Source organism: Megalops cyprinoides, chromosome 20, assembly GCF_013368585.1.
Source record: "Megalops cyprinoides isolate fMegCyp1 chromosome 20, fMegCyp1.pri, whole genome shotgun sequence".
Taxonomy (NCBI): Eukaryota; Metazoa; Chordata; class Actinopteri; order Elopiformes; family Megalopidae; genus Megalops; species Megalops cyprinoides.
The window spans coordinates 22,095,899-22,167,147 of record NC_050602.1 but is presented as its reverse complement, the minus strand read 5'-3'; the positions used below and the strand labels follow the sequence as shown (position 1 = coordinate 22,167,147).

Below are 71,249 nucleotides of genomic sequence, written 5' to 3'. Positions count from 1 at the left end.
CCGTTTCAAACAGAATTTGGCCGTACCCCTGATCAGAGCATCAGCCGGCGGTCGGGTGGGGGGGGGACAGGCGGCACACACTACCCGAGTCTCGCGGCCCTCCGCTGGCAGTCGCCACGGGAACGTGTGATGACACAAGCACGGGATGCAAGGGGTGTGGTTGCACTCGGGCCTTTATTCCGTTATTAAAGATTTAAACCGTGGGGTTTTGGTGTTCCCTTTGATGTTCTCCATGCACAGGGCTGGGGTACGGGGGCACGAGGGGGGGGGGGGGGGGGGGGGGGGGGGGCATGTAACCAGGAGGCAATCTTTTTCTTGAGACCAGGGAGGACCTTGGTCCTGTGAAGGCACTCCATGAAGGGAAGATAAAAGCGCTGGTATGAGGGAGGACTGAGATCTGACTGTGAGGTACAGATTACTCACAGTGGGCTAAGAAGCACACTCCTGTGACCTGTGACCTTTTCTTCTCCTTTAATGGGTGGTTTGTGTATGCTTTGCACATGGTACGTGGACTATACTGTCTCTCTTGCTTTTTCATTTAAAGGTGCTTGCAGAAATTTGCCTCTGTTTCCTTTCTGAGTGTAGTCCAGTGTTTCCCGTTTGTGTGTGTGTTTATACCTGTGAGATAGCATTTTCAGGAGAGCATCTGGCTGGAAAAGTCAGTCCTTCCTGCTGTGCCCTTTTGTATCATTTCAGTGCCCATCAACATGCGGCTCTCAAAGTCAACTGAGCCACCCCCTCACCTCTGACTGGGGTTGTTCTGTGCTGATGGATTATTCAATGGAGCAGAATATTAGTGTTACCTGTGAAGCCAAAGATGTACTGTGTTCTGTGTTAGCTGGTAATCCGGTGAGCTCTACAGTACATCGATTTTACCTTCTGACAAGGCTGCAACTCTGTGCAGAGCAGGCCTGTATTTTTGCATTTCTCTCTGAGCTTTTTAGTCAGTTTGTAATAAAAAAAAAAGCCTAAACTGCCAGGTCTGTAATCCTCATTGCTTAACCTTCACATTTTCTCCTCTGGAGAGTATCAAAGTTGAACCCAGCATGCCTAGGCTTACTTTGATTTTAGAAGGTTCATCCTTCTATACTTTGGACACACTATACTGGATCGATACCAACGGAGAGAACCAACCAGGGACTGCCTATGAAGTAGGCCTGGATCATGGTGTCATCGCCCATCCAGTCCTCATCATTGTGCTGGTGTGGGAGAGAGACGGGAGACAAACTTTGCAGCAGGAACACAGGGGTATGTAGGTGTTTTAGAACACCACTCTGCAAGGGAATGTTGGCCATAAAAATTACTAAATATATTAACACAGAGCTGCGATCTGATCCTCAATAAACAATTAATCCATTTGTCTCTTGGTAGGGGTGTACATAACTTGTCATAACACAAGAGGCAATCTGCTGTAATCTGGTATTGTGATCACAACCAGGCTGGGTAACATCAAGTGTTTATTAAGACATGTATGAGGAGCTATCAACATGTGTCTTAGATATGTGATTTTTAGGAACTTTTTTTTAGTCTAAATGGCCAAACCATTGAGGTACATCCATTGTGTCAAAACTAATTTATCAAAAAATGTATTTCCTAACTATGAGATTATGCTCTTTATTTGTCACAATCTACATATTACAGCACTTCAATGTGTTGGGTAAATAAATGGTTAAACACGGAACTGTAGATAGTCACATTTTCAAATAATATGCACCCTATTTTATAATCATTTAACAGCTGGTATTCATAACACAGAGAACTATATATGGTTTTGCTTTTATGTCTTGTTGTGATTTTCTAAATATGTAAATCTCTTTAGAGGCTTGGGAAACCATCTTACATTAATGCCTTTGAATTCTTGCTACAGAGTGGTAATAACAATATACATCCATAAAATTTCCTTCCCTGAGATTCTTCAGTTCAATGAAAATTATAATATTCTGCATTCATATTCATGTCTTATGTAAAGAAATAAATCCCGGTAATTAAACCAGAGAGAAGATCAACAATACTTTTATACAGCCCAATCTGCTTCACAAAGAACAATAAAATGGCTAACAAGCATGTTTCATATATTCCTTAAGTTTAGTGAGATTTTTTATTTGGAAGTAAATTGCAGTAGGGACTTAGTGTTGCAAAATAATGAAAGACTGTGTTATACTGTTCTAGCAGAATAGAGATAGAGAGAAAAAATCACAAAAAGCTTTTCGTCTCGGTCCCTGGAGAGTTATAAAGATTTTTCTGTGTCCCTTTGTTTACTTGGCATGGCTGACAACGGTGTAAATTGATTTCTTGTGTCTGCATCACGGTGAATACCAAGGTGACCAAGCGCCATGCATGTATAGATGTGAAAACAGTGTATTTCGCTCTTTGTGTGTCTCCCCTTGTTCCACCTGGTTTTCCGAATGATGGCTCTCAGAAAAAAAAAGGAACGTGTAAGTCAGTCACATTGTGCCTGGTGGTCGCAGCAGCCCGCTGGAGGTCTGTTTGTCTATTTCAGTGTCAGGCATCGCACGAACCAGGGACAAATGGGAAGTAATTGAAAGCGAAGCACATGGGTTTTCTCCTGGACTTGCGTGCGGTCAACCCTGGAGGCAAGGCCAGCTTGATCTGGTCACAGATCAGAAAGTGATACAGGGCACACCTCCTTAAACAGAATAGTACTGGTTTCGTGGTTGTAATCCTGCAGTGGGTCTGGCTTTCTCTTTGTCTCAATTTTTTTTTCTACCAGATTTAAAGAGGTCTGATGCTGCTCTGAGACCCAGTGTGGAATGAGGTGGTGTTCAGTGCTGTTGGCTTGGGGGGTGTCGAGTTGCATTCAAATTCACTGGGAGAACTGTGGTGACAGAACTGTACAACAGAATGGCCTAAATGGTCCTGATTTGTCTTCTTGTGAGATTGACACTTCAGAGAATTACTGCAATACTAAGCTGTAACACTTCACTCTGGCTGTGCAGAAGCAACGAGGAGATTCTTCAGAGATGTACTTTGTGTGTCTGTGAAATGGTGGTTGAAATAATGTATGATGTAGAGTGAGGGCTGATTATGGTAATAAAATCCCTGAATCTCCAGGCCATCAGTGTGGAGTAGTAGTCAGGGATCTGGGTTTACACCATAACAGACAGACCACAGGTTCAAATGGGACACTGCTGTTCCTCCACCAAGCACGGCACTTAATGCAATTACTTAGGCAAATACCCAACTGTTTAAATAGATAATATGCTAAATGTAATCAGTGTACATAGCTATGGACAACAGGATGTGCTAAGGAAGTAAATGATAATAAAAGTGAATGTAGATGTTACATTAGCAGATGGTCTTAACCAAGAGGGACTTACTTTGTACACAGTTTATCCATGAATACAGCTGGATATTTAATGAGGCAATTCAGGTAACAATACTGTCCAATAGTGTAACAGCAAAGCCCCACTGGGGAATTGAAGCAGTAATCTTTGGGTTATGAGTCCTGTTCCGGACCAATACACCACAGCAGCACCACGCTATCCTAGCTGTTACTATAACCCATAGTGCTTGACATCACAGTTACGGAGAGACTGCATTTTTAATGGGGTGTATATTAAGGAAGTAATAGATGAGTTGAGAGATGGCAAGAAAGTAAACCACAGCACCTAGGTAAAATGAATGAACAAAGTTTCCATTATAGCCCCGCAAAATGGGGCAGTAGAAGTCTCCGCTGCTCACACTCTCATCAGAGAACATAAAGGCGCGAGGCGATGACTCACAGGCGGCAGAGATGAGGAGCAGTCCCACAGGCCTCGTGCAGGCACTCATCCCGAAGGCCACTCCATCATCTGTGACCGTTGAAGAGGAGGAAGGGGAACGAGTCACCAGAGAACGCAGCGTTAACAACCGAGTGTCAGCGCTGATGTAAAATCAAAGGCAACTCCGTGCCACGTGGTGTCCTCCCTTTCAGAGACTAATGTCAGGGAAGATGAAGGTGGTGGGGCAGGTTAAAATTTAAAACGGCTACCTTCCTACAATTTTTTTAAAAATGATGTGAACGCAACTGACATACAGTTATAAAGTAATGATAATAATGTAATAAATTAATTTTAAAAAGCAGAGGATCTGCTGCTCTGGCAACAAACAGTTTTGAATATGGCTTGCAGTTGGTTTGGCAAGCAAAGGTCCTGAAGGCCACAATCAGCTGTGGCCATTGACAGGGAGCAGAAGGAACACATCCGCAGCGAAGCGTGGCCTTAAAGATCAAGTCCCAGCGCTGGTGTAAAACTGAAGGAGACTCCATGCCGCATGGTTCCTTCCCATTCAGAGACTAATGTCAGGGAAAAGGACCTCATTACAGCTGTAACCAAAAGCCACCAGAGGTCAGGAATCAACCGCTGCTCTAATGCTGCTCAGCAGGTGCGTGTACACACCAGGGACCCGGGACACACAGAAAGGTATCCTTCTCATACCTTCACGCATATGGGCAACACCACCGGCTAGCCTCTCTTCAAACTACCACAGTGCAACAAACCTGTTTTTAGTATTTTGTTTTTATTTTTCAAGACAGGGTTGTGTTGATTAAAAATTAACACAGTTACCAAGCTTTTGAACGCCTCGCTTGCATTTAAGAGATTAAACATGTGATTCCTGACATTATGGTGGTGAATGCCTCAGGTCAAAGTGTTTATGCCTTTTTCCTGTCATGTTCAGTATTGAAATAACGTGCAAAGATGCTTCACAAAGTGAGGATGTTTTCCTCTTCAGCTAAGGCTACCATGAACCTATGGCTACCTATGAATATCTTTAGTGTGTCAAGCACAGTGTACATTCAAACTTCATTGCTAAAATCTGTTTTCAGAAATGACAAAATGAGGCATCTTTATGGACATTTGTATTTGTGGTTAGGGTGCTGTACACATTTCTTCTAAATGTACAGACTGAATCTACAGACTAAAATTCTGCATGTTGAAGGACCTTATGAGATCCATTTTCATTGTTAGAAGGCATTTTAATCCCATCAGTTACATTTCACATCGATTCATTTAATAATACAGGCCTTCTCTGACATGCCTTTGTTCAGACCTGATGTACAGGTCAATTTCAGATGTGTGATGACTGCTCTGGCAGGGTACTGTCAAAGCTGCAGCTGAGTGCGTCCCGGCTTCAAAGTGTACAGCAGCCATGCCGGTCCAAGCACTGAGGCCATCTAAGCAGTAATCTCTCATTATCAGAGTGCAAATTCAGAGAGACACAGTGATCAAAGGCACCTCTGGCCCTAAAAAGAAGGCACATACTGAAGCAATGTGACTGCTCTTTACCGAGGAAAGAAAAACAGTTTTTAAAAGAGAGGAAAAAAAAAAGAAAGATGATGGCAATCTCTGAGGCTAAAGCCCCTGACATGCCTATTTGAACAATTCCAGTAAATCTGCATAAATATTGCATAAAAGATTATGATTCGCGGCGTAACGTGAGCAATCAACGAAATTAGGAGTCCACAGCTGCAGGACAACCATACGGCCATGAATTTTTCAGCGGTACCGCTTCTCCATAAGTTCTCAGTAAATATCTCTGGAGGTCTCAGATGAATCTTTTATGGGGCCAGCTCAGAGATGAAAGGAGGCGCAGGAATCATGGGAACACAGCCGAGGATGCTGACACACGGCAGAAGGATGCTCCGTCCAATCACGATCACCCGCATCCTCTTTGTATTAGTGCCTTAATTACCCGCTGCTTGCCACGGCCCACGCAGTCAAAGACGGGGTTACGGCAGTTTAAGTGAAATCATTCCAAACTGCTTACCTTGCTCAGTTTTTAAAAACTGACTTATGGTAAAAGAGTCATAAAAACACAGTGATACATTAGTAATAAGTCTACAAATATATGATTCTCTGGCAAAAAAAAAACTGTGTTGAATATGGTTGCACTTGGCTGGGCGGGATTTCATTGTGTGTTTGGTTTATCAAATGTGTTCAGCTCTCTGGTTTTAAATGTTGGTTTTTAATGATCAGACCTGAGAATGCTGAGTGGCGCAAAGGTACTGCACTTATAATGGAAAAAATGAAATTGTATGTCACATAAGTTGCACCAGACAGGCTTATAAATAATCATAACAATAATGATGAATCTAGGCCAGCATAAACACAGACACTAGCTGTAATCCATCAAAATAATTGATCTGGAAGCTTGCATATGGCTGTGTCTATTACCATTTCATGGGTTTAATAATATTCATGCAGGTCAATTTTGCATGCAGCACACTTTCAACAAGCTGTGTCCTGTTTCAATTTCCTTTGAGTGAAAGCTGCTCTTCTTTCATTTCAAAAGAACTCTCAACTCACACACCCTAGTCAATGTATTCATTAATTCTCTCATATTCTGCTCGATCAATGGTTTCGCATCAAAGAGACAGGAATACTTGTCTCTAAAGTGAACTGATCAGTTCTAATAGAAACCATTAGCATACAAGATGTGAACACGGGATACCTTAGCACAGTGTCTTTCAGCCAAGTCTTGGCAAGAGTAGTCTAAAATCATGGTCTGTTTGATCTCAGACCTATAATCTCATATGTAGCTGAGTCAATAACGCCAGTAATCGACAGTAATTTACCAGTAGTTATAAATTAGGCAAAGCCACAGTTCACTTCACACTGACTCTAGCAGGATACCATTTTCATCAAAACGTCTTTGGCAAAAGCCAGACAAAGCATCCTTTGAAGAGCCTCAGTAAATAGTTTGTGTAGAAACACCAAACTACAGGAATGATACAAAACATTATGTTTGAATGGGTTTGGTTTCTTTCATGAAGAAACCAAACCCATTCAAACTTTGGGACAGATCTTGGGACAGATCTTGATGGCGGCCTCCTCCCATCTATGCTGAGTAAGAGATGTGGAAGTGTTGTAAACGTTCTCTTTGCAACACACACACACACACACACACACACACACACACACACACACACACACACACACACACACACACACACACACACACACACACACACACACACACGCACGCAACAGGGCCTGATAAAATAAACCACAAATTTCTCAGACCAGGAGATTATTAATATGCATTATTCATACATGGGGTGGCCTTAAATTCTGCAAATGTTACACACTGGTAAATTAAGGGCTAATTTCCATAGTGCAGCAATTATTGCTGTTGACGAACATCTTTACAGGGAGTTGTACACTAACATGGGCCGTAAATATTTTAACATCCCTGCACCCTAAATACATTTATATTTTATCAAGTTTTCTGCACATTTCTCAAAGCAAAGTGTTGGACTGCATAAATATGTCAGTTTAGCATTTTTTCTTGTCGATTAGCAAAATAAATACAAGAATTTGAGAAATAGCTGTCCTAAGGGTAAATTTAAGAAAATATGGCATTAATTAATACAACCAACCGAAGAAGGTACAAAATCCATAAATAAACATCAAGTAGTGGTGATATTGTTTAGTAAAATGCAATGAGGAGGATTATGGGAGGAAGTTGCACTTACCTGGTGGGTGAACTTAAACCTGGTTGCTGATAAGCTCTCCATCTACATTTAAAATAGTGTTAACTGTCAGCACTCAGGAGGTTGGCCCAACCAACACTCAACTCTGCCAAAAACAAAGGAGATAGATCAGAAATATTGTGCTGCGTGAGATTTAGCCTCCACTCTCAGACATTACAAATAGTACTATATGAACAATTATATGTGTGTTTTAATTCAAGTACATTTTATAGTGTTTGTCAATACATGGTTATCAACAAACATTATAAAACTGATGATCAAAGTTGGGCAGTTCTGGTCCTGCAGAAGGCGACGGTCAGTTTCATTTTGCATGGGCTCTTAATTATGTAAGAGTTGACTGAGTATGAAGCCAAATCTACTGGACAACCATTCCTCCTGCCTGCTGAAGATACGATTGGGATTAATTCTTTGCTCATGATTTCATTACAATGTGCACCTTTTGTGGCATTTTGGCTGGGGGAGAATCGCTCCCTGTCATAAAACTGAAAGTAAAGGCCAGGGCACATCATTTGCTCCTGGGTGGACTAAGGCTGGAATCGCAATGCTATTTTTTTGTCACGGGTACACAGGTGGCTGCCCCAATCCTTGGCTGCGTGTCTGCCAGGCCAAAAAGCCCACTTCTAGGTGTGTTTAGTATTCAAGTGCTGCTTCTCTGGGGGGCCTGCCAGGGCGGTCTGATGGAGGTGTCAATCATGGCAGGTGAGCCCTAAAGGGATTCTCTGGCTCCATAGACCTCCAGCTGGATCCACTCTACAAAGTGTGTGTGTGTGTGTGTGTGTGTGTGTGTGTGTGTGTGTGTGTGAGTGAGTGAGTGAGTGAGTGAGTGAGTGAGTGAGAGAGAGAGAGAGAGAGAGAGAGAGAGAGAGAGAGAGAGAGAGAGAGAGAGAGAGAGAGAGAGATATGTCATTGTCATTACCAGCCCCAGTCGTCAATATACAGATACCTGCCAGGTAATTCTTGCCCATAACAGCAGTTCCTGGATCAGTTTACCCAGACTTAATGATAGCTCAATTAAGATCCAGGATCAGAACACAGATCAGAGGCAGAATGTACATATACCCACAACTCCACATCACTCCAAAAGAAATTATTTTTCAATTTCACACACAGTACATGTATGCATTTTAGGAAGTGTTCTGCATCTTTTCTTTGTATCATGTGGGTCTGTGGTACACAGTGCTGTGTACATCAGCGATATACAGCATCTCCTAGAAACAAAGATAACCTATATATTCACAGACTCATATTATCTTCCCAAAATGTGCAAAGTCCCCCAGCGTACAATAGTTTCATATTTCAGTGTAATTAAATCTCACTTAAATAAGCCTCTTTTTTCTTTTTTTTTTTTTTTTTACTTTTTACATGTTAGTTATGTGTGGGTGAAAAACACATAGCAATTCTACCTAAATTAAAGTCAGATTTGCACAGACAAAGTGAATTTGATTCCCCAAACGCACTGAGGTCTCTCTCATAAAGGAACCAGAAGGGACGCAAAGTTAAGTGTTGAAGAGAAGTGGGCTCAGAGGCAGTTGTAGGTGGTGCGTTTGTTCTAAGAACGCTGGGTCCCCCCTGGGTTTTCCCGGTATGTCGGAATCCTGCCAAAAAAAAATCGCCTCCACCCAGCACTGGCAAAAGAAGATGAAGCTTGGTTAAACACTCATTCTTAAAGCTTAATCCGTCTCTCTGTTTTCCTGTAGTGGCAGGAGATGTTACTGATCATGACACGGGATAAACTTTCCACTCCTGCGATGAGACCTTCGGCGTCCACTCTCGGTTGAAGGACTGGCCGCGAGTGTCTCTTCAAAGGAAACTGCGCTCAGCCCTAAGGGGAGGTACCTGGCAGAAACAGCCAGCATTAAGTACTGCAAGACACAGAATTGAACTGTCGGGTACAATTACATTTTAAAGACATGCGATTGGATCTCTGCGATTCACGAACTCAGTGCAAACACAAACACAGCAAGAGCTTTCGTCTCCCACAAAAGTAAAATAACTATGAGCCAGACAGCGCTTCCTTTGAGTATGAAACAGCGATGCAATGTGCATTAAATGGAGTGATTATCAAAGCTTAAAACCACAATGACTTCACCGCTCTCTGCTTTTCATTTTCAAGTCATAACCCAAATCTAAGGAGGAGAGTGCGCTTTTAGCGCAAACCTTATGAAATATGCATGCCTGTCGATGTTAGTATATTTAGCTGAAATTTTTAAAGAAGAGAGAACATTTACAAAAGTCCTTGGAAATGCATTAAATCAATGACATTTTGCATAACGTCATTATTCATGTTATTCAGAAATTCCTGTGAATATAACAAACTAGACTTGATAGTGCAGAGTTCATAATCATATCAAACATGTACAGACTTTTGTGTAAAATAGTGTAATATTATATATTAATTATATGGAGTAGGATAATTCAATCTTTTCCCAAGCCATACCTACAAGTGAAATGCCAGAGGAATTAATATTAAATTCCTTTATTATTGAATATCTGATTAGTTATTCGTGTTTTCTTGTTTATTTCTGCCATTGAGACGTCTAATTGTGAAATAAATGGAATCAGTTCAAACGTAGTCCCAAAATTGTGAATTATCTAAACTCCATAGACAGTAAATCTTCTAAAATTGAAGTTTGAGCGCCCTCTACCGTCACAATATTAGATTGTTATGAATTTGGATTTGGTGGAATTACATTATTGCTTCAATTGCTGACAAGTAACGGTGAACCAGCAGGCAGCAGCCCAAGAGCAGTAAGTCCAGGTAGGGTCTTATATCCATGCTGCACGACCATTTCACAGTCTTTCCGTCATTGGGGGCAGAGAACACAGAATGTACTCACTCAAAAACGGAGGGGTTCTAACGAGCAGAGGCGGGGTGAGTGGGCGCACAGTACGACATATTATCGTTGACATCATGCCTTGCCTCATAATGGTTAATCCATCAGAATGCTCCTCGCCAGTTGGCTGTCAGGGTCAGGAACCAGCGCTGACCATCAAACAGAAATGTTTTCGAATCGCGCTTTAATTTCGAGAGGACTGTCACACTGAGCGGTGATGCCCCACGGATGTCATTAAATCATAATTACGGCTTATCAGCTGAGCAAGCGTTTCAAAGCGTTGCCATGGAAGTCGTGCTCAGTTTCCCCAGGCGCAGCTAACCGGCTGCAGATTTCACTACAAACACAGCTGCCTATTCGCCCTATGGGACTTCATAGACTTATGTAATAAATAGTAAACTTCTCCCAGACCGCCTGCAATAATTCATTTCACACTCTTAACACTTCCATTCCATTTCCTCTTGCTGCATTCATTATGTTCAACTACCTTCGTGCTCCATGTAGACTGCCTCTTCCACGGGTGGGGTTTTCTCCGATAATTACGTGTTATTACTTTCACTGCTTTACTGCGTTCTCATAGAGCACCAACGGAGTTTTCATGGGGAACGAAACCCTTTGCAACATTGACCACTTTACGAGCTTTAAAAGGTAACTTGACCAAATCGGTCAAATATGTAGTTATATATAAATGAAGTCTTCGTATGTTTTAACAACCAAGAACAGCAAGTAATTAAAAAAAAAAACCTTTGTGGTTTCCTAATCAAATTCAATCTAACATTGATATAAAGCTTAGAATCCACATTGCTAAACCCTTCTCACAATATAAAGGATCACTTAAAGGAATACAGTCTAGGCTGTAGATATCATTGAATCTAGGCTGGTTTGTCTTAAATCATGGAATCTCAGTTCTTATCAATTTAAGCAATAATTTAATTCTATTGACACCTAATAAGAAGCAGTACTGGTTGAATGAGACTCAACAAAAAATTCCACACACTGTCTAAAACAAGTTCATATGTCACACAATACCTACAGACCTCAATACCTCAGACCTACAGAATAAAAGAAAAAAAAATCCAAAAGCTGTTCCAGGGTTTTCTTTATTTTTTGATATTTTCTCAACTTTATTGAAAAATAAATTTTAGTTTGATAACATTTATTACCAGAATGTATAGAGAAGAGCAGTTTACATGTTTAAAGTTTTCTTCACTGTAACTACCTTTAAAAAGGAGAAACGAAACAGCTACAAAGCTACTCACAATATTTTAACTTTAAATTGCAACAGACATCTTTGCAGCTCTCATTTTGTATGACTGAAAAAAAAAAACAATCACAACAACCAGGACTCAGAACTAGGAACCAGGAATCAGACACTAGGCCTCTATCAGCATCACTAACCACAACATGAAATGCTGTAACCAACGAAAAACAGAGAACCCCTAAGAAATATGCTCTTGACAGATACCTTGTGCCTGAAGAGACATTTTCTAGATGACTGAAATATCTGAAACCAGTAAGCGGTTTCAACTGAGAATTTCAGTTAAAAAAACAAAAGACCGGGTCACTGAGCTCATTGGGTTGCACTGTTCTCCACTTGGTCGTCCTGTGTGTCTTCTGCAGACTCTTTCATCTCATCCTCGAAAGGATTCTCACCCTGCGAACGCAAGAGAAACAGAAGGGATTTGAGGGCTATTCCCACACCACCTGCTCATTGGTCACTGCTGGTCACCGTTCTTAGAAGGTGGTAAAGCCAAGATGCTGTAAGCGGCCAGACGGCAGCAAGCTGGGCAGATATCAGAAGTGTGTCTAGGGGAAAGAATGAGAGCAACTGCAGTATTCAGTGCATAGTGCAGTTCATGCAGAGCAGTACGTGGTGCGCACAGCAGATCAGGCCTCGTTACCTTAAGGTATTTCTCGTAGCGAGCTTTCACAATAGGGTTGGTCATAATGCTGGTGGCTGTGAGGACACTCTCCCTTTTCTGCGTCTCTGTGAATTTCTTCAAGTGAGAAGATAAAACACCCTGGTTATACTAACTTCATGCTTGTTAACTGCCATGCATTTTTAGTTAAGTACTGTGTTGATTAGGTCAGGAAACAGTCTGCTTAAAACCATCCTCTTAAGTCGACTTAGTTAAGTCTTTCAAGTATGCAACTTGATATTAGTACTTAATGATATGATAAAATGACACTTCAATCCAATCGGCCTGACTAAAAGACTACGCAGTAAACAGACAAATCGCATCTGTATGACACCATTAGCATTACCGTAAAGGCCAGTGTAAATATGTGAACAGCATTAAAACTGGGTCAGCTCTTGAGCCGCGGATTTGAGCCGTCAGCTTGCGCGGGTGCCGCGGACAGCCCTACCGTCTTGTTCTTCTTGTGGTCGCTGGACTCGAGGTGCTGCTGTAGGGAGAGGAGGGCGGCGGGGATGTGTGCTCGGCAGGCGGTGCAGTGGATCATCTCCACTTTGCTCAGACACGCCTCCTCCACCAGCACTGCAGGAGACAGAGCCTGTTCGTCAGAGAGAGCGGCACACAGACCCTCACCGCTCACCCGTTCACCGCCTGCAGTTTCAGGGTGACACAGCCTGCCCAGGCTTCACACTCCTGGGCTGAGCCACACTCTTACATTTTACAACTGACATGTCTTCACTGAATTACTACATCAATATGCATGCAAATTATTTATTGTATTATAAAATTACATAACATTAAATGTGTATTTCTGTGTCCGGAAGAAATCCCCTCTGGGCCTTAGTCTGTATAATCGGCATTGATCTCAGAACTTGGAACATGATCCATGAAACATGGCCCAGGTCTCCTGTACTGTCATTTCAGCTTCCTTCAATTTTAAATCACATTCTGAACTGATGTGCATCCATATGTCTCACTTCGCGAACAGCAGACACAGGGGCTGACTGCGAAATGAACAGATTTGCCAGAATATGATTGGAAAATGGATTAGATGGGATTAGAAACCAAGATCCTCTATAGAGTTCAGCTTCAAAGATGAGGTGTTTCTGGGAAAGGGTTATTGCCTCAAACTGGAATGAAAATTGCAGCTATACCTTTAGATATTTCTTGCTGAATAACTTCCAGACACGGTTCAGGGCCGGTGCTGGTGAGTTTTCGTAACGCGGTCTTACGAAATTTATTCACCATGGATTCCTGTGAGTAGAGGGGTTATTTAGACCGCATTACAGTTAATTTCATTCGGAAAAACTGGACAGAACCTTTTGGGTTTTGACAAAGCTGGTTTTTAATTTAATTTTTTCTAGAATGGGGTCCTTAAGAGTTTTTAATGGACTGTCTGGGAATTAGTAAAGCCAGTGAACAAGTGTTCCTTTCTAAAAAGAATCAGAAAATCACAGCTACAAAAACAAACAAAAAGCTACTAAGCAGTTGACAATACCCCAAAAAACAGCACCTTGCTAATGTTGTATTAAACTTCAGTGAGTCCACAGACCCGTAAAGAGACTGAAGCCCTACTTTTAAAAAGAAAACATTTTGAAAGATGAAAGCAAATAGCTGTAGTAATTTAGCTCATACGTTTTTGCAAAGACTGCTTGGTTTCAAAGCTACCATTTGCTCAGGCTCTCCTCTCTTATCTCATTGACAGACATACTGAAACTACAATTACAGTGCATGTCTGCATTGAACAAATTAGCATTATGTCATTCTGGAGTAGATATCAGAAAAATGCATTTTAATTTTGGCACCTTTTCAGCCTTAAACATTCGTTCATTACATCTCCTCAGCAAAATCAGAATGACTTTGGCTTTCCAGTTTGTGAACACAAGATTTATAGTAATTTATTAGTGAACAGTCAAGGCATGCACAGTAAAAAGTCATTGAGACAGGACTTACATGTAGGAAGGTGATTGTTGTGTCATCAAATTTGGCTTGTTTCTGAATGTGCGCCAAAGTTTGCTGGTGAAAGTCGCTTGAGAAGTGATCCTCCATCTCCTCCTGCTCACACGTACGGACTTTACAGAATGCACATGTGAACGCCAGCCTACAGCAGAAACAGATAAATACTGTTACCCACACCCAGTTTAAAGAGCCTGTTTAATGATGGACCATCTCCGAGGAACACAGACTTCACAGTGCCAAAATCAAAGGAAAAACTAATGAACACATATTCGTAATCCACCCCTTATCAAATAAATGTGTTCAGTAAATTATCTACTAACTACATTTAAAATTTAACCCTGGCCAAAAACCTGCCCTTTAACGTTCCTTATATTTTTTTCCCATGACTAAAAACACACAAATCATCCCTGGCTTTTTAACTTCCCCCATTTTACCTGTGCGTCTTTGGGACTCTAACCCAGGCCATCCTGTACTCTGCATCAGAGCGCTGCCAAAAGCTCGAGGAAAGTAAGCATTCTCTCCGTCAGCGCTTACCTGTGTGTTTCCCCGTACTTCTCGATCTCCTTCTCTCGTCTTCGCTTCTGCTTCTCCCTCCTGGCTTTCCTTTGTTTCATCTCCGGTGTGTCTGTTCCGAGAAAAGCTGTCAGATTTAGCGAGCAGCATTCCTTAGACAGCTTATAAACATCAGTCATACACAAACATTAAACTGAGCCTTACCCTCTGTGTCTTCCTCTTTTTCTCCTTCCTCCACATTGGTTTTAGCGTCCTACAGCAGAGAAATACACAGACGCTGTTTGCTATGGCGCTATGGGTACACTGCAAGAAGCAGTCCCCTATTACATGCTGCTAGCATCTCCTTACTGAAATGCATCTGTCAGATCCAGTACAAATATTCAAAAATAAATGTTTTTCCTGCAAATGTCTTTAATTTCACAGAATATTACCTCTGCTGAGTTGTTCATTTCTGTAGAGACAAGAAGAAAAATTCAAGGTAAGGCACAGCAGTTCCTGTACCCTGTGTGACCTACATATGGCTATAATTTGGTCCTTAAATAACTGCCGTGTTCATGTACTGTCTTGGCAGGCTGAGACACATCTGTATATTGCTACTCTGGCTGGTGTTGGGCTTATGTGACCAAGCAAAATACACAGTTGTAATAATTAATTAAATCTGAAATATGTGTGTAATGAATACATTTTCAGGTATTTCCACAAAAAAGAACTGTTAACCAGTGAAAGGACACAGAAATACAGACTCATTTCTCTTACTGAATAGTCTGAGAAACACTTTATCTCCTCATCAATAAATTGTGGACTGATTCTGAGCTACTGATTTTCTATCTCTGTATCTCTTCTGCCCATGCGAAATTGTGTTCATATGGGAAAATGTAGCCACACACCAACAGAGACTAACACACTGGTATGGCGAGAGCGGTGGTGTTTTTACCCGCTTCCTTCATGATGGCGGGGGTTGACTTGCACTTCTTTTTTGCGTAGATGCTGGGTAGCATGAGAACCCTCATCTTCCTCTTCATCCCACGTGCTGTCAGTGGGGATGGTGGGGGAGGGTGCTGGTAGCCGACAATGAACTCGGGTGGGGGAGGTCCAAAACGTCCCATTGGCGGCTGAAAAAAGGGATGACCCTCGTCACAACTTTCAATGGGGGAGGGGGGTGGAACATTTGTAGACAGATCATTCACAAAGCTGGACTACACCAGTAAGATGAACGAACTTTTTGAACTAGACCTTCCACTGAGGAAACAGTACTCTGGGAATTAAAGGCATCATGCAATATGAAGCACTTTGAGATCACATCTGATTGTGTATAGTTTCTACCGTGACACTGTCAGAGTGGGAGGTTGCAGAAGCGACTTCATGAAAACTAAACACAACTACAGGTATAAACAAACAGCGACAGAACGATACAAATAAGGGACAAAATGAGAAACCAATCAGGTGCAACGCACTGTCTCTGAAAACAAGCACACCGACTGATTGATTGATTGTTTGATTGATTCATTCATTCATTCATTACACCTTATTCGCACCTGTCAAAAGAGTGACAAGTTCTGATAATGATACAGATTGCCCAGCTCTAATGCTGTGTTTCTGTGTGTTTCTTGGGCTGTGTATGTATGGCAGCGTATGTATGGCTGTGTGTGTGTGCAAGCTTATATAGCTTGATCTTACATTTCAGTGATCTCCACTAAAGACTCAAATACCATCACGTTTGTTAACCTCTTTATGACATCACAGGTGATGTGACTGGAAAAGCAATCACTCATAATCTTAACAAGATCTTTTCCTACACAAAAATACCTTCATTTGCAGAAAATCAACTACGTAGAGGTTATCATTACCACTAGGGACACCTCTCAGGTTAACAGTTACTCAACTGGAAAGTGAGTAAAACTAAAATTATTATCTTGTGCTCAATACACATCAAGGTTTCACAGTCTTTTGCACTACCTTGCTCCTCTCCATATAGTTGTGTGGGTGTGGAGCTGCATTCATAGGTAGCCTGATTCCAGCACCACCAGGTATGAACTGTAAAGACAAGTTATTACACACCAAGAGTTAATGGACCATTTAGGGACAAGCAAAAAGAGGACAAAAGGAATAAACTTCAAGACAACATAACTGTGTGTCTGTTGCTGTTAATGTAAAATCTTTTTATGATAGGAACTATGAGCATAGGACTTCAGTTGTAAATACACTATCAAAAAATGTATTTAAGTGGATCAACAACACTTTTAAGGAGAGCAATTATACAGACTATTTTCAGTGCATTTAGGCTATACACTGTCAGAGATTTAAACACTCCAGTATTTAACACACAGCCAACATGAAAGCAATTTGTCAAAATACAGTGACAAGAGATTCTTCTTAAGCTGCTTACATCTGTACGACTTGTATTCATCTGCAGAGGCACAATGGTCCATTAGGTTGATCACATTGCAAAAAGCCAACATGAACCGCTCGTTGCACTGACTGACTATTTGCACCACTGCTGCAGGCAACATTAATGACTTTTTCCCGCTTCCCCTCTGCTGTTCAAACAGACTGACAGGACAGAAGAATGTCCATAAGCCCAGGGCACTCTTTTTAGGACCCATATACTGCCATTCACATGTCTTTGAGACAGTTGCAGTGTGCTTATTTTTTGCTACTTCATTTCTTGTTTTGTATGTCTACATATCCTGTGAAGATCTGCAGCATCAGACAGCAGTGACTGTTGCATTAGATGTAGACACTCATTGTTCACATTCAACTAGACATTCAAATGTTAAATTATAAGCGTTAAATCTATAATGAGCCAAGTATTGTACAGCTGGTGTATTTTCTGGAAGGAAACATGATCGCCAGTCACTTAAATCACGGCTGTTCATTCAGTCCCAGCAAGCAACCAGAGAACAAGTGGGGCGCACACACTACTACGCAAAGTAAAAAAAAACATTTAATTTATTCCTTATACTTTTTACTCTTTTGGACTTTTATAATACAGAACTGGCATTTCAGCTGGCCATTTTTGCAACATCCTGAAAATGATAATCCCAGCACTGAATAATGAATACAAAAATAATCATTACTGATAAAAATATCTATCACACATTTCGATATAAAAAGTTTAGCTAGCTGCCTATGCATTTTGTATCCTTTCAGAATAAACAAAATTGTTGGCCAATAAAGAGAAACAGTAACGATTAGCAATGAATTATAAATCCTTTTTTGGATTAAAAAGGAGGACAAGGACAGTCTAGGCCAAGCTCCGCCATCGTGTTACTTTCGTCATCTATGGCAATCAAGTTTTTTTCATCCATTCAGTCAGGTCCAGCTGTCCCATTCAGTATAAGCCATACTTTGTATTGTCTTTCCTGTATTTTCCATAAATTTGATAATCTCCCCTCCCATTTTGCAACATATGGTACTTTGTTTAATGTTCACAGGTCATGAAAGTGAAAGACTTTCACCATTAGCTCTGGTATGTTGCTATGCTGCGTCATTTAGGGAATTATCTTTTTTTGCAAGGTGTTTCTGGTTTACGTTTCACATGTCAAATGCCTTTCTATAATAACCTATACAGCCTTATTAAATTTATGCATGTCATCAATCAGCACATAACATAAACCACAGCGGGGAAAAAAAGCACGTGAATGTGCTCCCTCGCTACCAAAATTCCTTTATGACCCCTTAGTCTAACTATTAATCAAAAATAACAGACATATTTCCATATTGAAAATGGAGAAGTGTCATTTTAATAAGCAGCAGGCAGCTGGGGACATGACTGCTGTTCAGTAAGAGAAGCCGAAGAAGTTAGTATTGCCCCTATGGAAAGCACTGAACACCGGGTTACAAAGTGTAAAACATACGTTCCCCCAGAGGACAAGGTGTGGTTGGCTGCAGTGGTGGTGACTGAGAGAAGCGGTCACTGTAATCTTTGCTGACATGTGACTCCAGTAGGTTGCCTGTCACGTTTTCTCACAGTTTGTTCTCCAGAAATATTAAACAAGCTGTTGGGTACAAGGCAGGACACAAGGCACATCCACCCTGATGCTAACTTATAGCATACACATCAAATCAGCCATAAAAGACTATATTACAGAGGCAGGATTGTTAAAATGAGGAGTCCCTGAAGAAGGTTTTAGCAAGCCTGTTATACAAAGGTGAAAGCTTACTCCGCTATCAACGGAAGGGAACTGGACATGTTCAAAGATGAAATCTCCAGCTGTGTTTGGATTTGGAAGTTAAAACCAAAGTGTGAATTCTCACCTTATGTTGTTGATAAACATGTACAAAACAAAACCACCACTCAATTCAGTTTCTTTACACACATCAGTCAAGAGTTCAAAGGTCAAATCCCTTGTGTCAGAATAAGTGCAGAATAAATGAAAGATCTGCCCCGCAACAGTTCGACCAATCCTCCTGATATCTGAGTTTTTGCGTCATGATGCCAATTCCTTGCTTATATGATCTTCCATTCAAATTTCAAAGAGTGGTTTGGTTTCTCTCTCGCCCCACATTGCCCTACAATTAATTTCCCTTCTTTTTCTCAGTTTTTTACAAAACTGCTGTTCTCACTCAACAAGTCAATTAGCAGAGCTACATATACTGCACATAAGAATGGGCACTTCCAGCCCATTACACAAAGCCAGGAATTTGAATGGAAATCTGCTTTTTGCAGTTAGGTAACTGAACCCATTCACCTCCACTTCAAACCACAGTTTTATGTTCGCACTGCAGAATTCAATGACAGGAGAGCAACGGTTGCACCCATCAACTTTTGGGTACATAAATCCTCAGTGGGCTTGTTCTTGGCACAAACTGTTCCTGATTTGTGATTGTTTCCTATAAGTCATTGTACATATTGGTAGGAATCCCTCCGAACATTTGGAGTTAACTTTATTCAGATGTACAATACACTTACTGTACATGGGGTATGTAGATGTATCCTTGAGAAATGTACTTCGTCTGTACTGCTTCAGTAAATACCCAGCTGTATAAATGGACCATACATAACCTATGTAAGTTGCTTCGGGTAAGAAGATGAAACTTCTTAAGAAACTAAGAAATTATTGTACACACGCTGGGACATCTGTCTGTATCGACTCTCCTTGAGTTACACTGCTCACACCAGTCGAGATGAAGATAAAAGCTGGATGTAGTTACCCTCACTGACTGGCCCTGTCAGTGGCTCATGGCAGACACCTGGGGAGGGGGGGGTCACAGCGTTTAGGAAAGGGTGACTGAAGAGAATCTCAGGACACTGTACTTACTCCTCTGCCTCGGCCTCTGAGCGCAGGCGGTCCTCCCACATCATTGCTTCTACCGCCAAAACCGTTTTGAGGGTACGCGGGCATTCCTCGGCCCCGCGAGCCGACGGGTGCGGGCCTTGTGTGGGGAGAGTCGCCGCTGGCGTAGGAAGAGGAACCACCTCCTCCGCCATTATCCAAAAAGCCAGACCTGACCCTGGGGCCCGGGTAGGACGAGTCCCAGCCGGACTCCTCACTATAGAACTGATTACGAGGGAGGGAGCTGTCAAATCCGTCATCATAACTACTGCCGAAGCCGGATCTGAGCAGATCTCGGCTACCTTTAGAGGACCCAGAGTCGTAAGACTCATATGGCCCGCACCTGGAAGAGTTGTAGAGTGGGGAAAGACATGAACGCATCATTTGGTATATTACACAGAGCACTTACACCTACAAACACCACCTCTGCAAAAGGGACAAATACATCTTATCCTCTTTTGTCGAGTGCCCACATGTGAGTGAGTATCTTAAACAGGACCAGGCACATTATGGACTAAAATGGAGTTGTGATGTGTGGTGTAGAAAGTAACACCATCCAGGATTATTCCAATGGCCCCATTCTGATCTTTTCTTTCTGTGTATTTTGCTTGCCACATTAATATTTTTTACTTTTTTATTTATGTTTTTCCCCCTTTTTTACCAAATTTGGAATCACTGTTGTACCCTGCTGTTCCCTATGCTTACAAGTGCCATCATCCAAAAGACCAACAGCTGCTATTCATACTGCAAGTCCCACAGTGCACCACAGCGGGGCAGGCACCGATTGGAGGATGGGCACAACACCGCTGACATCAATATGGGACTTTCTATGGACCTCACGAACCACTAGAGCAGCGTTTCCCAACCCTGCTCCTGAAGGCACACCGTCCTGCATATCTTCTATCTATCCCTGCTCTACCTACCTGACTGAACTCATCAGTGGCACTTTTGATTAGCTGAGCACACCTGATTTAGTCAAGCAGGAAGGATACATAGAAGATATGCAGGACAGTGTGCCTCCAGGAGCAGGGTTGGGAAACACGGCACTAGAGGGCACTGCAGCAGAGAGGTGAGGATACCCTTATAACATATTGACACCTAGCCCCAAGTGAACGTGTTCCACCACTCCCGGCTCCCGGTCACTGTCAGCACATGGCATGGCTGGGATCAAACCCAGACCAAAAGGCTCAGCCTGCGCTCAGAACAAGTGCAACAGCTGACTGAGCCAATTGGGAACGGCAACATTTCAACATATTAACAACTAGGTATAAGCTGCACGCTATCTTCCCAATTCAACCAAAAATTACTAACAGCTTTTATCATGTCCAATGAGCTTGCCTAATGCTGTACGATGACACCATTTAAAATTAAGACACTGTAGAGTAAAAAAAACCTGCCATAATGATGACACACAGTAGAGAAACACACATCTAAATGTTCCCCCCATGTATTTTAACTTTCCCCCCATCCATCAGTGTTATGTCAAGCTGAGATAAAGAGAGATTCACTTTACTGTTGCTACAATGTTCTACAGAATGCTGAAAAGCTTTAAGTAATTACTGTGACAGGAAAAAGACTGTAATAAATGCTACTGTTTTCAACAGACAAATGTAGCATATTTTAAACCATATATGTTTAAGGGGCTGTGGTTCTATTTAGCAGGTCATATTGACTTCTCATCTCTAAATTAAAAGCTTGATTCAAAACATTAGAGGAATTACCTGTCACAATACTGGTTCCCAAACTCAGCTGATGCATTTTTAGCATTAACAAAAACAGAATCATTGTTGTGAAAATGTCTTTCTCTGACATAGTAATAGACAGCTCTCATGGGGGAAACAATTCCCAAAAACAAAAACAAAAAATATATATGATTTATACATCAGTACAAAGTGTGGGCTTAAACTAAAACCCTTACCTTTTAGAGCTTTCAAAGTAGTTATAGGGTTCAATTGGCCTTGGGACTGGGGGTGCAAGCCTTGTGCGAATGTAGCCATGATTCGTGTCTGTAATGAGAAAGCACCCCCACAAATTATAGCAATTACAAAACTATGGTTACATTTGTTCAACCTGAAGGATAGTGGTAATGATTCCTTGTAAGAACCTAACACCTCTTCCTAGTCCAGACTGCAGCCAGATTCAGTGAATTCAGCAAGTTAAAAAGTACGGCTGTCTCTCATGATTTCAGTGCAAAAGGTCCTAAAAATAAATGCAGACGAAATTACTCTATTTCATATGAGAATTAATTTATCTCATGACTAAATACACACTGTGTACAACAAAAACAAAACCATTTATACCTTTGTTCCCAGGGGATGGTACCACCTCATCTGTTTCTGGGTAGCTAAAAAAAGGAATTATAAAAAGCATGATCCACTGTGCCCTGCTGTGCTTCTACATATTCAAATACTAAAATCTGGTTCAGGTATTATCTATTTCCACAGCAAATGCCACTATCTAGAGCAACCTACTGTACGTGTGTTAAATTTGCATTCATTATCCATTTATACATCGAGATTTTTACAGATATTATTAAACTTAAGAACCAGCGATTTTGTAAAAAAAAATAATAATAATAAAATGTATATATTTTATGTAAATGGATTTATATAGGAAAGACATCAATTTTATATATTTGTGTAACAAGGGTAAATTGACACATTAATAGCTCTTTTATAATCTTATAATCTCTTTACAAATATATCCTACCTTTCATATTCATAGCCGTAAGATACATCAAGGTACGACCTCGGAACTGGCCCGCCAAACCTTCCCCTGGAGTTTCCCCGGTTCATCGCTATAGGAGGACAAACCCGCACACACATGACAGCCGGATTCAGAGAGATCGGATTAGATATGGTAGCCATCGAGTGGTCAACATGTTACGAGAGGTTAAGTGCAATACTGCTTGCCCTTCAAACGGCAGGAGCTGTTGCCAATTTCGATTCGGTTTTGCATAGGGTAATCCGCATTAAAACCATTCGAAGGCAGTTTGACATCAAGACCATTTTACCATCACGCCAGACACAGTAAACACAACCACACACACCGCTGTATTGCAAAAGATCTTCAAATGACATGCTAGCTAGTTTCCTTGGTTACGTTTCATGGTTTCTCAAAGATGGAGAGATAAATATTTACACCTTACAAACTAAGATACAAAACGGAAATAAACTAGCTAGCTAGGCTAACTAATCGGCAAACAAAGCAGTATGACCAAACCGATGCAAGCTACCTATCTGGAAAACTAGACTATTTTGGGATTGAAGGGTATGACCATCCCATTGCTTTGACCCTTAGCTGAATGATTGCGGGAGTATATATAATACTATCGGCAGAAAACAAACTGAAAAGGAAGGCGTCTTTCCCAGTAAATAAATGCAAGCTAAAACATGCTTACTTCTTTCATTCATCATATAGACATAAAGACAAGCCTAGATGCCTTACCATCAGTTGTTACCTGGAGCGCCTAGCAACGTCTCTATGCGCTTGTGTTTCAAAACACTGCCCCGGCTGGAAAAACGTTCCCTTCGTTACCAAAGTTAACTAAGTTCCGCTGCTCTGTAAGTAACTGCGCTGCCAAGGATGATTTCCGACCCACTTGAAAAAACGAACATTAGTTTTGCTGAAGTGTCAACAAGAATATTTCTCTGGCAAATTTTAAAGATGCTGTTCTGCACTGGCGGACTCAGGGGGGAGGGCAGAGGCGGGGTGGGGCAAGACGGGGGGTTGGGGGGGGGGGGGGGGGGGGGGGGGATAGAGGGGCACCGCCCCCTGGTGCCCCCATGTTTGAAAAAACGTCGCTAAAGTGTCCTCTAAAGTGGCGATAACGAGAGGAAGTGCCCTATTGGCTGCCCTTCACATGGGAAAAATGATTGAGTGCCCTCTAGGGTGCCCCTTCATGCAATAAATTATGATGATGTGCAGGCTAGAGCAAGAAAATTCGATAATGTGTCTTAATGAGTGCCCTGCCAGTGGAGAAAACGTGATGCAGTGCCCTAGAATGTCCCCTTACAATGGTCTAAACTTGACGTTCCCTATTGGTGCCCTTCCAATGGAAAAGGTTGCAATTATGAAGTGCCCTCTATGCTGCCCCTGCATGACAGTAGAGAAAATGGGATGCAGTGCTGTACAGGGTACTCCTACAGGTGAGAAAACATAATGAAGTGCCCAATTAAGTGCTCCTCTAATGGAGCAGTGCCCCTCCAGTGGATAAAATGTGATGCGGTGCTGTAAAGGGTGTCCCTACATGCGTGAGAATGTGGGGAAGTTTACTAGTAGATGCCCCTCCAGTGGAGGAAATGTGATGTGGTGATAGGTGATAGGTATGATGGGTGCCCTTACGATGGGATAAACTTGAGGTTCCCTACAGGTGCCTTTCTGATGAAAAAAAACTCAAGACGTGCCCTCTTAGATGTCCTTCCAAGTCAGAAAACACAATGTAGTGCCCTTGCAACGGAGAGAAAAAAATCCCAGTGAAGAAAATGAGATGCAGTCCCCTACAACGTGCTCTCTAGGGCAGGCTTTCCCAAAGTGGGTGCCATGACAATAGTCTAGGGGTGCCACCAAATACTTTGAAAAGTTTTTGAATTTACCTCTAAAACCCTGCTTACATTCAAAACACATTGTATGGCCGCTAACAAATCTTTTCTGTGTCAAAGCTGTGCTAAGGTGCCTTAAAGACAACAATGTGGAATCAGTTTTCCCTAATCTGACTGTGCTTCTCAAAACATATCCTACAATCCCAGTGACAACTGATCAGTAGAGCAATGTTTCTCAACCCTCTCCTGAAGGGCCCCCTGCCCTGCATGTTTTAGATCTCTCCCTGCTCCAGCACAGCTGATTCAAATGATCAGTTTGTTATCAAGGAGTTCATAAAGAGTTGATCATTTGAATCAGCTGTGTTGGAGCAGAGAGAGATCTAAAACATGCAGGGCAGGGGGCCCTTCAGGAGACGGTTGAGAAACACTGCTCTAAACTGAAGCTCATCAAAATCCAGCTCAGAAACTGATGTTGGGAAAGAAGGCTCTCCGATCTTCTGCTGCTGTCAATTGAGAGGGATATCCCAGCTGACCATAATGAGGTCATTGACATACATTCTATGGCCAAAAGTATGTGGACACACCTCCTAATTGAGTTCAGGTGTTTCAGCCACACTCGGTTGTTAACAGGTGCATAAAATCAAGCACATAGCCATGCAATCTCCATAGACAAACCTTGGAAGTGGAATGGGTTGTACTGGAGGGCTTAGTGATTTTTAAATGTGGTACCGTCATAGGATGGCATCTTTGCCAAGTCAGTTTGTGTCTGATGGACGAATTTGGGTTTGGCAGATGCCAGGAGAGTGCTACCTACTGGAATGCACAGTGCCTACTGTAAAGTTTGGTGGAGGAAGGATAGTGGTCTGGGGCTGTTTTTCAGGGTTTTGGCTAGGCCCCTTAGTTCCAGTGAAGGGTAACATTAATGCTACAGCATACAAAGACATTTTAGACAACTGTATGCTTCCAACTTTGTGGCAACAGTTTGGGGAAGGCCCTTTCCTGTGTGCAGGAACTCTGTAGTGAGTGATTCAACAGAGGATAGACAGTTTTTACATGCTACGCGCTTCAGTACTTGGCAGCCCCACGTGGTCTACCGCTTCGTGGCTGAGCTGTTGTTGCTCCTAGACACTTCCACTTGACAATAATAGCACTTAGAGTTGACCGGGGAGAATCTAGCAGGGCAGAAATTTCGCGAACTGACTTGTGGCTTTTTTCGCCCCTGCCTTCCAAACGACCGAGTCTGACACTGCTGTTCTGTAATAAGTATGCAATTGAATACGTAACCTGCTTGATTGCAGAAAGATGGATGAAACATTTCTACTTATCGCCTTGATACGCATTTTCAAAAATGATTATGCAAATTTATTGTACACAAACACTCATTGTACAAACGACATTCATAAAGATTGTAGCATATTTTAATTTCATGGATAACAACCGTCTAACTTTGACGAGGAAACTAACAAAACAGCACTATCTGAATACACAGAACTAGGCACACAACCGGTAGATGAATCCGAGTTCTCCCAAATGTAGGTCTACACATTGGCAAGATTATGTCAATGGCTTGAGCGCAAGCGATGTGAAAAAGATTCTAAGTTTTTAAGACATGGCCTTTGAAGTAAATTTAACTGTATAAAACGCTGAATCAGTCAGGGGTGTTAAATGAGGACTAGGGTCATCAACAAATAGATTATAACTAAAACGATCTAAAATTTCCCAATACCTATGAATTCTTATTCAGTGCATATTTTACATGTCTATATGAATTATGATTTCGCCTGGGTATAGTAGACACTGGAAAATTGGGTGGCATCTTGCTCAAATGAGCATTTGCTCATTAATCATAGGGTTACCTGTATTCTAACTTTAACTTACACAATTTTCCACTTTGGTATTATGAAGGAGGGATAAAAATGTGCAGACTTACTTACATTTAACCGTCCTACTGCGGATTATATGGAATGCCCGGTGAATCCTAAATGACATTCTTTAAAATGTAATTAGTCAAGCATAGCCTGTATTGTACTCAGTTAACCAGACCGAGTCGGCCTGAAAGGGTGACTTCTGTAATGGCACACCACTACCTACCACTATATCCTCAACATTTGAAGACCTTCTTGATAGTTTTATCAAAGCCTTCATAACAAAAGGGACCGAAACATTTGCTTTGTTTGCATTGAGAAAATCAGTGACGATTGTTAAGACTTGATACAGAATGGTGTATTTTTTCCATTTTCAAGTATAACAGTGCCATTTGCATACATGTGCCACTAAGGCTGCGTTTCATTAACAATATAAATGTCAATGAGGGTAAAATTAAGTGCTTTTCACAAAAAAGTTTTGAATTTTTTTTATTGCATACCACTAACAAAATAGAACTCGCTTATTTCCTACAAAAGAAAGAGTACAGTATTAAACCAGCCTAACTGCAAACACCAATTACATTTCTCACCTGGACATCATTATATATACAGTATATATACACACAAATGAAATACTGTAAGTACAGTCTGCATTTTGTTAAAGCTTTGGAATGTGTGTCCTGTACTCTTGTATTCCAGCAAACTTCTTTACATAGGTTTGGGTCTTAACAGCAAAAACAAATCAAGTTATGTTTCTTAGAAATTCAATTAAAAAAAAAAAAAAAACTAAAAATACAAAAAGCAGAAATTGTAGAAAGCACACATTTCACAGCTGAGGCAGTTTGTCGACCGGAGTGTCAAATTTGAAGTCTGGTGGGAAGAGGTCTGCAGCACGGGGGTAAATGAGTCTGTAGGACTGCCGGATTGTGACGTCTGCCACTCCGGCAATGTCTCCAATTTCTGAAAAACAACAAAACCTTGTAATTTCTACAGCAATGTTAGTTCACTAAACATTTTACGGGCAAGTAGTGCTAAAATAGTAAATTACAGTACGGTGAAATCTGCCTAGCAGACGGTCTTATACAGAGCACCTCACATAGCTTGCTTAGCTGCTTTATGAGGGGCGTGCGGAAACACGAGCGGGCGGGGGGGGGGGGGGGGGGGGGGGTCTTGCCTTTCTGAGTCTTTTTCTCGGCGGAGGCCTGAGAGGCCATGTAGATCGCGGCAGCCGCCACAGAGATGGGGCTGCGGCCGGGCACCAGGTCGAGCTCCACCGCCTTCCTGGCGATGTACGTGGCAGCCATCTGCACCTGCTTGGGCAGCCCCAAGTTGGAGCAGAAACGGGACATGAAGTCCCCTGTCGTGATCAGGTCCACGCTCGTCTCCAGGGCCTTCAGGATCAGCTTGAAACACCGGCCGATTTCCTTCTTGGAAATCCGGGACACCGCACAGATTTCTGGGTGGGAACCAGAGTGGAGCAGAGCATGTTTAATTACAAAAAAAAAAAACATTACATTCAAATTTAGAAAAAGAACAAGATTTCCTCAAGACATTTCACACTAACAATAATATCATTACTCCTTCGGGTAATGACATCTGACCATGTAAAGTGTACAAAGGGGTACAATTACAAAAACTATTATTTTATAATTAGCTCATCACAAGGTGTCAGTGCCTACCTTTAAATGTTCGCGGGACCCCCTCCTGTCTGCAGGCAATGTAGAGACAAGCTGAAGCAATAGCATCATTGCTCCTTCCCTTAAGGCTCTTCTGCTCATAGACTTGCTTAAATAAGTTATTTGTTCGGTCCTGGGAATTCAAAAGGCAACACTTTTAGCACATAACACAAAAAAACACTGAATGGTTTTAATATGCACGTGCTATTTCACTGAGACCAAACTCAACAACAGGCATCGGGGCAAGAAGATGTTGCAGACACTTACTATGATATTTCTGGGCAGGTTAATTCTGTCTGCCATGGTGCTGATCTCTTTGAAGGCATTCAGCATGGCTCGATCTGAACTGCTCATGGTCCTCCGGTTCTGGTACTTGGAGTTACCAAACTCATCGAAACTGGCTGCTCCTGTCCCCTGTGTTCAATGAAAATACCATTGTTAACAACAACAGTATTTGTAACGTAGCTTTCATTCTACACACGAATGGTATTAATTTCATATGTTAAACGTGTATCATTTACAGAAATGGTCAGTTGAAGAGGACAAGCCACCTGAAAAGCCTTCTCAATATAATATATAACATGTACAAGTAGGGAATGAATAATTAAAGGTGAAAAAGCAGTATTTCCACACAAACAGACAAAAAGCTAGTGGTTTTCTCTAGTGAATTTTTACTGGAATCCTTGTACAGAAGCTCTTGGCGTGGTTTGGTAGCCTGGGCGTGAAATTCCGTTTACCTTGCTGATCATGGTCGTCAAATCTCCCCCGTTGAGGAGAGGGTTCTGGGCGTCGCCTACTCGAGATGGGTCTTTGGTGGCTTTCTCATTACTGAAGGTCCTCCATTCTGACCCCACGTCAATGACCCGGTCACCTGAGAGGAGCCAAGAGACACGTGCAAGACCTGTCAGAAAGAACATCTGGGCAGGGGCTTCCCCATGCTCAGCCCAGCATTCCACTGCCCCCCCCCCAAAAAAATTACTTAATGCTATCTGCACTGGCAAACATCAAGGCGCCCACACAAAACATTTGGTATGTGCTCACAATTGCTGGGCCTTGAATGAATGGGAGTGATTACAATGTAAAACTTGTAAAAGGAGGGACCTCTCCACTCAACTGTATGTGTCAAGCAATTTCTCTCTGTCACAAGCAAAAGAAAATTCTTGGGAATTTCCAGATTTAAACTATGGTCTCTTTCAGGTCATAATCCAGACCCTCTACTGTGATAACCCAAACTGTAAAAAATGCTTTAATGCATCCAAATTAAATTAATCCACAGTTTAAAAAAAATCACATCTCTGATAGTGTTTTTTAGGGTGAGCTGACACAAATTGATTTAAACGCTACTAATTAAGGGGAAATAATCACTTCCAAAGCTGCCAAACTCTGAGACTGCTTCCCACTTTATATTACATAACTGTACAATACCAGTTAATGATATTCATTTTCACAAGACACAAAGTACATGGCATTCCTGAAGTGATACTGGTTCTGAACTACTTTATTTTTTTCCTTTCCTTTCTTTTCATCTACTTTCATCAGAGCCAAAAAATAACCACACCATGACAATAATTACAAAGACATTTCACAGTCTACCATCAATATTTTCATGTCCGTAAAGCACACTAACTTCTGCATGGTTTTTTTTAAATCACCATACGCTTTATGCTTTTACCTTCATAGATCAATTACCAACTCTGATTTGTCATTTGATTACTTATGGGCCTATGCCCACATTATGCATTGTCAAAGAGCCTAGCTGGGAGGGCTTGAGCTTGATGAGACACTTGTGATAAACACACATTTTCCATTTAAAGAAGAAAAAGAAAAATGCAACAGTCAGGCTATTAGTCAGTGAGTCAGTGAGCAGTAGCCTTGGAGTTTGAGTAAATTGCCTACGTGTTTAATGTGGAGGACACATACCCACAACTAAGCCACACTCCGGGCAGATCATGTCTCCCGCTCTGTAGTCTTCCACCAATATGGCTTCTGGGTGGTTGGGGCATTGCACCTTGGGAAGGGGATCTCCACTGTGAAAATTAAACATATGCCACTGGTCAACAGGAGATGGCCTTCCGACCCCTCGCGTCAAGTGTAAACTCAGTCTTTGGGGGGAGAGAAACTAGCAGTTTGCTCTTTTTGGTGTTTATTTGCCCTAGAGAACCAAATCCGACTGCTCTGCATCTGTGTGAAAGCTCCACTGTGCTGCAAACCATTTTTAAGGGGTTACATACACGCGGCAGGTTTGGCATGAAGATGAGGTAAACACTTATATGGTCCTCAACACACATAGTAGATTCAAAAGTAATCAATCTGTCTAAATTCATAAATAAACATTCAGGCTGCATTTCATGGTTCTCTGAAAAATACTGCTAGTCACCCATTATGATATTTGAAATTTCCAATTTTATAGTTATAGTTTTATAGTTATAGAAGATTCCACTGAAATTCTGGTAGTGTACCAGATACTGTACATTTTATGCACCAACAGTTCGTGGCTGACAGACTGCTTGGAATATGAAACAACCGTAAACGGTCAATATAATCGAAACAGCAGTATTTTAGCAGAAAAATCAATAACTTTATTTTTTCAAACCTAAATAAAGACATTTTAGCAACATGCATGTTCACAAAAGTGTATGACGATTTCCAGATGTATTTGGATTTACGCAATGTTCAGAAATACTTTCTTGTGGTGCCTGAGCACGCTGTGGCGATTCGTGAACGCTGCGCGTTATTTAAACTGCGTTTCGTAAATTCGAGGCCTTCGCACAAAGCGCAGAGAGAACATTCCAACCGGAGACTTTGTCACGGCATTCTTTCAAAACGGCCGGTGAAGTAACGGCTTGATTTTAGTGCATCAAGTTTACGCTGTTTGTCAAGCATGCACCCAAGTTATGAGTCCCAAGCAGTGATCTTTTCTGATAAAAAGATAAAAAAAATTAATAATTCCAAACTTCTGGATTAACGAATTAATGAACACACACTAAATGTGGAATCTATGAGCTGTCATACACATCCATGCTATTTAGCACACAATTTCTTTTAATTTTTTTTCCCTGTCTTTCGAGGTGGCAAAATATGATAATATTGCCTTCAGTGGGTAACAAATGTAAGTTGGTTGATATGAATTGCCTTTCGCTATGTTCCAAAGTGTCAGACATTAAGAGCAAACTAACAAATTATAACTAAATCCCCCTCCCATTACTTGCTTACGTTTGATGATCTGGTTATATATGTCGTTGTACCCTAAATTCCTATCAGATACAAAAGCTGCTAAGCTTCATTACAGAGAGTACCCGTTTAAAACCTAATGTTAGGCCTACAGAGCTCCACTACGTTGTATCAACAACTCAGCTGTAATTGACCAAAAACAAATACGATCACATGGATAAACACATACGCTTCTTAACGTTTTTTTCCTACTACCTGTTAACAGACCTACTCAATTTGGGTAACCAGCTAGTTGCCGACAGTTTGACATGCAAAATGAAATAACTACCGTTAGCAAGACAGCTAGCATGCTAGCTAATGTAACAGCAATTCGTCAATTAAGGCATCATAAAGGAGTTCCCTAACTAGCATTACCGCCTACTGAAGTGTACGTTAACCTGCTGTTGTTCAAACCAAGACATGTTTCGAAAACCTACATCCATTAAATAATCTGAGAAAACCAGCTAACTGTTAGACCCCTCGAGTCTTTGTGCGTGACCCTTGACAGAGTCCGCTTTCGTTTCCTTCGCCCGAAACCCTGCAAGGTAAAAGCACAATAAAACGAACTACTGCCAGCTACACAGATGCCTAGCAGACAGCAATTATCTTAGCTATGTAGCTAGTAATTGAAAGAGTAGACAAGTACAAATTGCTGGACAAAAGCTCGCTAGTCAGCCCTAGTCATACAAAGGAAGTATCTTAGCTAACAAGCCACCTAGGACCTTATTTTAACGGTGCCACTCAGTGACATTACCGACCGGTTACTGTACATGGTCACCTAGAAAGCTAGCTAGTAAATTTATTTGTTGTCCGCACATTAGCAGTCTAAGGTTAGATATCGTAGCCACTAGTAGTTAGCTAATATAGCTATCTGTTATTCCGAATATAGCCTTAGTATTACAGTGTCACTAGCTGGACAGTGATAAAGGAAAAAAAACGAGACAATGCATCAGTGTTCACTTCTCTGAAAAAGCAGCTAGCTATATTAGCTAACTAGCCTTGCTGTCCGCGACATTTATGATTTAGCTTCACGTTAAGCTGTGCAGCTAGCAGTTGCTTGCTATACACATCATTATCAACAAGACTTCCATTACTTTAAACCCGCGTCTGCAGAAAAACCGCAGTGTTTAATCAACAGAGAATTAAGAAATTACTAACCGGCTTGTCGACGCCATATTGCTTCTTCTTACATCTGCCAGCAATGACTACGTAGAGAGTGCCGCTCCACCTCGCAATGAAAGTCCCCGTTCAACGTCATCCATGACGTGTGACGCCGGCACACGTGGGTTGTATAGGTCACGTGATAAACATGCAACCAATCCATATACATTTAAAATAAGATATCTTGTAGAATGTGATCGTTTGTTGGCTCAGAAGTGTGGAGTAAAGCCTTCTCACCGTTGTAGCCGCAGTTGCTTGGTCTTGTAACAGTGTGCTCTGTTCAAGTCCATCTGATAGAAGTACTGGTTTTAAAAATGTACTTAACCAAAAAAAAAAAGGATCCATAGTTTGTATACAAAGCATCAAAGGAATCATATCCTTTTGCATATTTGATTTGAGAAAAAGGAAGATTTAGATCTTTATTAACTTTTTTTTTCCACCACGTTTCCTCATTAGTCAGTGATCCAAAGTCACTAAAGCATATCACAGTGTCTCATGAATTATCAACTGATAAAACATTTAATCAATATCCAAAATTTCTGTACCTTATTTTGGCAGATACAATGATGAACAGCAACAGGTTTCCTTTGATGCTCACCTTTTGATGATAGACAATGACAAAATGATTTTTCATGTGAAATCCATCCCAGAACTCTTCATAAAAGCACATTAATGTTTCCATATAACTTGGAGCTCTTCATAGCACTCTTTGTGAGGACATGACCTTTACCATCTGACAGTAATTGTAGTGCAGCTATCATCTATTTGTTATGTGGCTTCCATTTTTGTCCACAAACAGTTTACACCTCTGTCCTTAGAGACCACATCCTGCCTGGTGAGTGAATTAAAGCTGAGCTGTGTTGCAGTGCACATGGGTTCACAATGCCAGCGCAAAATTGCTTCATCAGACACAGGGGTCTTTCTTGCAGTTTTTCAAGTCACTCTTGGCTCCAACCTAAAGTCCAACATTCCGAAATACACTCAAGGACCCAAGTTGGCAAGAACCGTCATCATGTGTCATACTCAGCTCTGGCGATACTACAACAGTACGACACCTCAACCTGAACACATTGCCTTTTTTTTTCAATTGTAGAGTAAACCACCAAGGTTTTGGTTTACATTTACATTTACTCATTTGGCACACACTTTTACCAAAAGTGACTTACAAGTGAGGCAGAGTACAACACAAGCAAAAGGCCATACAAGGAGGCAAATAAGGTTTATGTTATATTGCAAAATTTCGTATTTTTCCATATTACCTCCGACTCAGACCTTGTTTTGCAGGTAGTACAATTTATCATCACAGCAAACATATTGACAGCTCACAGCTACAGTGACTGACTCTAGCCAAGCCCTTACTGCTCTTTGTGACCTTATACACTGTCTGATAACTTGAATCAGTGGAGGGCAGGAAATGACGCTACTAAGGAAGAGGTGCAAGGTCTTTGAGAGTGAAAGCAAATTCACGGCCTTGATAAGAGTAGACAAGGATAACGGCTGAACATCAGAGACATGCAGGGGTTGAATCCTGTAGAAAACTGGGCTTAGAGACACGCTGGAGGATGTGCTCAGCCGCGTGCTAAAACCTCCGAAGATTTCTGTGTCATAGACCAAATAAATAAGCTGTGACCATAGGTAAGACACACCTTGCCGTGAGTGGATCTTAAGGAGAAACCGTGCTGCTGTGAAGCTTACACTACAAGGCTTCTGCCCTTAAACGGGAATGGTGACGTTTCACACCTCTGGTGCCTCTGAGATAATTGGGAGATGAGATAGGGAGAAAGGGGATAGGGTACCAATGAGATAGGGAGATGTGTCATGCCAGCCTGTCTTCTGCTCATCACTGAAAGCTGAAATCTCATCAAGCTCAAGAAAGACGATATGTAATAAGAACATTTATTTCCACTGGCTATCCATGTGATGTGGAGCACTGGGGTGATCTGTTGAGGTAATGGTCTTGTAACGGATAGTTGTCCTGTCCATAGGGCCTCTATGTGCATTAGGTTCACACACACACCAGAGATGACGCGATGAGATCTCACAGATCTCACAGCCTCCAGGAGGTTCTGTAACGTCAGCAATAGCAGCCAAGGCTGCAAGTGAGTAAGGCTTCATTTTATTCTATTTTTAATTGTTTACAATTTAATCTACATCAGTGTTATGCCAATCACAAGTCTGAAAGTGACTAGAACTAGTTCCTGCCATGCAGACGGTAGGTACTCACTGCCCAATGAACAGCTGAATGATTTTCACTTAGAGCACAAAATGGTTGTTGCAACTACATTCTGCATGACCTTCAGTGTGGTGGAAAACCTCTGCTTGAAGAATCATGGAGCTTTATCACTGTCTCCAGTGTAGTGGTAAATGCAGAGCCATGCCATCTGTACTTTGTCCATACTCTTTTAACAACAGATGGCATTAGCAGATGTTATTAAATCCGCTATCTCCTTATTATCTAATTATCTAGCTGCTGAGACACACACAACACAGCACAAACTATAAATATTCCTTAGTAATTTCTTATTTATTTGCTACACATGATGCAGACTTTATCATCCTACACTGTAGTGGAGACTGCACTTTGTAAACAGCCAGCCAGCCAGCACATTAATGCTCTGTATTATTAATGCTAAGTAATGACTAATGAATTGGAATGTCTGCAGATATTTCAGAAGTGAAGCTTCTGTGAATTGAGCCTGAATACCAGTGTCATGGCTGTAGAGCATGATGTGATTTGAGTGGGGGCCCAGTTTAACACCAAAGGGCATTGGCTCTTGTTTGAGTTAAGCAGAGACGGAGAGAGGGTTAGCCGCTGTGCAAGTGTAGTAGAGATATACAGAGGGGCACACCTCATTGTGTTAGCAATGTTATGACTACAGCAGAGATTGACAGAGAGACATACAATGTTGTGAGTACAGCATCAATGGAAAAAAGGACACACCACAGTGTGTTAGTCACGGTATGAGTATAGTAAATATGAACAGAGGTGCATGCTGAAGTATTTTTCAGACTGGTAAGAGTAAAGCGGACACTTTTGCCTGACGTGCTGAGGAAACCCCACACTCTGTGGCAGTCCTGGGTCAGTCCCTCCTTGATGTGGCCATGTTTCTCTCAGACAGGTTGTTAACCACGCCAGCCACCCTGAGGTCAGGCACACAGGGTGCATTTACGACGTGCTACAGTCCTCACCCAACTGACAGCTGGCAGTGTCAATACAGCTATCAGCCAGGCCGATGTGAAGAATGCTCTGGCCATTTCTTGGGTACTGTAACAGACAGATGGTTGTTGGGCACTGAAGCCATTGTGTGTCTGTGGGAATCCAGCCCGCATTATACACGTTGTGGATGTGGCTAGCTATCTCAGTTGTGTGGAGAATGCAGAGGGATAACCACTGTAGAATTCAGTCTCATTGAGATCACCACAACAGGTGTGAGCATTATAATACTAGATGGTATGAGGATGAGAACCCTTCACACTGACAAAGTATTACAATAAGATGGAACAAATGCAACAGCTTTTTAATTGCTGTTATGATTTAGGAACATGTCTTCAGTTAATTTTTAAAACTTTGTGCCTGAACCTTCAAAATAGAATTTTAAATAAAAAATTACTAAAAAGGAATACATTGTACACATACATTGGATACATGTGCCAAATATCAGTGATGCTTTGACATGTCATTTTATAGACATACTGTAGAATATATTTTATATCAACAGAATTTTACAGTAAATGCAGCATTAATTACATGCTTCGGATGTAAGGATAAAGTCATTCTTGAAATCTGCTTTAAAGGGTTAAAATTAAAGAAGCTTGAGGCTTCATGTGTTGCTTCCATTTTGATGGTTCTTAAAAGCAGCAGTAGGTGGCGCTAGATGTAACAGAGATGGTTTCTAGCTGAGGATAAAAACTGAGAGGCGTGAAGTAGAGATAACTAGTGCTATCATATGGCCTATGTAGAACAGACAATTTAATTACGAGGTAAGACTATCTCAGTATGTGTTTTAGCCCAGTCTTTCATGTATTATGACCACTTGTGCAAGTTATACACGAGCTAACACATGGGTCAGTCCAGAAGAGAACCTCATTCACTTCAGTGCATTTTCACCACATTCAATATCGCTACCATCCAAAAGGACTGAGACAGTTCTTGTTCACGCATGACAGGGCTATTCTGTCACTAATTAGTGTGCTAGATATAAGTGGTAATGCAAACAAAAGATAAAAAATAAACTGGTTTTCAGGTACAGAAACATGTAATTGCTATGTGAAATACAGCCACCAGATCCAACCAATTGCAATTCATAAACAAGTAGTGTTTTTAACCCAACAGCAACAATCAACCTTGCATGTGGGAGCATCAATGGCTATGTACATATCCAATTTTATATTATCTTTGGTTCATGAAAGGAGTGTGTGGGACTTTAGCCACGTATTGCTTGGCTGCTGTTCTGTGGTGACAAAAAGTATTTTTGGGGTACCCATGTCACCTCATTGCTCATTGAGCTCCATTGGCTACCTGTGGCTGCCCGTATCAAATTCAAGTCTCTCATGCTTGCCTACACAGTGACCTCTGGGTCTGCTCCAACATACCTGAGCTCAATCATACAGGCTTACTCTCCTTCTTGGCCATTACGTTCCTCCCAGGAACACCATCTAGCATTGCCATCCCTGCACACAAGGCATTCTCAGTCCAGATTATTCTCATATGTAGTTTCCCACTGGTGGAATGAGCTACCTTACGCTATCAGAGCAGGGGCGTCCCTCTCTATCTTCAAGAACCTCTTGAAGACCCAGCTCTTCCGAGAGCACCTCCTCTCCTAACAACTTCTAACAACTCTAACACAATTCCATCTCCGCGCACTTTCTGCCTCGCACTTTTTTCTCCTGTCACTACTTGTTTGCCTCCTCTGCCTGTCTATCCTTGTGTTTTCACCATCTTTGTTTTCTACTTTTCTTGACTTATTTAGCTGAGTTTAGTTGTTTAGGTTGCACTTAAAGCTTACTCCAAGGTCTCCTACACTACCGTAGCTTGCTTGCTGTTCCTCACTTATAAGTTGCTTTGGATAAAAGCGTCCGCCAAATGTCCTAAATGTAAATGTAAATGTAAATGTAAATGTATTTTATGACCAACGCGTGTATCATAATACAGCAAAATTCAGTAATGCTTAAAAGAATGTTTTCATTGGGCTGGTGCACACTAAATCTTGTAGCCTCTAAAGCATGTGACATAGCAGCTTTGTTTGCATCTCACATTTAGGACAGCAAATATAGCACACCCAATATAAATGCCCCACCATATTTGATTCATGGGAGGTATGCATGTGGCTAAAACATGTTGGTGGCTATATTGGTCACGGTCTTAAAACACTACCCCCCCCCCACCCCCCCCCCACCCCCACCACCACCACCACCACCACCACCACCACACACACACACACACACCCAGAAAAAAGCAACAAGTGTCAGACTATCACCTAAATTCAACACTGACACGTGGGAAGAGAATTTTTATGAAGAGGAGTGAAAATTATCTCTAGGTATTCTGCATCGGTATCAGATTACTGATTTTAATTTGAGACAGGATATAGGGTTTAATGTCCATCAGGACATTTCAGACAGAGCTTACCACAGCACACTAATGTTCTTTGAGACACAATGCATGAGAAATATAAAATCCTATAAAAGACTGAGGTATAGATTTAAGTGCCTGTGAGTTCATTATTAGTCATTTCTTACTTCCATATGAATGAAGTTCTTAACACCAGCGTTTTAAGTCCACGTACTTCCTGGTTTAGTTAAAACCCACACTGCATCACTAAGGTCTTGAAACACTCTCCGCAGTCAGCAGGTAATGGGCATGGATGAGCTTTGAACTCCTCAGCATAGGTGAAACTTACAAATAATGTTTTTGTTTAAAGAATATTCATTTATAACCTACATTTTAACAGTAAACATAGTTTCAGATGATTTTTCTTTTAGGTGTTGTATGCGCCTTTCAATCTGAGTTACAGTGAAAATATAATGCTTCAAAATAGTACACACAGTTCCTGCCATTTAAATTCATTCATCTAATGGTAGGGGCGGGGTGGTTGGTGCTTTCCGGTGTTTCAGATTTCAGACCTTTATTAAGTAGAGAAATGATGGGTTGCTGGGCAGCATGGCATCAGATTAAATCAAGGCAATCTTGGTGCTGATAGCAGCATTACTGTGGAAGGAGGGAATAGGATCAAGTGTCATGCCCCAGGGTGCAACAGCAGCAGTCTCAGGATGCCACACCCACGGGACTCAAGTCTATAACAAGCACTTGTCACACATATATTGCCCCAGTCATTGTTTGAGCAGTGGGGCAACACCTCAGTATTTTTCCTTGTTTGTTGAATAACGGTGTCATTCCCACTTCCTATATTCCTATTTTTTTATCATCTCCACTTCCCTTATTTTTTGTTTTTATTCAGGTTTAATGCACTATTGACAACTTCCCCGGAGGTTGTGGCTTGACTCCTAACTAGAACAGTGTTTGTACAATAAAATAAATATCCAAAATATTCATGCACACAGATAAACCGTAGCAGACAATGTCGGATGTCTGCTAAATATACAGTAGAGAAATGTACTGAAAGAAGGACATGCCCTTGCTATGGTTTAGAGGAAGTATCTTTCATTTGCTTGTAGACAATGTAAACATGTAATGGATTACTGGGCACCGCTCACCAGACACTATGAGACAGTCCCAGGACAATCGTTCGCGGCTATGTCAATGCTTCACATTAACGTATAAGACCTGCATGTTTTGTTCCTCTGATATTCCTGGCTCCCTTTTCTATACACTTTTCTAGGAAAACAGTGTTGTACCATTATGGAAAGGATCTCTATCCCTCCCTGTGTTGCCAGACATGCGTGGTTTTTTTTCCGTCACAAAAACATAAGGTTAGACGCGTTACATACGTGTTTGAATGGACAAGGAGTCAGTTTGGGGCGTGACGATAACGGATAATCATTGGACGAATACTTACAGAATGTGTTAATATATGCGAATATTTGGTGGTCAGTTTTGTAAGAGCATGGTTTCATTGGCAGTGTAAGCGTCGCTTTCTGTAGCCCGTGAGAGTCCCCGCCCTACCGGCGTCGGTGCAATCACTGTGATAGACGCAGGTCGAGAAATAACGGGAAGCGCTGCGATCATACTGCAATACAAGGACATGCGGCCACCCTCGCAAGCAACATATCCCCTGGATGTTTTAAGAACTCACGGGCTGGCTGAGGAGTACATAACACACGGGTAAGATGACCTTTGTTTTCGTTTGAGCTGTGGCGGCAGCTGTGATGGAGGCTATTGGGGATGTTTAAAATTCCTTTAAAAGCGTTTTTACGTAGCTTTACACGCCACATGCTTGGACGTTAGCGAGTGTAACACCATGGGATGCGGAATGTTCGAGAAGAAAGTCTAACTTTTCATTTTAAATCAGTTGTAACAGCATAAGTTAAAACAGAATTATAATTTGTACAAACTGGTGGAGAGCAACCTTCAATGAATGATCTCAAGTGGACCGGTAGATTGCTGGCTAATCAAAATTAGCACAATTATCTTTGAAATGCACTTCTTTTAACATAATACACGAAACTGGTTACAACAACAGTTTTTGTTGAATTCGGTATTTTGTAGCTGTTGTAACAAGTTGTAACAATGAATTGACGTTTTCTGACGTCACGTTTTTAACATTCAATTATCTTAGCAGTCATTTCTGATTGTAGGGTACAGCCGATAGACGTTTCCATGTGTCTCAGCTGTAGTAATGTTTTACTTATTGTAAACAAATGAAAAACATTACCAACGGTATTGTTATTGTCAAGTTAGATCAATTGGAAACAAAATAAACTGCATTGTTGGCTGTTGAGCAGACAATGTCTACACTTTTTTGAGAAGCTGTGTGGTTGTTTTATATTTCTGAACCAAAAGACTGAGAAGACGAGTTTAGTACTCTCTGAATATTTTAATAGTGAACGTCTGAAGCATGATGGTAACCTCCTTAAAACTGTTGGGTGTTCAATCAGAGTTCAGATGCTCCTGTTTGTACAGATGTGCATATCAGCACTACAGATCTATACAGTTTTTCCCTCCGGAATACTGATATATTCTGATGTAACACGTCACAGTCCACGCTGATTAATGCAAATAATAAGTGCAAGAAGAGGGGCTCCGTGTCACGCGGCCCTCTTTATTTATTGGCAATCGCCATTTACAATAGTCAGCCAGTCACAAAGAATCATGGTTATGTCATATGCCGTGGGATCAGTCTGCTCCCGTTGGATAAAATTTAATTAACTGCGTCTGCCTCAACGGATAAGTGAAGGTCAAACTTTAGAAGTGGATGCTTTGCATCCCGTGTTTGTGTGTCGTGGTAGAGCCGTGTTTGCTTGTGCTGGTGGCATGGCACACCCTGTTGCGGTCAGGCTGTGTCAGTAGGCTTGCCTGTTTATGAATGTTTTTGCAGTACGTACAGGGACTTTATGAATTTCTCAGGTTAAACTCCTCATAGGCAGTTATTCTCCTTTCCACCTAAATATGGCCCAGTGTCAATATTTGCAATAGAAGATAAATAATAAATTGTAATATATGTTATTTTACTGTGGGTTATTGTGCTCTGTAACATGGCTATTGATTTTAAACAGCTAAAGAGCATCATCATACTTGTACTTCATTTTAAACAAAATCCTACAGCTTTTTATTGTATGTTCATCTCATCTTCAAATAATTTGAGCATGATTTTCCTTCGTATACTTAAAGGGGCTTAATCAAATCAGGGATACTCTACCTGTTGGACAAAAGCCATTATCTCATTTCAACCAGTTTACCTTCTGTCCCTAGTTCTGAGAGTCAGAGTGGCTCAAAACCTGCTGCTCTCCAAAGAGCAAGACACACTTTTTGGAAGTGGTTAGAGGATGGACATATTACATAAATACATTCATTTAGTGCCATGCTCTAAAACAGGAGAAATATAGAATTAATCCAGTAGAAACAAACATCTGTTTCAGATGGAGTACATATTTTGGCAGAGGTTGCTTGCTACATAAGACCAACATTTGTTTTTACAGATATGAAAAAGTGCAGAACCTCTAATCAGCAGGATTATCCAGACCACAAGCACAAAATTATTATCAGCTTATCATTACCACTTTTTGTGTTAAAGGTGGGAATGTGTAGCTGCTTTTACAGTGACATGAATGTGAATCATAGTGGCAAATTTATGTTTGCTGGGCACGATTTTGAGTTTTGTGTATCCAAGCAGCCCTTTCTGTTTGGATGATCATGGCGCAGAGAGCTTCAAGTGTACATGAATCAGCTCCACCAACATCTTACTTATCATAAACAAACGAAAAATTAATAACTGTTGCTATTTGCTCAAGTTTTGGCACAGAAGAGAAAGAAAATAATTGTATTTGAGTCTGTTGAGCAAAGAACATCTAGCTTATTATGGCAAATCTATGTGGTTATTTTATATTTCTGTAGACCAGACATCTCAGAGGGAGGGATTACTTGTTGCATGTTTGGCCTGTGCGCAGTTTTGGCGGGAGCTGTTGCTAACGCTGTCCACATGTGCCCTGTAGGAGCCATGATTCCTGTAACGGAGTTCCGGCAGTTCATGGAACAGCAGCAGCCGGCGTTCCGAGTGCTGAAGCCCTGGTGGGACGTGTTCACGGACTACCTCTCCGTGGTCATGCTCATGATCGGAGTGTTCGGGTGCACCCTGCAGGTCAGTTTCCGTGGGAGGTCGGGGGAGGTCAGGCAGACCAACTCACCGAGGTTTATTCATGTCTCCAATCAATCAATGCCGGTTTCAGCTGCACATTTACATTACGTCATTGGCATTTAGCAGACGCTCTTATCCAAGGTTACAGTTTTTACATGTTACCCATTCATACAGCTGGATATTTACTGAGACAACTGTGGGTTAAGTACCTTTCCGAAGGGTACAACAGCAGTGCCCCGGGGAATTGAACTGGCAACCTCTTGGTTATAAGGTTTTTTAAGGTTTTATGCTTGCCTGTGCAAGCCAGACATTTAAAAGCAAACTAAAGCCATATAGACATGGCATTGCATCCTTACTTCAGTGGCAGTTTACTGTGACTACACCCAACATGCCATGGACTTGTCTTTGATGAGATTAGTGGTATTCCAGGTTTGTAATTCTTAATACCATACACTGCCGTGTGTTTGTCTTGTTTCCTTCCTCTAGCGTGGTAAGGCCATCTGACAAGAGCAAAGTTAATCAAGATAATTGTGCTGTTTTAGTCTATTTAAAAACCCCTGAAGAATTTTTAGCCCCCAGGTCATCTCCGTATCCCATTGTGAGTGATAATGGCAAGTGTGCGAAACAGCACGGCCAATGTATTATTTATACTGTCTGCCTATCAAAAGGAAACAGCTGCCGCTCTGAATCGTATGATAATCACTTGTGCCTCACAACATGATGAACCCGCAGCAACACAATCGAAAAGAGTGGTAGAAGCGTCACGCACACCTGGCAGGGGCACTTCACTGGGTAACATTGGAGAGTTGTACCTGCAGGCTGCGTATTTGCTGCCGACGGTGTTGACAGACATAAAATTGTACTCCACTCGCAAGACCTTGTGGCTTCGGCCAGGCCTGCTGGCCAGCTGCAGAGTAGGTCTTCCAAAAAATATTTTTAACAAATAAATCATTCGAGCGCGTTGCTGTCTGCGCTATATTTCAAATGGAAAGTTTGACAGACAGTATGTTATTAATATGTGGAATGCTGTATTTGGGTGTGAATAGTCCCTGATCTTCTTGTACTCATCTTACTATAATATATGCCTTCTAAATACCTTAGAGATTTATATTCTTAATATCTAATTACTCCAATCGTAGAATGAAAGGCTGTCTTGTTAAAAATTAGTAGTGAAATTAGTATGTATTTTGGCATAATGATGCCTTTGTTCCATTTAGAAGAGATAAATTCTCTCTGTGGTCATGCAGTATCCAAATACAGAGAGCTAAAGAGAACAGTTGAGGGCACAGTGTGTAGCTACATGATTTAGTGCCTCAGATAAGTTCAGTGCATCTCAAAGCACCGCAGAGCAATGTGAAGTCTGTGGAGTTGTGCTAGCCAACTCTCTCGAGGCCTCAGTCAGCAGATTACAGTGAGGATAATGATTATATGCTGCCTCTGTGTGAGAACCATTGCAGACAAGACCTCTCATGTCCTTTAAACAAGAACCAGATGGGAGTCATCTCCATAATGTGACTTCTTTGATAAAAGTTGTCAGTCTTGTGGAGGGGACACGATTAACTTGATCGGCAGAAGGAGTATGTGCGTGCTTTTCTGAAACCCTGTCAGGCCCCAGTTTGTAATATGGTGACGGGGAAGTCTGATACTGTTCTGGGTAACGAAATGTCACAAAAAATAAGCCGCCTATTTATAAACAGCTGTCAGTACTGTAACTGCCAGGTGAGGGGGGAAAGAGAAGGAAACTTTGCAATTACAGGCATTCCAGAAAGTAAGGCTTTTAATGGAAATGGCTCTCTGTGATTATCATAATTGCTCATTTCCTGTATGACTCACAGGCCTCCTGCTGAGGTCACAGGCATTGTGGTATTGTGCCTGGCACCAGCTTGACATTTACAGTTTATGTGGCTGTGCACCCTTTCTGCTGGAGTAAGAAAGCTTGGAGTAAGAAAGTTGTACTACATGTTTTAATGTTTTGTTTTTTTTTTTTTTTACTTTTTTTACTCCTGGAATTATGATCCGCACTTTTCTCTGCTCATAAGCATCAAACATATGGGATACTTTTCAGCAAATGCGAGAGTTCAGTACGGAAGCTTCTGTAAAGTCCTACCTAGCATAAATTGATTATTGTGTAATACAATTTGAATTTGAATTTGATATAATACAATTAATTGTACTGATTGTAGTTTTTCATTTTCTGCTAAACAGCAAGTGGTCAGATGCTGGTTGGCTATACTGTCACCAAGGCTTTGTATTCTAGTGATGCAGGAATTTTGCTTAATTGCAAAAGCCATTAAATGTTATTGATAACTCAATGATTTGAAACAGTCATAGTGTTTTGTTGTAGAGAGGAAAGTCTGTAATTAGTTCATGTAAGACATTGATTGGTGGCTCCACCCGTCATGGATTTCATAAATTCTCACTCTTCCTGCACTGGTATATACTGTGTGACTGGTACATAATTCTACAAATTACATTGATTTGAAATTGACAATAAATGCCAATTTCTAATTTTGCATGTAAAACTGCCACAAGTCAGTCATCACATTAAGTTATCCTACACTTGGCACATTGCAATAGTGTGTCTCACATTTACAAGTCAGAATATTTGCCTGTCACAATAAATACTTCGTTTCATGATCAGAAAAGTGAATGTTTATTGATCTGTAGTGTGTAAAATAACTTTTTTTTATGTTTTGTTTTGTAGGTAATGCAAGACAAAATCATATGCCTTCCAACAAATACTCCCACTCAGAACCAAACCGTAGCCTTGAAAAATCAATCGGAACATCCCTTACTTTCCCACACCAATGAAGTGTCCGCTCCCATGCCTGAACTGAAAGGGCGGAAGACCAACCTGGACTTGCAACAGTACAGCTACATTAACCAAATGTGCTACGAGAAAGCGCTGCATTGGTACGCCAAGTACTTCCCGTATCTGGTCCTAATACACACAATGATCTTCATGGTGTGCAGCAACTTCTGGTTCAAGTTCCCAGGCTCCAGCTCCAAAATAGAGCACTTCATTTCCATTCTGTGGAAGTGCTTCGATTCTCCCTGGACCACCAGAGCCCTGTCTGAGGTGTCCGGGGAAAACCCAGAGGGGCAAGACGAGAAAAAAGAGGGTGACAGCAAGGCCAATGTGTCCACCATTGAAGATGGTCTGGAGAAGACACAGTCCCTCAGGTCCATCCCAGAAAAGCTGGTCGTCAACAAGCCGGCCGCAAGTGTCCTAGACAAGAAGGAAGGAGAGCAGGCCAAGGCTTTGTTTGAGAAGATTAAGAAGTTTCGCCTTCACGTGGAAGAGGGAGACCTGCTCTATGTCATGTATGTTCGCCAGAACATTCTCAAAGTGCTGAAGTTCCTCCTGATCATCATATACAACTGCTTCCTCGTGCATCGGGTGAAGATCATTGTGACATGCAACGTGAAAACCAAGGACATGACGGGTTACGACAACTTCCTGTGCAATCACACGATGGCCCACTTGTTCTCAAAGCTGTCCTACTGTTACCTGTGTTTTGTAGGGGTCTATGGACTTACGTGCCTTTACACTTTGTACTGGTTGTTCCACCGCTCCCTCAAGGAGTACTCTTTCGAGTATGTGCGGCAGGAGACTGGAATTGATGACATACCAGATGTGAAGAACGACTTCGCCTTCATGCTGCACATGATCGACCAGTACGACCCGCTGTACTCTAAGAGATTTGCGGTGTTCCTGTCCGAAGTCAGCGAGAACAAGCTGAAACAGCTCAACCTGAACCACGAGTGGACGGCACAGAAGCTACGGCAGAAGCTGCAGACCAACGCCAACAACAAGCTGGAGCTCCAGCTCTTCATGCTCTCCGGCCTCCCGGACACCATCTTCGAGGTGACCGAGCTCCAGTCTCTGAAACTGCAGATCATAAACAACGTCACCATCCCGGCCGCCATCTCCAAGCTGGAGGACCTCCAGGAGCTGTCCCTGTACCAGTGCTCCATCAAAGTCCACAGCACCGCGGTCGCCTTCCTGAGGGAGAACCTGAAGGTGCTGAGGGTGAAGTTCGACGACAGCAGGGAGCTGCCGTCCTGGATATACTGCCTGCGCAACCTGGAGGAGCTGCATCTCATGGGTCTCTTCAGCCACGACATCTCCAGGAATGTCACCCTGGACTCACTGCGCGAGCTGAAGTCTCTCAAGACCCTCCACCTGAAGAGCAACTTCACCAAGATCCCACAGTCCATCGTGGACGTCTCAAGCCACCTGCAGAGGCTCTACATCCACAACGACGGCACCAAGCTGGTCATGCTCAACAACCTGAAGAAGATGGCGCACCTGGTCCACCTGGAGCTGGTGCACTGCGAGCTGGAGCGCATCCCCCACGCCGTCTTCAGCCTCACCAACCTGCAGGAGCTGGACCTTAAGGAGAACAACCTCAAGTCCATCGAGGAGATCGTCAGCCTCCAGCACCTGCGCAAGCTCACCAGCCTGAAGCTGTGGCACAACGCCATTGCCTACATCCCCGACCATATCAAAAAGCTGGGCAGCCTGGAGCGGCTCTACTTCAGCCACAACAAGATCGAAGTCCTCCCCTCCCACCTCTTCCTCTGCCACAAGCTGCGCTACATGGACCTCTCCCACAACGAGATTCGCTTCATCCCGCCCGAGATCGGGGTCCTGCAGAGCCTCCAGTACTTCTCTGTGTCCTGCAACAAGATTGAGAACCTCCCAGACGAGCTCTTCTTCTGCAAGAAGCTCAAAACCCTCAAGCTGGGGATGAACTTTCTGACCGTGCTGTCACCAAAGATTTCCTTCCTGATCGCACTGACACACCTGGAACTCAGCGGCAACCATTTTGAGGGCCTGCCAGCGGAGCTGGGGTCCTGCCGTGCCCTGAAACGTAGTGGCCTTGTCGTTGAAGACGCCCTGTTTGAGACGCTGCCGTCAGATGTCAGGGAACAGCTGAGCGCAGAGTGATCTGCCGTACCTCCACAAAATGCCAAATGTCTTAATCTGACAAGCCTGGCTCCTAAACAGTGGCATTTCTACCTTAGTTTATCATCAAGTGTAGTATTGGATAATCTATATACTATAATTCAGGGGTATTGAAAAAAAAAACATTTTAATGGCCTTAATGGTATTGGCACATGCAGTGCACTTAGGTTTAGTGCCAATGGGCTGATATCATAATATGAGCAGCAGACTGGGGCAGTATATAAGGAACTTGGCTTCTGACCAGACAGTCGATTTGATATATATGTTAGAGGATGAAATAAAATACTCAGTCTTTTTCTATAGTAGGCCTTTGAGGGTATGGAAAGATAGCCTCAGTGGAAATCAGTGAGAGTGCTTCATTTTACTATCCTCTACAATATTTCAGCCAACAACATCCTGGTTAGAATGGATGGAAGGATGTTGCTAATGGACCCTTGAGAAAGGCACTTCACCTGAAGCACTTCAGTCAGAACAGTTACAGTGTTAGCATTTATATAAGCTGGAGGCTGTAAGTCATGACACCCTTTACAGTTTAAGAATATAGATGCTAATAGGAGAAGCCATGTCAAAAACACAGCTTGTTATGCGGGATGACACAGGGCGTGACAACAGGGCTGGATATTGCTACACCACTCCAAAGAGATGAACATCGGTCAATTGGATGTCCAGTCAGAATTCATATATATAAGATGGTGCATAAAGATTTTGCAATCAAGATTGAGAATGACCACAAAAAAATATATGAAACATACCTGTGTAGTTACTGTAAAACTGTATTTAAATGAAACTGCTTCTTCCGATCGATAAGAATGGCAGTTGTCATCGGTTTTTATAATACTAATATCAGCAACTCAGAAATTCAAAGTGCATTTTGAACTTTTCCTGTCGAAAAAAAGTAATGATCCAGCTAGACCAAGCTTGGGGGAGAGGACTGTTAAAAGTGCAGTATATTGATGCTTGATAATCAATTGCCAGCCACTAGCACCTTGATAGTGAATTTTGATTCAGCTAACAGTTTAACACCCTGATCTTGCAAGTATGCATAAGGAAATGTGCTTGAATACTATCGCTATCAAAAAAGATGGGAAATCTAGCTTTGTCTTGTGCTCAAAATAACTCCCCTTCCTTTGCTCAAACTGTCACTTTTCCCAAGGCCTGACTAAAATCTTGATCCTCTTATTAAATAGGTGAGTAACAATGTATATTCTAAACTGATCTGTAAAATTTAATAGTAGTCCACAGCTGCTTCATGGGCTCATATTACAGTTCATCATATATTCCACCTGAACCAGGGTTGAGAATAAACTGAAGTTTCCTGAAGTGCAACGTTAGAAATACATACATCCCTGGGGAATCATTCTTCAGTCTTCCTTTGAATGTTAAGTCTAAAGATTAAGTCTAAAGAACAGACTGTTAACATCTGGCATTGATGTTTGAATTACAAGCGACTTGTCCTCTGCGTCATTTTTCAAACAATCATGTCACGTTTGCAGAAAATAAGCTTGTGTCGTGTTCAGATATGTCTGTGTAATTCCCAGACTTGAGCAAAGACTCGTGGCCCCAGAATATCAGGGCACCTGGTGACAAATTATTCCTGTAAAAGTTACAGTACAATAATGTACTGACATCACTTTCAGTTTTCAACATCTGCTCTAGCCTCTACTGTAGCACTTCTTTATCACACTCACCTATCGCACTATATAATATATGAAGGGTATTTATAATCAATTGTATTTATCACTTATATGAAGAAATATTGGAAGTATTAGGCCTTTTATAAGTACAGATACAGTTTGTTCATCTGACCTGGACATCTGTCTGGTTCCCTGTTATTTCCTATGCAGACTGTGAAGTGTGATGTGGATGTAATCTCAGTATCAGTAAGGGATTTCCTTGCTAAAAAAAAGAAAGAACATATTTCCCCACACAGTGTAGATTTGTGGGCAGTGATGTTTTGTTTGCGACAGATTCACATTATCATGTAACAATATATGGCAATATATTGCTGTGATACATTTATAGTGAGCATACACTGTGCTAAATCAAGGTTAAATCATGACTGCCATAACATCATTAGGCTGTTTTGTAAAAACAATTCATTTTAATCAAGATTGCAATCAAACGGGTATGGGCCATATGAAAACAAACATGCTGGCATGTCCGTGATAAAGATCTTGTCCTTTTTGGTCGGAAGCAGCATCTCTCCCTTTTTCTTACATGCAGAAGGAGTTGGTGGCAGGAATAACCATTAAAGCATACTGCAGATCTATTTTTTAAGTGGGGCAGACTAAATCACAGATACCACTCTCCATAAAAAACTTGCTTACGGCATTATTCAAGGAAAATGTATGTTAATAAAATTGATACAGAGATATCATTTCCTTATTACTAACATTTATAGTGAATATAACATGTTGATGATACGCTGAAGCATTATAATAATACATGTATTTGGAGAAAAAGAAAGTACTAAATAATTCCTTGAAATAAGATGAAATTCATTTTAAAAGATGAAATCATCCTTAAGCTGTTATATTTTCTGTGTGGGAGTGTTTTAAAATGTGTCAATACTTCAGTCATTTGATGACCGCAGACCATAATATTGTGCATCATTAGAGTGTTTCTCTAACCAGAGATTGCATTAATGTACACGGTACCTCACACAAGGGATGGCTCCATTTTCACTGTGTTTATCTCTGATGGAACATTAAGATTGTGGTTAACAGTGATTCAGTTCTGCCCTCTTCTGGTCAGTACTGGAATTTCCTAATGGTAGTGGGTTCAAATTGTGGTTAATTCAAAAACTTGGATGCGGGTTAGGACTTTTTTTTTCCACAACCGTATTACGGAAGTGGCTGTCAAAAGATATTTATGTTTCTTTTCGTAAAGGGAATACAATGGAAGATGAACATTTGGCTGTTTTGCAATTGTATTTCCTTCTCAGGTAGTCTGTGTTGTTCATTAAGTATAATATTTTTATAACATCCAGATAAGCCCAAAGGTAAGCCCATCCAGCTGGTTATATTCTGTTGATGGGGGGGTCTCATTCATGTCTGTACTCATGGGAGACAGAGATAACCCTCTTCTCTCACCACGCTGATTTCTTTTTTTATGAAACTGCATATGAATAAATACGAATTTCGTAAAAAAAAAAAAAAAAAAAATTAGATGGATTTTGGTATGTCATGGTCAATTTTTGTGTCCTTTTATTTTATGTTATTCACATACACTCATACACAGAGACTGATTCCTGCTATTGGAGACCTTACACTGAGCCTCTCATATTACGTAACTTGTGTTTTCTTGTCATTGTTCCGTGTCCAAGTATGTCCTAGCATTCTTTCTTGAGGAACCATTTCAGTGTAATGTCTAATATCTTTTCGAGATCCATGCTGTCCTTTTTTTCACTACATTAGCTGCATTCAGCTGCTTTCTGTTGGTATTTTTTGTTTCACAGATTAATATTTTGTTGTATTACTTGAGGCATAGTTTGCTGTTCTGTCATATCTATTGACACAAGGTTTTTGTAACCACAAATCTTGTTGTGACCATAAAAAATGCAAGCTCATTAAATCTTTACATATAACATACAGAATACGCTTAACCTTTAGTGTGAAACAGTTCATTAAGTTATTACAATGGTTCCAGTGCTTTTTGGTCTCAGAAATAATATCTTGAGTGTAGAATGTTAGCAAGGTGCTAGCAAGAACCCCTCAGACCCTGTAAAGACGTATCCCTGTACACAGAGCGTCACACTCTAACACATGGATGGCATATTTACAAGCTGTGCAAAATGATATTTCCTACCGTGTTTATTTTATTCGCTCAATTACTACAACCAGGTGTACAAGAAAATAACCCTGAACTCTCTGCCAGGAAATTGGCTTAACATATGTGTTTTCCTTGTTTTTTATTGCCAATGTTATGATAATCTGACAGCTGAAAGTGTTCTTGATCATCGTTTTCCACATGCATGTAAATTGTCGGTTGGAATTGTGATGTCCCGTAACCATGACCTCTAGCTAAGCCTAAGTTACACTAGTTTAGCCTAAAATGTTGCATAACATTAGTGCTAAATCATGTTCAGTTTAGTTCAAAAGTACCCTTACTCGTGAAATTTTTTGGAAAGACGTGTCAGATCTGTGCATACATCTGTTGTCCTTTCACCTTGTCCCTCTCGCTCTGTCACTTCATTAAGTGTGCAAAAATTGGAGCAGGGCTGGGCTTGTATTTTGCAAGCAGGTGGTAGGCCACTGCACGCACCTCAGTGTTGTGAATGACCGGGCCTTCACAGTGACCAGGGACACTTCAGCCATCACCCGTCTAACAGTGTGGCGTCAGCCTGTGACCAGAGCACAGAGCCACCAGGGAAACAGGCCAACAGAACAGCTGTTCCTGTCACGAAAAAAAAAAAAAAACCTTACAGAGATGTTGGCAGGATGGTAGACCTCAAGACTGTGATCAGACATCCTTGGTGTGTAGTTGGTGAATTATGGAGGAGATTACTGGAATCCACTTACTGGAAAAAAGAAGAAACTAGGCCTGTGTGCCCATAGCAGGTGTGGCCTATAAGAAAGAAATAGGAGGTGTAGAATTTACCTTAAGACTGTTCAACTGTCTCGAATCTATTTTTCACAGCTTTAATTGATTATTGAGCTTGCCAGTTTAAATGAGAATCATTCATCAGTAGCATCATGTTTACTTAATTGTTAGTGGTTCAGAAACCTGGGTGACTTCTATTGTCTGTACAATTTTGTTTGATTTTTTAAAATAATTTCTTTACTATTGTTTTGAGCATCAGGTTCAGCTTCTCAAACTGCCTGTTGATATGCAATAATGGATCAAGTCACCTAGAGGGCAGTGTTGTGCAAAGGAAGCTGCCACTCATAATATTAAGAGTGGCTTTACTTTGCAGTACTACTTTTTAACAGCTGTTTTGAGCTACAAAATTATATTAACATGAATATACCTGAATCTCTTCAAATTACTAAGCTTTATTTGTCATTCCCAGAGTGCAATTTAGCCTAGTTTCTCTTAACATTCAATATAGCTTCTCTAAAACTATCATTGGTGTCACTTTTTCCTAAAAAATGTAAATGGATGTGCCTTTGGAGAAAAAAAGAGGGGGTCCAATTTACTAACAATAATGAAGTACAAGTATTACAAACTTTCATTTGTGATGTAATAGGATTACCGTGCATTCACTTGGTTGATACCAGTATTTAAGTATGCACAAGACTGCTACAGTGTTTTTTAGTAAGGTGTAGGTCACTCTGGATAAGGGCATCTACTAAATAAATTACTGTTCAATAAGGTAATAATGATTACATTTTCAGATAGCAATGGCAGCAGTGCATTGTAAATGGAAGTAAAATTGTTTTACTGCTGTAATTAGGATATGCCATGACTGTAGAGGTCAAATTATTGCGTTCATTGAGGTCGCTTTGCCAAGTTTAAAGATATGATTTTGACACAAGGTTCATAAGAATGCAGACTGATTTGACCTGGTGGATTACAAACAGGCAACATGATTAATGCTGTTGGATGTATGTACGTTTATACTTCGCGTGAGTATTTGGGAAAAAATGAAGCAACCAGAGCTCTTTCCTCATATAAACTAATCACTGCGAGTGTATATTTGGCCCGGCAGCGGTTTATGGACTGGCATTTTGGCTCAGTCTGCATGGGAATGAGCTGTACATTCCTCAGGGTGTGCGGCCGCGTAGTAAATGCAACCAGCCGCCAGAGCCCAGATCCGCTGACCTTACTGTCGTGGGCCTCGTGGCCTCCGGGAATCGTCTCTCACCAGGGGGAGGGGTCACGGACCAGCCCCTTCATCTCCACTGGCACCACATCCAAAGGCTGCGGCTCCGCCTGCATTCCAGATGCCAGCAGGATTTTTAACGCTGCAGTGGCCTCACAGAGGCAAGAAAAAGGTCACAGGAGACGTTTTTCAGGTTATGGTTGCCACCACAGCTCTCTCAGTTATTACTGTATGTTTTTTTTATTAAAAAAAAATCATAATAAACCATGTTTTTTATGTTGTGAGTGACCACAAAAGGTGCATTCACAGCAAAGATATTTTGCCACAAGAAGTCATTTTCTAAAAAAAAAAATATGGTTACAATCTTAGAGGCCAACGACAGAGGGAACTGGTCCTAGTCTGTTTGTGTTCCTGCACATGAACTTGACAACATCTTGACCTATATTACATTTGAGTATATGTAATACATGTTATACAAATACAAGTATGCCTAATAACATCAGTAATTACACTACTAATAATTATTAATGTTGTTGTTATTAATATTCTTGCAAGGTGTTCAGTTGCCCCCCTCTTGCATCACCTATTTCAAAATGACTTCCTGCTTTTCACCTTCCTCACGTGCCAGAGTTGAAGTGAGGCCACCCCTTCTCCCCAGATCAGCTAGCTGGAACTGGCTGAAACCTGCTCGCAACAAGAGAGGGACTGGGTGCCAAGAAACCTCCCGCACACACACATACCTCGCCGGCAGCTGGGTTTTTAGAGGTGGCGCGCTGGTATTGTTCGTTTCTGCTGCAGGGTCAAGCACTGCGACTGCTCCTGGATTTCCACTGCTGTCCTGTGAGCTGGTGAGAAATGCGTGCACACAAATAGCCAGAGTCCCTTAGGACACCAACACTCCCACCACTGATACACTGCTTTCTCTCTCTCTCTCTCTCTCCTGTCCCAGAGAGAGGCTCATTATACATCCATTACTCTCTGTCAGATGAGTTAGAAGTTCCAGTTAAGGCACAGCAGTCAACCAGAGACATTTCATTGTGGGCTTTTTTTTGCGTTTGTAATCAGCTTATTATAATGGCAAATAATAAGGTCAAAAATACTGACACTGAAAATACAGACCAGTCTAGCTACTGAAAATACCAGCATATCTTGTCTCAATGGCACCATTTGAACACCATTTATATTGAAGGCCTTGGGATGAAATTTAGTCCTGTTTTTTTTTTTTTTTTTTTTTTTGGTACGGTAAATAAATGTGCTTTTAAAAAGTCCCTTGGGTCAGAAAAAATATAAATCTCCAATCTTGCAATTGTCATTCAAGATATTAATCAACACCACGTTGTCATTTAGCAGACACTCTAACCAAAGTAAGAGTACAAAACTATATCCAATCTAATAAGGTCGTTGGAACAATGTTACATACAGACTGGGTTAAACATTCCTTTTTATGTTCTCCGTAATGAAATGGCAGGCATCAAAAGACAGTGTTTCCAACAGAAGTTTTTTTCTCTCAGCCCCGAGGCACGTGTGGGCTATGAGTGATATTTGAGATGACGTAAGTAACCACTGCCGTGCAGAGGGAGCGGGGATGGGAACGGCATTACTTGTGACTAAGACAGAAATAACCGCCGGGAGCTTGCTCAATCGTCTGCTGTTTAACTAGCCACGCAATGGTTCCCCCATCCTAACAGACAGCATTTGCCGGCAACTTCAACAGCCAGCCACACTCACTCTGGCCATAGGGGTTCCGGTGGGGTTATTATAACGACCACGTCATAAAACTGCCTTTCTCATCAGATGCCAGTGCACTTCTACTGTGAGGCAGAAGTCTCGGGTCCACTCGATGAAATAACTTGTTTATATAAAAAACAAAAATGTTACACGTGCTCCGTTACGTAAAGCTACAGACAAAGACCATAGCGGCTGTGCTGAATCTAGGGCAGTTTTTACGTCACTTGTGCACATGCACTTTCGCACTGTACTTTAACTAAAATCAGTTTAGCTGCCACCTGGTGGAATATGACTGCCATTACAAGGGAACAGTCGGTGACACAGCTGCATTAACATTTATCAGTACTGGAGATTTCTGTTATTTGCAAAAGGTGGTAAATGCACAAATAAAGTAATGTTCCTGTAATACAGTACATATTATGTATTATGACATTTAACAAATATCCATGCAAAATGTATACTATATCGTCAATAAGATGTTCACGTAATTTATGGTCACATAGGAGCTACAGTTCAAATGCTAGTTTGTCCACTAATAGCACAATGTTTCATTTTCTATATTTTAAACTATTTTTTTTCTATTAAAATAAATATTTAACGTAATAGCAGCAGCTGTGTTGCCAGTATCAGTAGTAATACTGATTTATTAGCATGACAGTTATTTTGTGTTTTTGGATGCCTTAAGTCCAAAAAGTAAATATTTTTGTTATAAATTTAAAGAACATTTCTGCGTGATTGAAAGGGTATGTCTGTATTGACTAGTCAAGAGTGCAAGACATTTTATTATACTTGCTCGCCTTATCTTTATGTCGAAAAAATAAAGTATATTCGTTTCAAATATGCTCCTCCAAGTTAAAAGGAGGATTCATAATGCCGTTAATAGGTTTTTTTCTTTGATAGGCACTTAAAGAAATAAAGAAAAACATCTGAAAAGGTGTCGCATTGGATTTTCTGGCCTGAAAGGGTTAGCTAAGCATCACCTGTCGTTGATTGCCTGACTGATTAATTGCCTGTTTGATATCGGTATTTGTGAAAACCCATTGAAAGAAACATGATTGCCCAAGTGAGTGAACCTTTCACTGGAATGAATGTAAAGACCAAAGAATGAATGTAAAGACCAAAGTAATCACAGAACTACTTCAATGCATGTTTTAAACTGTATCATTTATTAGGAAAACCACTGGAACTTAAGCATACACCAGGGGCCAGCGAATACAGAGTCCCTCAGATCCGGCGTTGACTGTGTTCAAAAGCAACCTATTATTTAGCACCAGTAGACAGTGAACTTGGGTTTGAGCTCAACATGTGTGTAATCGTTTAGCTACCCATACGTGCCCGTGTAATGTCATCTGTTGCCCACGTGTTGCCGCCGAGACGTCACTGTCTCTCCACTTAAACTTTAGGACCGCCCTTCCAAACTTCCTGTTTCTGAAATGTTTAGGGAACGTATTCCCCGCGTTTACCGCATAACGTGCGAAGTGGCAGAATAGGTTAATTTTCCTCACAATCTGACGGATGATGTTTCCGACAGCAGGAATCAGCCGGCAATATGTTTGAGAACTGGTCCAGACTGGTTAGCCGTACCAGGCGCTCAAATTATGGCTCGCTGCGTGAAAATGAGATTAGGCTACTGACCGATTTATTCTGCGAACTGCGATGGAACAGGAATATGCCTTTTCCAGCCCTGATGCGTTAAGAAGCGAACAGTAACTATATTTTTAGGCAGTGATCTGTAGATAAACGTACAGATCAAGGGCATTTTTTTCAGAACGTTGTTTGAACATGTTTACAATACCTTCTTGAGGAACACGCTGCAGACGTGTCGGTGCCTGCTAGAGTCAGCCGGATTGTTTTCGAATAGGACTCTAGACGTTGCGTGCAGCACCGAGAGACACAGAATAGCGGTGAAATATTGTTTCAAGCCGTAGTTGAGTCTTCGACTGCAATGGCGTAGTTGTCTCTTAAATAAAATATTATTTCTGTATGGCGAATGTGTTCGCGCCGTTATGTGCATGCGCCTCCGGTTCCCTCTGAAAGCAGAATATGTACCACCTTGTGCAAGTTACAACACAGCTCGTAATTCGCTGATCTTATTGGCGGAGCTGTACTCTCCATTGAACCGGCCAGACAGTGTGCGTGTGTGTGTGTGTGTTGTGGAAGAGTTGGAAGATACAGTTACCAGCAGCAATCGACCGACGTTACTATAACGTCTGGACAGTGAGTATGCTCGTTTATGTTTATCTTTTACCATTCTCGGTGTTTGCTGTGAAATGTTGCTGGAGTGATGAATATTCTCAGTCAAATACTGAGTAAAGAAAAGCGTTAAAGTAGGCCAGAACACAATGAGCTCACACTTCAGTTCACATCAAGAAAATCTACCAGACAAAAGAACTCGCTGTTTTTTTTATTATTATTATTATATTTATGTTTTCAGTTTAATTCCGCCTGTGTGTATTTCTTAAATCCACAGCATAAAAGATTATTATTCTTCTTCAAACTTTCCAGGCGAAAGTTTCAGGAGGGTTCGCCTCAACAGTGAATGCTGCACACTACTCAAGTTACAACTCAAATGGTGTGATTTAGTGTGAGTACTATTAATGGCGAAATGTGCCTCTTAATGGAAGTACGTTCCGAATGGAGTACGTTAAGTTTAAATAATGATTGTCATTTATCCGGCCTGTAAGCAGCTATAGCTTCCTTGTTTGGTGTATGCATATTCACAGCACTCACGCGCATGCCAAACGTATGTCACAGTGGAGGCATATACCTTCGTGACGAAACATAGATACAAACTTTTGTTATAGGCCAATGTAAATGCTTAATGCATTAATTACATATACCATCCACATTGCCCTAAGATTCTTATTTACATATTAACTTTTTTAAAACATAACCGAGTAATATTGTGCATGCTTTCCCAGTATGAGTAATTCATGGAAAAATTGCCGGCAAAGTCATTTTACCCCCTACAGCAGCCCATAAAGTTGACCTTGCTTGTTCTTTGTGAACTTCTTCCCTGTGTACCTTTGTTTATTTTTCTTCATTATTTAACATATTTACTTTCTTCCCCTTTCCCATTAATTAAAAAAACTTAGTAAAGGTGTATTTTGGAATATCACCCATATTTGCGCACACTTTTCTTAGGGCTTAGTTGACGATGCCTGAAGTAGATGGTTCTGGAATTTTATTCATTATGGACTCTCTCACTGCCCGGCACATGCCAGTGTGGAAAGGAATTCCTTTCTCTGAGGAATCAAACAGAAATTCCCATGCGTCAGTGGGCATGACTCTCAGATTGGTGGAAATGCACTTTTAAGTTGCTCTGAATGAGAGCATCTGCTAAATGACTCAACGTAAATAAATAAACCTTTTTTTTTAATAAACTATATTTCCAAGGAAATTTCCAAGTCATTCTAGTCGTTTTGCGCATGATACTGAGTGGGAGCGTGTGCACTTATAAGCACCCTCTCCTAGGCAGACTTTGTATGGGTTTTTTTTTGTAGGAGGCAGGGGCACCTTTTTTTCCTGTCCACCAGTAGCCACTTCTCACCACGGTCAAGTTTATAGCCTTCCAGAGGATAAAGGCCCATTGCATTTCTGCCTGCTTCTTTTCGTGACCATGACTGCCTGGTAACCACATGAATGCTTACTGAGATTAGTGGGAACACACACATCAAGCAGTTGAAACAGATCGCGTGAGTTACACCTATGGTTAATTTGTGCTGTCTGCTTAGTATAGGTACTGTTCAGTATGTGCACTCCCTCCCCCTTCATTTGATTGGTTAAAACAACTGAGAGGTGCTTTTCATTTCACTCTATTGTGCTAGTAGCTGTGCTTTCTTGTACACGCCCATGAAAACAACTTCATTATGAAATTCTTCCCCAAGGTGCATAAGTTCAGTTATTCCGAAAAAGTCAGAACAGTTACAGCCCTATTTGTTAATAAAATGATGCTTTCTAGGACCCCAGCCGACAGCGTGGGAATCACTGGTGTTAAATAGGGTCGTGTTTTTACTGATCCGGGTGGAACACTTTGTTAGCTTGTTTAACCGTCAACAGCTTCTAATTACTTAGGTCTGATTGGGTTTGTTTATTGAATACTGACCTGAGTTAAACATCACCTGAAAGTTATCTGATTTAACATTCAAGATCTGCAGAGATGCAATTAAATGTATTTTCTGCCTTGAAAGGTTTCTGCAGCAACTGTGTTATGCCAGATACTTGACAAGGCCTGCTCAATGTAGAAAAATCTAAAATAGATTTAGTCTGAGGACAGCGCACAACAGCGTGGTCATCTGGGACCTCTTTTAAGCGGGTGGAAATAGCGATTAAATTAGATCCAAGGCTAATTAAGGCCAGAATGTTCTGGGTGTCCATGATTAGCAACTTCCCATATCTATAATAGTTCAATAGGACCGCCTTTTAGTGAGTAATCATCATCAGTTACCATTTGCATCTTTATTGTAGCAGGGGCAGCAGTGTAGCATAGTGGTAAGGAGCCGGACTCGTAACTGAAAAGGTTGCCAGTTCGATTCCCTGCTGGGGCACTGTTGTACCCTTGGGCAAGATACTTAACCCAGAACTGCCACAGTAAATATCCAGCTGTATAAATGGATAAAATATAAAAATTGTAACCTATGTAAGTCTCTCTGGATAATAGCGTCTGCTAAATGCCAATAATGTAATGTACATGCAGAGGAGAATAAAGGTGATACATTACTAGACAATTTCTGCAACAATTTGTGCTGTAGGAGAACCATGGTAACATAATGCTGTAGCAGTGTTTATGACTTCCTTGCAACTTAAACTCTTGAGAAAGAGTTTCTTGTGGCTTTCATTTGAAAGGAAATCCTGTTTCAACATGAAGCTATTGTAAACTGCACTGTATCAGTACAGCAGGGAATATTTCACAAAACCAGAGGTATGAAACTGTTGCTTTGTTTAAAAAACAAAGCAAACCGGTTAAGATCAGAAGTTGTGCAGAATTAATGATGTAATTCTAAAGAGAGCCATATTCCAAACCATTCCTTTAAGATACCATTGGGTTATGGAAATCACATGTCAGTGTGGAAAACACAGCGTGCTACTCTCGCTGAAAAACAGTGTTCAGAGCCCTGATGGTTGAGTGTAGTCAGTTAGATTGTCAGGCCCAGGTTTCTAATTATCGTGGTTAATTTTTAAGATTTTAAGATCTCTTGACCAAGTATGAAGTTCAAAATCCTGACCCCGTTGTTGATGATCTGGATTTTCCAATTGTCTGTAATTACCAGCACTGTGTTCCAGGAAATCTTCCGAGCATCTGTTTATATTTAATGAGTTGATATGAAAGCAAGAGCGGACAGCAGTTCAGGTTCTTAGAAGAGAGAAACTGGGAAGGTAAATTGGACAAGCACTGGCATGGTATTTCTTTGAAGGTGGCACGTGCTTCATGAAGGAGTGTGAAGTTCTCTCTTTTTTTTCCATCATGGTTTGGCAATTCAGAATGATTCCACAGCAGTCGTGACAGCGCATTAAGATAAAGGCGGAAGTGAAAGTAACACTCCAGGTGAACTTACCTGTCTTTTCACAGGTATGGACAAATAACAGTAAACTGAGCCTGTCTTGTCATTTCCTTTTCATATCATTACCATATCATACTGTACCACAGAATGACAGTATCATCATATTTATTGCAATCATTTTGTTGTGTTTATCATAAAATATAAGTATACAGTGTACTGAAGATTAAAGAGAAGCAAAGGAAAGGTGCTCACTACTGTGGCAGTTTTACCGCCTGTCTGTGTCCTCACTATTTACTCAGAGAATAAATCTAAGCAGAATCTGGTTTGCCTTAGCTGATTGCTCTGAGAATGAATGCAAGTGGAATTGGGTTTTTCCTAATGTCCTGCAGATGTCTGTTCTTAAAACAGCAGAGTTGGATGCAGAGGGTTCAGTAATTGTGTTGTGATGTGATGTGCAAATATCATAGCCTCTTGTAGTATTTACATTTATATTTCATTTAGTTATGGTTAAAGATCTGTATGAGCCTGAGGTTTAGAACTTCTTTTTTTCAGTTATGACATCAGTGCAAAACCACCTTGTTATTTCCTCTATCGTGGCTCAGTTTTTGATTTTGCTGATCTGAAGTTTTAAAGTAATGTTCATCTCTTTTTTGTCAGCTCATAGCGGTCTTTACTGGAAGGATGATTTTGTGTGGGAACCAATACTTTGTAAGTGAGTGAGTTAGATTGTGTTAGATCGTATGAGTTAGTTAGCACTCATCGTGGGTGTGGGCTTTGTGCAAAAGCTCATGAACTGAAATCTGAGATATAAAAAACATTATCCTTGGCACCACTTTGCTTCATGATATCACTTTTCTTGTTGCATAATCAAGATGTACTGTGGTGGGTAATTTAATCAGGAAGTCAGATGTTGTATTGGACTTTTGTATGGATTCTCTCAGTAGGATTGAAGGGATTGGATGTCAGTAAAGGCAGTATCATTTCCTTCCCTGGCCTATTGCTTCAGAGCAGGAAAGGGAAGACAACGCCTGGTACTTTATATTTTATTCTATCCTGATTATACCCATCTGAAAAATAAAATCTATACATCATGAATTCTGCTGAAGCAGTTTGCTAGTTCGGGAAATCTCAATATTTAGTATGAGTACTGTGCCTCTCCTAATATTTCTTTTCAAAATGATGTTTTTCTACCACAGCTGTATGGGCAGTTTACAGTTCATCTGGATTAATTTACCCTTTTTTATTTTCTGTCGCAGGAATGTTTTCCCTCACGGAGGTAGCCTCCCTTAATGACATCCAGCCAACTTACCGAATACTGAAACCATGGTGGGACGTTTTTATGGATTACCTTGGGGTGATCATGATGATGCTGGCAGTGTTTGCGGGGACAATGCAATTAACCAGAGACCAGGTGGTTTGCCTCCCTCACCTGGAGCCTGAGAAGAAGCTGGAGTGTCCAAATTACGTTTCATCCCAGAGGCCACCTGAGGCTGTCACGGCAACCACGCCATTAATCCCTAAAGATCTCCCTGACAGTGCTATCCACGCGCTTTATTCGAATCAGCCAGCGCAAATACCTGGTCAGCCGCAGCCCACAGGACTTAGAACAAACTTAGACTTTCAGCAGTACGTCTTCGTCAACCAGATGTGCTACCATATGGCCTTGCCCTGGTATTCTAAGTACTTTCCGTACCTTGCCCTCATCCACACGATTGTACTCATGGTCAGCAGCAACTTTTGGTTCAAGTATCCAAAGACTAGCTCAAAGATCGAGCACTTTGTGTCTATTCTGGGGAGGTGCTTTGAGTCACCGTGGACTACAAAGGCACTGTCTGAGACAGCCTGCGAGGACTCCGAAGAGAACAAGCAGAGGTTCACTGGTGCCTCCACCGTACCAAAGCATGTTTCCACGGGCAGCGAAGAGGAAAGTCCCAGCCCATCCACTCCCATGCTGCCAAACGCAGGGCTGAAATTCTCCGCTGAGAAGCCAGTCACAGAAGCCCCGAGCGTGACCATCCTGGACAAAAAAGACGGGGAGCAGGCCAAAGCCCTCTTTGAGAAGGTGCGAAAATTCCGCACGCACGTGGAGGACAGCGACCTCATCTACAAGCTTTACGTCGGTCAGACGGTCATCAAAACCGTCAAGTTCATTTTGATCTTGTGCTACACCTCGACCTTCGTGGCCGCCATCAGTTTTTGCCACATTTGTGAACCTCAGGTTAAGGAACTGACCGGTTACGAGAGGTTCCAGTGCACGCACAACATGGCGTTCATGTTGAGGAAGCTGCTCGTTAGCTACATGGCCGTCATCTGCATTTACGGCCTGGTGTGCTTGTACACCCTCTTCTGGCTGTTCAGACGCCCCTTGAAGGAGTACTCTTTCGAGAAAGTTCGAGAGGAGAGCAGCTTCAGCGACATTCCCGACGTGAAGAACGACTTCGCTTTCCTCCTGCACATGGTCGACCAGTACGACCAGCTGTACTCCAAAAGGTTCGGCGTCTTCCTCTCCGAGGTTAGCGAGAACAAGCTGCGGGAGATCAGCCTGAACCACGAGTGGACCTTCGAGAAGCTACGCCAGCACGTGACCCGCAACGCCCAGGACAAGCTGGAGCTGCACCTCTTCATGCTCTCGGGGCTCCCCAACGCCGTGTTCGACCTCACCGACCTGGAGGTACTGAAGCTGGAGCTGATACCCGAGGTCAGGATAACAGCGAAGGTCTCCCAGATGACCAGCCTCCAGGAGCTGCATTTCTGCCACTGTCCTGCCAAGGTCGAGCAGACGGCCTTCAGCTTTCTCCGTGACCACCTGCGGTGCCTTCACGTCAAGTTTACAGACGTCGCGGAGATCCCCACATGGGTTTATTTGTTGAAGAGCCTCAAGGAGCTGTACTTGGTTGGAAACCTAAACTCAGAAAACAATAAAATGATAGGGCTGGAGTCCATGCGAGAGTTGAGGCACCTTAAGTCCTTGCATCTCAAGAGCAACCTCACCAAGATCCCAACAAGCATAACAGACCTTTCTCCTCACCTCATAAAGCTGGTGGTGCACAATGACGGTACGAAACTACTGGTCCTTAACAGCCTGAAGAAGATGCTGAACTTGGCTGAACTGGAGCTGCTCAACTGTGAGCTGGAGAGAATTCCTCACGCAATTTTCAGCCTGACTAACCTGCAGGAGTTGGATCTGAAAACAAACAACATCCGCACCATCGAAGAGGTGATCAGCTTCCAGCACCTGAAAAGGTTGACGTGCCTCAAACTGTGGCATAACAAAATCATCGCCCTCCCGCAATCCATCAGTCACGTCAAGAACCTCGAGCAGCTCTACCTTTCACACAACAAACTGGAGACACTGCCAGCGTCACTGTTCAGTCTCCTCAAGCTGAGGTACCTGGACCTCAGTCACAACTCCATTACTGTGATCCCCGTAGAAGTGGGGCTCCTGCAGAACCTCCAGCACTTTGCGATTTCCAACAACAAGGTGGAGGTGGTGCCCAAGCAGCTCTTCAAGTGCGTGAAGCTGAAAACTTTGTGTCTGGCGTATAACAGCATCTCCTTCCTCCCTGGGAAAATAGGCCAGCTGACACAGCTGGTGCAGCTGGAGCTGAAGGGAAACTGTTTGGACCACCTGCCGGCAGAACTGGGGCAGTGCCACCTGCTCCGCAGGGCTGGCCTCAGTGTTGAAGACCATCTCTTCGACACTCTGCCCCTGGAGGCAAAAGAAAGCATAAGCCAGGAATCCAATGTTTCCTTTGCTGGTGGGGTATAGTACGGGTGAACGTCTCAAAGAGCAAACTGGTGCCCTTCTGTCAGCCCGGTCCATTAGCTGTAACCATGTTACTGTTCCCTATCAGCAGATCAGAAAGGAAGAGGGCAAACATTTGCATGCTGCTGGTCAGGTTGTGTTTACAACAATAACTGTATGAAGGCGACATTCTCGGTTGATTTCCCTCCAATGACTGGAGGGTTCAACCGCAGGAACAACAGTCGTGTTGCTGATAAGGGGAGGATCCAACTGTTGCAAATATCAGAATGGCAAGACCACAGTCTGTGCTGCTCATGATAATATTAGTGCATTCTTGAAAAACACAGATGGGTCAAAACAGGCATAGCTTGAGCGTTGAGATACAAGGGGCATTTTAAGCAACATTGTTCAGTTAATACACTTTATTTCATACATTACTTGTAGTAACATGTAGGAACCTCTTCATTTTAAGTTATCTTTGCTTTTTATCTGGGGTTGGCACACTGGCTGATTCCTCATTTTGTATGTTTTTTTTTTTTTTGTTTTTTGTTTTTTGTTTTTTTTTTTAACTGTGTTACAGTGTTTGAATAACTCCCAACAGTGAACAGACTCAGCATCTTGAAATAAGAGGTCTGTTACACAGGCAGGTCTGTCCCAATCGTAGTGTGAGGCTTTAAACAGAGAGTTGGTAGAAGAGAATGAATAGCCATATATGCCTTCAGAACAAATGTAAAGAACATAAAGCAATTAACAGGAAGTGTGCTTTGAAATGCCACTTAAATGCTGGCAGACACAAAGTAACCTGTGATTGGCTCCTGTGTATGTGTTACACACACTGCCGTGGCCAGTAAAGCATGTGTGTATGTCTTTGCTTTATTGCATTTTACTTTTTTATGTTTTTATTATGTGTGTGCAAGGTTCCTGTTTTGTGCTTCTTTGACTAAAGAAACCCCAAAGGTACTGTGCTAAACCTATTAGCCTGATATGTTTTCGAATTTGTCAGCGGATGTGTGTGTTAACGTTCATAGTGAATATACAGTGAGAGGTTATGATGCTAGAGAACAAGCTGAATGTCTAAGTTGTTTAATTAAAATGGGAGATCATGGAAGCCCGCTTTAATACCTACCCTCTATTTTCTGAACTCTAAATGAAAAGAGGTGATATATTTTGATACCAAATGTTTGATATTGAGTCAACATTATTTTAGTTCAAAGCTGCAGACTGAATGAAGGTTTTCTCAATATCTGTGTGTCATTTATAAACTTTTACTCCATACAAATGATAGAAAATTACACAAAATAAAATTGCTCAACTTTTGTTCTTGAAAAGCTGCAGGTAATACCTGTTATACAAAGTGTATTGTATGTATTTCTGTTTCCACTTGACAGTTTAAACCCAGCACAAAAAGATATTTTGAGGAAAAAAAAATGTGCAATTTAGCCAAGTGCCTGGATACCAGTAAATCAAAAGAAAGATGCTTTCTGCCTTCTTGAGTCTTAATGATAGACCTCTAAGACCAACCAAAGAGATGCAGCTGAGAAATTGGGAATTCCAAAGTGCACAGGGGCTAAGATTCCAAAAAAGAGCATCGTGAAGAATGTAGGAGACAGAAAATGAATGCAAACCGGCCAGGGGCCTATGATGGAGGCAGTGTTAGCCACACTGAACAAGTCTTTGAGCAAACATTGACTCTACCATAGCATTGTAGTCCACACTATGCCAATTACAAGAGACAATCAAAAATAATTCAAACAAGCCAAACAATTATTTTATGTTTGAAATCATGTAGTTAAGGACGTTTAACTAATTAACTAATAGAATTGTAGCCTATGTAGCCCCAGTGAATTGCACAGTAACATTCATCCATTCATTTCCAGTTCTGCTGTTAAGAATCACATTGTTCTGGACAGGTGCGATTCTAATAAGTGGAGAGCACTAAATATATATTCCACGTTTTTCTTTGGGTTGAAATCAAACCTATGTTGTAAAAAATGTACACTGTATATGTTATACATTATAGACCAAGCCTGTGGTACATGTGACGCATCTAACTCACAAAGACCTGCTGTTTCTCAGCCCATGAGAGATGATTAACGGCATGAGGTGTGAATTAATTCCTCGAGGTGTAATAATAATAATGTCACTGTGCTTGTGCTGTCACAGTACCATATTGGCTCAGGAATTGAGTTTTTTTTTATGTGAGTCTAAACAGTGGCAGATTATTGCAACAATAAATATTTCCATATTGTAGAAAACACTTCTTGTTACTATCCAGCCTGAGAGATTGATGATTTAACTTTAAAGTTATTAAAGTAACAGAGTCAGAAGAGTCTCTTATAATCACTTTACATCACTACGCTTCCTGAGTGAGCTGTGAAATTACTGAACAATATGCAAGGAATTTCCATGACAACAGCTTAATGACCAGACATCCACTGATGAACTGCCAGTCCTGTGTTCCATTCATTTCCTCCTTACTGATGTGTCATTGTTACAAGTCTAAAAAAAATACAAAGTCTTGTGAAGGGAAAGAAGAACATCCACCGTATAATAGGAAAATAAATCTGAGCAATCGTTTCAATAATACTTGTAATTATGTCAGTAGGCATTTAGAAAAGAACTGAAAAGGGAATCGGCAGTAGATCTGTGGAAGCATGGTCATTAAATTGTGGCTGAGGAAGTGATGTCACTCTTCTGTAGTGTTTTTGTACACTAAAACTTTTTAATGAGTGAATGAATTTTAAAGCAAACCACGAGCTTGCAGCCGGGCAAAAGGAGAAGAGGCTTTGAGAAGTGAAAAACAGTGCCGGATTAACAAAAAGGAAGACACTATCTGACAAATGTATCTGTTGTGTTCCACTCTGCTGTTTCATATGTGATATATCTGACCAAGTTGTTTGGGTTTCTTGATTTAGCTGTAGTTTCAGCGATGTATACCATAGCTGCTCATTGTAGTAAAGTGTTAGCTGTCTACTACTGTTACCTGTTTGCTAGCTATCATTGTTAGTAGATGATGGTAAACTGCTTATAAAGATGCTTGAATTTGTAGCACTTCAAATAAATTCTTTGTACCGATACTTTTGTATGGGGGCATTATTCAAAATTGTTATAAAATAATATTGTTGATGTGGTAAGAACAGTCTTTGTAAAATCAAGTTAGTCTAATGCTAGACCCTTGAGTTCTGACGTCTGCATTTCTGATTTATTGTGTTTCAGTATTCTTTCTAACACTCATTTGCTTGGGGATGGAATGATGTTTAACAAGCAACTAACAAGATGTCATTGTTATTGTGGAGAAAAGAAATGGCCGATACAAATTTTCAAATTAACATGCTCCTAGTGCTCTTTGAGTCATGGTCATACTGCTCATATATGTTTACTACGGGTTTTAACATTTTTTAACTGTAATCGGGTGAGAGTAATCATTTTGCTCATATATGCACCCTATTCACATGGTAATATGAATTAAAAAATAAAAAAATTAAAATGTTTCAAAAATGCAGTTTGAGGTGACTGTAGGCTGCATATTACCCAGGACACACTTAGAGATTTTTTCATTAAATTTCCCTCACCTCACTGCAATATCTCCCATAGTGCACTGCAAGAGAAACAACTTCAGTGTTCACAGTAACACTTCATTCACTGCCTGGACAAATAAAGGCATCTGGCATTTGTGTAGGAGGAGCTTAAGAAGAGCATTGAGCCAGGGAACCACATCTGATGTAAGTCGACCTTACCCCAGCAGGATGAAGCCAGTTACAGTGTGTCTCATTGCTGTAGGCTTCATTCATTTCTGGCTTGTGATGTGGCCCAGATTCAGACAAGTAAGATCTGTATTTAGGGCTCAGCCTATGCTTGGGGCTATTTCTTTTATAGCTATTTTTCAATAGCTGAGCTATTGGAGCTATTTTTTACACCCATAAATTTGAGCGAAATAGCAAATGTCATGCCTCACTTCTATGCCTTTGAAACATATCCACACATTAAATGAGTCTGTGCATTTAACCATAATCAGGTTGCCTGTGCACTCAGTTTTTAAATGAATGAATTGTTATTCTTTAAAATATTTTCTTTAGGGTCCTCCACAGGAAACCTCCAAGTCTGAGTATGTGGGACCTTGTTGATTAATATGTGAAAGTATTTACATTTGAATATATTAAGGAAGCTTTATGTGTGGCCCCTGAAGAGACTGTGAGTGTAAGGGGGGAAATCCAGTATGTATTAGAATGATGCTATGATTATAGCATTTAGAATAATGTAACGTTTTATTACAAGATAGAAACACACGAGGGCGCACTTGAGCTTTTGTGCAAGAGGAATAAAGCAAGTACAAATGTAATGTAGGCTTATGTTTGATATAATAGTCGACCTGTCACCTCCCTCTCCCTTTCAGGGCCCCTAATGCAAAGGTTGCCAGTTTAAAGTTCAGGTGGGGCATTGCTGTTTACCTCTTGAGGCACTTAAGTTGATTTGTTTCTGACAAATGTAGGCAACAATTGTAGTTATTATTCTTACAGCAAACGGTGATTTAGTTAACAGCGCTGTTAATTAAGGTTAATTCTAAACATTTTCTCTGAATTAGAGCAATGTTTTGGCAAGCAGTTCATTTAGCGGGCCAAATTAAACTTCTCTGTGTCCGTTATAGATAGGGTTGCCGCGTCAAACGAACGAATTTAGTTATAGTGATTTAACTTGTACTTTCGGAGTTTGCCAAAATAATTTGCACTATATCCTTTTGTGTTGGGTTCTCCGTAAAATCCACATTTATGTACTGTGTACATAGCCTGTATTATTTTTACTCTGAACTAAACGAACCGTCCTGCAAACGAAACAGCTGTTTTAAGCAACAAGTCATTTACTTGTAGCGCTTGTTCAAATAATTCTGAACTTAAACTAGTAGCTAAAATAACGCAGTACTAATTCGTATGTTTAATACCCGTCTAAACTTATGTTAAGGCCCGAGTTTACATGACAAATAATGTCTGCTCAGTGGTTCAATCATATGCAGCATGTGGCAATTCCGTAACAATCATCGAGACGCGAGCACTGAGCGCTCCTACGAAATTTATAGTTAATAGTTTCGCTTATAGTTACAAAAACGTTCGAGACGGAATTGTGCAGCCATTCTCGCTACAAGACGAAAAGAATAAGATCTTGTATGTTGCTGAGGTTTTGTGCGACAAGAGGGCAGGCATCTGCTGTAAACATCTCAGTCTTCAGGAGGAACGCAATCCCGTTTTCTCTCTTCAAGATTTGTGTTTTTGCCACTCTACTCCAGTTCACAGTTCCTTTCACAATTCATTTCACATCTTTTTATTACGATTTTTACAAAACATTTCATTAACTTACAATAAGTTAATAAAAAAAGTTTCATTAAAGTCAAGTCATTGAATATGTATGAAAAAAAAAAATTAAGAAAAAAACTTGAGTGTGAGAATCTGACTATTATTCTGGTGGCAATAGAGATTTTTTTTCTTCTTTGTTGTTAAGACATCAACCCGTGAAAACCTGTTTTTGGAAATACAGTTGGGGAAACTGAGGGAGATGCAGAGAAATTCAGCACTGTTTCAAAATTGGGGTTTTAGCAGCGATCCCTGTGCTACTGCCTGTGTGGGAGGGGCTCAGACACTGACTGACGCACTGGGTGAAGTGAAACACTGCTTTTTTTTGTTGTTTTTGTTCCTTTTTTTCAATTGACCAAACTACCTTTAAAAGCACAGTATTACGTATTGTCTATTAACTTTTTGGGGAAAAAAATATGTGTATATATATATTTTGTGCAAATCAAATACACACACTCAGTTGTCCAGCTCGCCCAACACTCCTCCCCCACTCCCCCCTCCCTCAGGATATTCTGTGATCCCTTGCCTGCACTGATGAAGAGCTTTTTTTCTGGTTAAAATGTGAACACATAAACTATGTACACATACATTTCCATTTTGCCACTAATAGCTGTACTGCCGAGGGAGGGTTTTCGATTTTACAAAAAAAAAAATCCTTTGTATGTAAAACAAGTGTCCTGCCATGTCCACCAAACACAGAGAGTCATAAAAAATAGCTCCTTCAGTTCAGTTCAGTTCAGAACAGTACTGGTCCATTGCTGATTCACGTATTTAACCCCCTCCCTCCCAGTGAAGGCTCAACCCCTCGGCCTGACTGGCTCTGTCTTCAGCTCCTCATGACCTCTCCGCGCTCTCCCTGCTGGGGTCAAAGGTCAGATTCTCCACAGGCGGAGGAAGACCGTTTGCTCTCAAGTTCACAGTAAAAATGGGACAGAGCTTCACGTTGTCGCCGTTGCGGTTCACTTCACGCGAATCCCCGGCCAAGCCTTTGGGGCCCCCCGGTGCAGAAGTGCCGGATGAGGGGGGGTGAAGAGGGTGCTGCAGAGGAGGGGGAGAGGTGGAGGGTGGGGGGGGCTGAGTGAGTTTTAGGAGTTGTTGGCAGTGTTCTCATTGCTGGGTGAGCTCGAGGAAGAGGAAGAGGAGGATGATGAGGAAGAAGGGGAGAAGTTCATTCCTGATAGCCCCAGGGGATCCGTGGCTGTGTTCTCTCCGCTTAAGCTCTTCCTGCACACTGGACACGTGTCGTGCTGAAACACAGAGGGACATCAAAATGAATGCCTGCTATACCTCCATGGCTACTTCAACCCCCTGAACCTTCCCTCAGGCGGCCCATTTCAGAGTTAAAGAGGCTCCCACAGCATAATATCAGTCACCACACTTCACCTTACAGCAAGGCCGCACACAATACAGCAGGAGCAAGGAAAAGTAAGAGAACCTACCTGTTCCAACCAAGGTACTATACAATCATTGTGAAACAAGTGATTGCAAGGAAGCTGCCTAACATTTTCTCCTACACTGTAGTCTTCTTTACACACAGGACATTCTAGCCCTGAACCTGTGGAAGAATAAGAGGAAAGCGATTTAAAAGTCTGAACACAAGTCTAATTATATCATTTATTTGCTTAGCAGGCAGGTGCACTTTTTGCAAGCAAGAGAACAACAGCAGTGTTCCATCTGGCATTCCAACCTGCAACGTTCAAGCCCAATTCCATAGCTCTACGCTGCAGTCCACAATCACCGAACGTTATGACTTTAAATCGCATCAGGGTACCGTGCTCTCCTGCTGGAAGCTGGGTTGTGAGGTCAGCGTGAGGTTCAAACCCACTCACCTACGTGTTCCTCTGTGATTTGGACTGTCGGCAGGCTTTTGATCTTCTCCTTGTCTGCTGGCGGTGGACCCGTGTTCTCGAACTGATTTAATAACTGATGGAAAAGGACAAAGGAAATAGCAGATTTAATATCACAACTCAAAAACAAAAGCTCTGTGGCCTGCAGTGGCAGC

At 41.5% G+C, this 71,249-nt stretch overlaps 5 protein-coding genes across 6 annotated transcripts in view; 2 read left to right on the top strand and 3 right to left on the bottom strand.

The window, feature by feature from the left end:
• Window positions 1-11,888: 11,888 nt before the first annotated feature.
• On the bottom strand, window positions 11,889-23,484 carry znf326 (zinc finger protein 326). Its single transcript, XM_036554687.1, has 15 exons — window positions 23,438-23,484; window positions 22,700-22,787; window positions 22,291-22,334; window positions 21,909-21,996; window positions 19,976-20,333; window positions 16,671-16,748; window positions 15,649-15,826; window positions 15,146-15,165; window positions 14,919-14,967; window positions 14,736-14,826; window positions 14,196-14,343; window positions 13,397-13,496; window positions 12,694-12,824; window positions 12,228-12,323; window positions 11,889-11,980 (listed from the first exon to the last, which is right to left on the bottom strand). Exons 2-15 carry the CDS (start codon window positions 22,783-22,785, stop codon window positions 11,897-11,899), a joined length of 1,551 nt encoding a protein of 516 aa, XP_036410580.1. The 5' UTR covers window positions 22,786-22,787; window positions 23,438-23,484; the 3' UTR covers window positions 11,889-11,896.
• Window positions 23,485-27,163: 3,679 nt separating this feature from the next.
• On the bottom strand, window positions 27,164-32,500 carry gtf2b (general transcription factor IIB). Its single transcript, XM_036554521.1, has 7 exons — window positions 32,441-32,500; window positions 29,993-30,099; window positions 28,810-28,943; window positions 28,340-28,486; window positions 28,076-28,205; window positions 27,571-27,852; window positions 27,164-27,356 (listed from the first exon to the last, which is right to left on the bottom strand). Exons 1-7 carry the CDS (start codon window positions 32,455-32,457, stop codon window positions 27,223-27,225), a joined length of 951 nt encoding a protein of 316 aa, XP_036410414.1. The 5' UTR covers window positions 32,458-32,500; the 3' UTR covers window positions 27,164-27,222.
• Window positions 32,501-39,634: 7,134 nt separating this feature from the next.
• LOC118795917 (volume-regulated anion channel subunit LRRC8C-like) lies at window positions 39,635-48,858 on the top strand. The gene is made up of 3 exons (XM_036554706.1): window positions 39,635-39,725; window positions 42,053-42,198; window positions 44,900-48,858. Exons 2-3 carry the CDS (start codon window positions 42,058-42,060, stop codon window positions 47,147-47,149), a joined length of 2,391 nt encoding a protein of 796 aa, XP_036410599.1. The 5' UTR covers window positions 39,635-39,725; window positions 42,053-42,057; the 3' UTR covers window positions 47,150-48,858.
• A 7,142-nt stretch (window positions 48,859-56,000) lies between these two features.
• On the top strand, window positions 56,001-66,974 carry LOC118795666 (volume-regulated anion channel subunit LRRC8D-like). Of its 2 annotated transcripts, XM_036554314.1 has the most exons (3): window positions 60,151-60,228; window positions 60,818-60,868; window positions 61,417-66,974. In XM_036554314.1, exon 3 carries the CDS (start codon window positions 61,419-61,421, stop codon window positions 63,927-63,929), a length of 2,511 nt encoding a protein of 836 aa, XP_036410207.1. In that variant the 5' UTR covers window positions 60,151-60,228; window positions 60,818-60,868; window positions 61,417-61,418; the 3' UTR covers window positions 63,930-66,974. The 2 variants fall into 2 exon arrangements, with proteins under 2 accessions (XP_036410206.1, XP_036410207.1); XM_036554313.1 differs by lacking the exons at window positions 60,151-60,228; window positions 60,818-60,868 and adding an exon at window positions 56,001-56,876.
• Window positions 66,975-69,341: 2,367 nt separating this feature from the next.
• The window catches only part of LOC118795844 (E3 ubiquitin-protein ligase RNF126-like), a 6,594-nt gene continuing 4,686 nt past the window's right edge, over window positions 69,342-71,249 (bottom strand). The window contains exons 7-9 of the mRNA XM_036554591.1: window positions 71,077-71,170; window positions 70,687-70,802; window positions 69,342-70,494 (exon numbers count right to left, since the gene is read on the bottom strand). Of these exons, the coding sequence (XP_036410484.1) occupies window positions 70,333-70,494; window positions 70,687-70,802; window positions 71,077-71,170 (372 nt within the window). The 3' untranslated portion in view covers window positions 69,342-70,332. The remainder of the gene's footprint in view (window positions 70,495-70,686; window positions 70,803-71,076; window positions 71,171-71,249) is intronic.

Excerpts from the sequence above, each read along its gene's own strand:
- znf326 (XM_036554687.1), bottom strand. The coding sequence starts at position 22,785 with ATGAACCGGGGAAACTCCAGGGGAAGGTTTGGCGGGCCAGTTCCGAGG. Across the intron at positions 15,166-15,648 it reads CGCCATCATGAAGGAAGCGG|AAATGAACAACTCAGCAGAG; the intron begins GTAAAAACACCA and ends TTGTCTCTACAG. Across the intron at positions 13,497-14,195 it reads CAACAATCACCTTCCTACAT|GAATCCATGGTGAATAAATT; the intron begins GTAAGTCCTGTC and ends CTCTACTCACAG.
- gtf2b (XM_036554521.1), bottom strand. Across the intron at positions 28,487-28,809 it reads TGACGACCATGATCAGCAAG|GGGACAGGAGCAGCCAGTTT; the intron begins GTAAACGGAATT and ends CATTGAACACAG. Across the intron at positions 28,206-28,339 it reads ACCTGCCCAGAAATATCATA|GACCGAACAAATAACTTATT; the intron begins GTAAGTGTCTGC and ends TTGAATTCCCAG.
- LOC118795917 (XM_036554706.1), top strand. The coding sequence starts at position 42,058 with ATGATTCCTGTAACGGAGTTCCGGCAGTTCATGGAACAGCAGCAGCCG. Across the intron at positions 42,199-44,899 it reads TGTTCGGGTGCACCCTGCAG|GTAATGCAAGACAAAATCAT; the intron begins GTCAGTTTCCGT and ends TTTGTTTTGTAG.
- LOC118795666 (XM_036554313.1), top strand. The coding sequence starts at position 61,419 with ATGTTTTCCCTCACGGAGGTAGCCTCCCTTAATGACATCCAGCCAACT.